Source organism: Setaria viridis, chromosome 8 (genome assembly GCF_005286985.2).
Source record: "Setaria viridis chromosome 8, Setaria_viridis_v4.0, whole genome shotgun sequence".
Lineage (NCBI taxonomy): Eukaryota > Viridiplantae > Streptophyta > Magnoliopsida > Poales > Poaceae > Setaria > Setaria viridis.
Genome location: NC_048270.2, coordinates 21,431,491 through 21,501,454, shown reverse-complemented (window position 1 = coordinate 21,501,454; position 69,964 = coordinate 21,431,491). Strand labels below are relative to the sequence as shown.

General features: G+C 46.3%; 6 protein-coding genes and 1 long non-coding RNA gene across 14 annotated transcripts in view; 3 read left to right on the top strand and 4 right to left on the bottom strand.

The window, feature by feature from the left end:
- Window positions 1–5,408: 5,408 nt before the first annotated feature.
- On the bottom strand, window positions 5,409–5,939 carry LOC117834365 (uncharacterized). The gene has a single exon (XM_034713962.1). It carries the CDS (start codon window positions 5,937–5,939, stop codon window positions 5,409–5,411), a length of 531 nt encoding a protein of 176 aa, XP_034569853.1.
- Window positions 5,940–25,599: 19,660 nt separating this feature from the next.
- LOC117833930 (xylanase inhibitor protein 1) lies at window positions 25,600–27,134 on the bottom strand. Its single transcript, XM_034713519.2, has one exon. It carries the CDS (start codon window positions 26,898–26,900, stop codon window positions 25,983–25,985), a length of 918 nt encoding a protein of 305 aa, XP_034569410.1. The 5' UTR covers window positions 26,901–27,134; the 3' UTR covers window positions 25,600–25,982.
- Window positions 27,135–28,835: 1,701 nt separating this feature from the next.
- On the bottom strand, window positions 28,836–38,802 carry LOC117833225 (zinc finger CCCH domain-containing protein 63). 3 transcript variants are annotated; one of them, XM_034712653.2, is made up of 7 exons: window positions 38,440–38,802; window positions 33,657–33,814; window positions 32,713–32,775; window positions 31,813–31,932; window positions 31,389–31,685; window positions 29,717–30,037; window positions 28,836–29,478 (listed from the first exon to the last, which is right to left on the bottom strand). In XM_034712653.2, exons 1-7 carry the CDS (start codon window positions 38,555–38,557, stop codon window positions 29,209–29,211), a joined length of 1,347 nt encoding a protein of 448 aa, XP_034568544.1. In that variant the 5' UTR covers window positions 38,558–38,802; the 3' UTR covers window positions 28,836–29,208. The 3 variants fall into 3 exon arrangements, with proteins under 3 accessions (XP_034568544.1, XP_034568543.1, XP_034568545.1); XM_034712652.2 differs by having other exon boundaries at window positions 29,717–30,043; window positions 38,440–38,801; XM_034712654.2 differs by lacking the exon at window positions 38,440–38,802 and adding an exon at window positions 36,117–36,144 and having other exon boundaries at window positions 29,717–30,043.
- A 9,271-nt stretch (window positions 38,803–48,073) lies between these two features.
- Window positions 48,074–53,184, top strand: LOC117866302 (GDT1-like protein 3). 2 transcript variants are annotated; one of them, XM_034750487.2, is made up of 10 exons: window positions 48,074–48,381; window positions 48,475–48,528; window positions 48,646–48,774; window positions 48,942–49,040; window positions 49,437–49,509; window positions 50,048–50,133; window positions 50,850–50,933; window positions 51,237–51,296; window positions 51,472–51,667; window positions 52,570–53,184. In XM_034750487.2, the coding sequence occupies exons 1-9, from the start codon at window positions 48,310–48,312 to the stop codon at window positions 51,658–51,660; spliced, it is 846 nt and encodes a 281-aa protein (XP_034606378.1). In that variant the 5' UTR covers window positions 48,074–48,309; the 3' UTR covers window positions 51,661–51,667; window positions 52,570–53,184. The 2 variants fall into 2 exon arrangements, with proteins under 2 accessions (XP_034606378.1, XP_034606376.1); XM_034750485.2 differs by lacking the exon at window positions 52,570–53,184 and adding an exon at window positions 51,827–52,007.
- A 958-nt stretch (window positions 53,185–54,142) lies between these two features.
- Window positions 54,143–55,433, top strand: LOC140220172 (uncharacterized). Its single transcript, XM_072290195.1, has 2 exons — window positions 54,143–54,493; window positions 54,857–55,433. Exons 1-2 carry the CDS (start codon window positions 54,415–54,417, stop codon window positions 55,264–55,266), a joined length of 489 nt encoding a protein of 162 aa, XP_072146296.1. The 5' UTR covers window positions 54,143–54,414; the 3' UTR covers window positions 55,267–55,433.
- A 94-nt stretch (window positions 55,434–55,527) lies between these two features.
- LOC117866303 (uncharacterized) lies at window positions 55,528–61,221 on the bottom strand. Of its 3 annotated transcripts, XR_004642834.2 has the most exons (3): window positions 60,797–61,012; window positions 60,522–60,618; window positions 55,528–60,412 (listed from the first exon to the last, which is right to left on the bottom strand). It is a non-coding gene; the product is annotated as an uncharacterized lncRNA (long non-coding RNA). The 3 variants fall into 3 exon arrangements; XR_004642833.2 differs by having other exon boundaries at window positions 60,522–61,221; XR_011896288.1 differs by lacking the exon at window positions 60,522–60,618 and having other exon boundaries at window positions 60,797–61,221.
- A 5,248-nt stretch (window positions 61,222–66,469) lies between these two features.
- LOC117834074 (ER lumen protein-retaining receptor) overlaps window positions 66,470–69,964 on the top strand; it is a 3,730-nt gene continuing 235 nt past the window's right edge. The window contains exons 1-6 of one of the 3 annotated variants that reach the window (XM_034713691.2): window positions 66,470–66,718; window positions 68,612–68,877; window positions 69,115–69,230; window positions 69,531–69,604; window positions 69,697–69,760; window positions 69,836–69,964. The exon at window positions 69,836–69,964 is cut by the window's right edge and continues 235 nt beyond it. In XM_034713691.2, the coding sequence (XP_034569582.1) occupies window positions 66,628–66,718; window positions 68,612–68,877; window positions 69,115–69,230; window positions 69,531–69,604; window positions 69,697–69,760; window positions 69,836–69,872 (648 nt within the window). In that variant the 5' untranslated portion in view covers window positions 66,470–66,627 and the 3' untranslated portion in view covers window positions 69,873–69,964. Of the gene's footprint in view, window positions 66,719–66,764; window positions 67,722–68,036; window positions 68,184–68,611; window positions 68,878–69,114; window positions 69,231–69,530; window positions 69,605–69,696; window positions 69,761–69,835 lie in introns of those variants that run through there. The other 2 variants (XM_072295690.1, XM_072295689.1) reach the window with 2 other exon arrangements.

Here is a 69,964-nt window from a genome sequence, read left to right as displayed (position 1 = left end):
TCAGAGTTTTGAAATTCAAACCCAAATTTTGCATGGTTCGAAGTCAAAGGAAAATAGCGGAAACTAAACGCCGATACATGACATCATGACGGAGCCGATCGTGACATCAAAAATTCCTTCCTTCGCCATCCGAGGAAGGATCCCACTCGATGGTCCAGCCTGGAGGAAGCTGGGTCGGCCAAGTGGTACCAACACCCAAGCTATTGACATTACCTGAAAAAGATTAGCCACAGCAAGGCTGAGCAACTAGTACTCAGCAAGACTGACCGTCGGAAAGACACGACCGAGACCTAGACATGCAAGGCTTTCAGGCTCTGGGGATTTCTTGCCAAAAGCGTCTAAAGTCAGTCCTTACTTTCAACATTTTAGCTCATGTTCTATGTTCTTTATCCATTCTAGATTAGCAACTTATACTGAACAAACATGGTTTCCATGAAATTACTTAACAAACATCAATATAAAAATCATCATCATGTTCCATCTTTACTTAGTGCAGAATAGCGATCAAGTAGTCCCAATCTATGAGAGGCAGACGAATCGATTCGAATTTATTAACCATGCATGGCAAACCTAATCTCACGACATCCACGCACCACGAAGGGTCGCTTCATTTGTCAGCCGTCCCCATCGATCCCTTAGGCACGTGTCAGGGCCAACTTCCTTTGGCATGCAATGCTCCACAGTCCCGGCCTATTGCAGCACTGTGACCGCACTTGCACCCACATGATGCACCATGGGAACGACGTTCCAAGGACAGCCAGAGGGTATGCCAAGCCCTAGTTCAATCAGGTACTAGGCTTTCCCATCCCATACTAGGTATGAGATTAGTACTTTCAAACACTTGATCACGAACGCCGACACGTTTCGACCTTAGTTCATTTTCATTTAGACAGACAGGGCAATCCACCATGTATCAAACACAAGCCTGACCCCGTCCGTCATCCTTATAGTTGCGACAAATCTGAAACATTCAACTCCTATAACTCGCGAGTGACAGGAGATCACTCGACTTTTACCGAAACCTATTAAGCAATGCAACTACTCGGCCTTAGAAACTAGTATTCAAAAACAAGGTACTAAGTTATGCATCTAAGGTTCCGTTACAACTCCTCGAAACGTAAATGCGCAATCAAGTAATCAATAATAGTGCATGAACTCAAGATAGGAATTTATGCTCCGGGCCTTGCCTTCAGAAAAAAGCTTGCGGGTCCTCGGGGTCTTGCTCCGGTTCGAGCTCTCCTTCGCAGGGATGCAGTTCCTCGGCGGGGTTTTCTTCCGGTGCTGGATGAAGCTCGTACGTTCCGTCGGCGAGATTCAACTCTACACGGAAATGCAATGTAGGGGTTAAACATTTTAGATGGTTATTTCAATACACTCATGTTTTAACACGGACACTTGTAGCAAAACTACAGGAAAGGTGGGGGAGTTCAACTTGTGTTGGTGGAGAGCAGGATGAGAGGGTCGGATTGGGGAAAACTTAGGGTCTGACCCTCAGGTTTAAGGAAAACCGTACCGAGGTCCTCAGACTCAACACAGAGGAATCCCCGAAAATATTTCACTGATACCCTCAGGTCAAAGAAAAAGTTACAACCGAGCCCTCGAGCGAGGCGGAGAAAGGGTCGGCGAAACTTGGCAGGGTCGGGCGAGGCGAACGGGAAAAGGTCGGGCGAGACGAAAAGAAAAGGGGTCGGGCGAACCAAAACAAAGGGGTCGGGCGAAACGAAAAGGGACAGGGGTCGGGCGAAACAAAAAGGACAGGGGTCGGGCGAACCGAAACAAAGGGTCGGGCAAAACGAAAAAGGACAGGGGTCGGGCGAGACGGAAAGAAAAAGGGGTTGGGCGAGACGGAAAGGACCGGGAGGTTAAGTAGCTTACCTCCAGGTCTACCAGTGAAGCCTTGGGGCAGAACAGGATTAGGTTGGGGCGGGAAGTCGTACGCGCTAACGCTTGGGCAGCGGCGAGACTTCGACGGTGGTCCGGCAGCGGCGGTGCTTCTTGTGGACACCAGCAAGCTCAAGTACCGCGTGGAGGAGCGGGCGGCTGGTGTGTTGGAAGAAGCGGCTGGAGCGGACAGGGGAACTTTCTCAAAAGGGTGGCGGCGAAATCACCGGAGTGTGGGGTGGCGCAAAGGGGTGAGCTCCACAGAAGCTCAGCGGCGGCACGGGGAGAAAGCGGTGGCTCAGAGGAGAAAGCGGGGTGTAGAGGAGAAAGCGGCCGCGCAGGTGCGGGTGGTGGCAAGGGGTGGCATTGCCGGTGAGGGGGTTCCCTTTTATAGGGCCGGGGTGGCGCGGAGCGTCGAGGCGGGGCTCCGGTGGGGAAAGGATAAGGCCGGGAGCGGCGAGTGCTCGGGCGAGGGGGCCATTGGCCGATGACGCCATTGGGCAGAGGAGGCGGAGCTTCGGGTGGTCTTCGGCGGCGATGGGCCTTGGGCGGCGCGCGTCTGGGGCTTCCGGTCTGTCGGGCGGGCGAGGCGGAAAGGCTACCGTGGGGGTTGGGCGAGCGGGCGGAGGCACGGGATGTCGGGGGCATCTCAGCTTTCTCGGCGAACAGGCGGAACAGGGTTGGCAGAGCAGAGCCGTGGCAGGTGGAAGGCAACCTGCGCGCGGACGGCGATTGGCTAACTCTGCGCTCGCTCCGTCCTGTCGCGGGCGCGGGTTGGGCGTCGTGGCTCTCGTCCTGTCGCTGTCGCGCTGGTGATAGGGCGCCGACGAGCTGACGGTGGCCGGCGGCCACACGGCGCGCGGCACGCGAGCGAACATGCTCGGGTGCGCGGGCGTCGAGGCTCCCTTCGGGCAGCAAGCCCGACCAGCTTTGGAGCGATCCTTCTCCGAATCTTTCAACACAACTCCCGAAACTCCCTTAAACAAACTTGTTCAACTCTGGTCGTTCTTCAAACTTTGTTTAAGGTGTTGGTTTTGATTGTGAGAGGATTCGAAGATATTTTACGCCAAAGTTAGCCAAAAATCTGGAATTCCAGACTTAGGATTTAAGGCATCCGGGGTGACTTGACTGGTTTACCTCACTTTGACCAGGATTTTGAACAAGTTCGGGTCCGATTTGGATCTGGGTCAGTGTAACAAAGTTGGAACACTCTCGAGGTACTACAACTTCTATTAAGGCTCTGAATCCAGTTGAGATAGGAAAATGGAAGATGAAAGCTTGCAAAGATGGAGGAAAACTCGAATTCCAGGACTTAGAGATTTTCAGGGTCCTTTAGGAAAGCCGGCTTTGGTTGCTGTTTTTGAGTTCCTTTCACTCCAAAATGGTCAATGTGCCTTTAACAAAAGTTGTTGGAATTTACAAGTTTTACAACTCTTATTTGGGCAGAAACTTAAGTTTGTATAATGAATTTCAAGCTTTAAATCAAACTCCAAAAGGAGCTTCTTAGGTTTATAAAGGTCATTTCACTTCTTAAATTAAGGATTTATCACTGGTTTAGAGTTAAAAGCACTTAATTTAGGTAGAGTTGTTACAGGTGGTGGCGGCTAGCGGACCCGCCCCTTCTCACCCCTTGCTCGGGAGCATCCTTGGGCAACTATCGAACCCATGGTGAGCCAGCCTTCGAACCCCTAGACCGTAATGGGCCGTAGGAGTGTTTTCAGCTCCGTATCCCCTTTTTTACATGTTGGTGGACCCTGGGCTGTACGTGGAGGAAGTCACGCGCGTGCGCTCTCTGGGAGGCGAAGTGGCGGAAAATTTCGAGCTCGTGAAACGAGGGAGGGGGAGACGTTCCCTGCAGTAGGAAAGGGTCGTGCGCACGGTTTCCAAAAAAAGGTGAGGGTGATGGGGTACCTGGCATCGCAATAACTGCGATTGGATTGCCCCTTTTGCTTCCCGCGCGCCCTCCTATAAGATGAGGGAGTCCGCCTGGCCGGTTCCGCCCGGCACTCGTTCTCAAGCCTTTCTTGCTTTCTTGTGCACTTTTCACCTCCCTTCGCTCCAGCGCAGCAGCTTTTTCCGCCCCCGCCGTCGAGCCTTCCATTCCCTTAGCGATGGAGTCCTGGATACGCTCGAACTTCAGCACCTCGCACGCCAACGGCCTTGTGAAGATGGGCCTCCTTTGCTAGAGGACTGCCAAGAACAAGTGGCGGTACCCGGGGAGGGAGGATGCGGCGCAGCCGGATGATGGGTATGTCATCTCGTTCGTGCACTTCCACGAGAGGGGGTTTGCAACCCCGCTGAGCCTCTTCTTCTGTGGGCTGCTGCACTACTACGGGATCGAGCCGCAGCACCTCAATCCCAATAGGATCCAGCACATCGCGGCGTTCGTCGCACTATGCGAGGGGTACCTGGGAATCGAGCCCAACTTCTCGCTCTAGAAATTCTTCTTCACGGTCACCCTGTATCACAAGATCGAGAAGAGGGGGATCCAGGTGCGGGTGGTTCCGGTGCCAATGGGGTGCGCCGGCATCCACCTCCACCAGAACCGTGCCAAGGAGTACATGGCGATGAAGACCGCGGCGTCCCACAAGGGGTGGCACCAGCAGTGGTTCTATGTGAAGAACTGCCCCGAGTCCCCCTTGCCGGAGTTCACCGGCCGTGTCATTGCGGCGGCACCGGACCACTGGTCGTACGGTCCTGTCGAGAAGGAGAAGAAGCACATCGCCAGTCTTCTTCAAGCCATCAACCACTTGAAGGAGAAGGGCCAGACCGGGGCCGGAGTTATCGGGGCGTGCCACGCTCGGAGAATGGCACCACTGATGCTCCGGGCCCGCGCGCTCGGCGATATGGTTCTCGGCGTGGCGATCGAGGGCACCGTCCTTGCGACGGGTGTGCTTGCCGACGCCAACATCGAGCAGCGCGTCTGGAAGGTGCTGGATGACAGGGATGTCGTTTACCTAGTGCCGGGTCACCCTCCGATGCGCCCGGACGAGGACTTCGTCCTGTTGGTGAGAATTTCATACTCTCGTTCTTTTTCCTGCATTTCCTGGTTCGCCATTTTGACGCGGAGTCTTTGAATCTGCAAGGTGAGTTGAACCAGGTCATGACCTCGTGCCTACTGGTGCCAATGGACGCAGCGCGGCGACAGCAGAACCACCTCCTCGCCGAGAAATGGAAGAGGGGGAAAGACAAACAGACGGCGAAATGATGGATGATGTCGGTGAAGAATTGCATCGCCTACTCGAACTTGATCTGCGCGACCGATTGGGCCTCGATCCACTTCGAGAACTTGTCGACGGCGATGAGTAGGTGGGTGAAGCCCCCGGGCGCCTTCTTGAAGAGCCCGACGAGGTCCAGACCCCAGACCGCAGATGGGTTTGTCGCGCGAAGAACTGGCACCCTTCGCAGGTGCGCACTACACGGGTGGCATCGGCTACCACCGTCGGCTAGTAGAAGCCCTGTCGGAAGACATTCCTGATGAGGGTTCTTGGTGCGGCGTGATGGCCACAGGCTCCGGTGTGGATGTCCTAGAGTAATGCCTTTCCCTGCTCGATCAGGATGCAGCGTTGTACGATGCCGGTATGGCTCCGCTTGTAGAGCTCCTGGTCGATGATGATGAAGGATTTGGCGTGGCGGGCAATTCTTTGCGCCTCTATCTTGTCCGTCGGGAGCAACTCGTGGAGGAGGTAATCAAGGTACGGGGCTCTCCAGTTAGGTGGGGGGTCGAGCCCCTCTGCTGGATTCGTGTCGATTTCCATGACCTCGGGGTCAGAGGGATCAGCCTCCGAGTCCAGGACAGGTGGCGTGTTGCCGACCTCTCCCGGGTCGGCTCCCGAGTCTGGGATAGGTGGCGCGTTGCCGGCCTCTCCCGGCTCCTTGTTGCGGATCGAGAGCTTGTACTGGTCGCTGATAAAGACGTCGTCGGGGACTGGCTTCCGGCCGGATGCTGCCTTTGCCAGCTCGTCAGCTACCTCTTTGAAGCGTCTTGCGACGTGGTTGAGTTCCAGACTGTCAAACTTATCCTCAAGCTTGCGGACTTCGTTATAGTACGCCACCATCTTGGGATCGTGGCAGCTCCACTCCTTCATGACTTGCTCGACGACTAGCTGAGAGTCGCCTTGGATGTCCAACCACCGGATGCCCAGCTCGATGGCGATGAGAAGCCCATTGAGGAGAACCTCATACTCGGCGACATTGTTAGATGCGGGAAAATGGAGGCGGATCATGTACCTCATGCACACATCGAGGTGAGAGATGAAAACCAGACCTGCTCCGGTGCGAGCTTTCATCAGCGACCCATCGAAATACATTGCCCAGTACTCCTGCTTCTCTAGCGCTGATGGCGTCTAGATCTTCGTCCACTTTGCGAAAAAGTCGGCGAGTACCTGGGACTTGATGGCTTTTCGGGGGACGTAGGTGATGCCCTGGTCCATAAGCTCGAGCGCCCACTTCGCGATCCGCCCTATGGCGTCCTGATTCTGGATCACTTCGCTGAGGGGGAACGATGACACGACCGTCACCGAGTGGGAGGTGAAGTAGTGGCGGAGCTTCCTCTTTGTAATGAGGACTACGTATATGAGCTTTTGGATTTGAGGGTAGCGGGCCTTGGATTTGAACAAGACCTCACTAACGAAGTACACTGGGCGCTGCACCTTGAGGGCGTGTCCCTCCTCCTCTCGCTCCACCACTAGAGCTGCGCTAACCACCTGGGTGGTTGCCGCGATGTAGAGCAGGAGTGGCTCCCCGTCGGATGGTGGGACCAGGATCGGGGCCGTCGTTAGGATGTGCTTGAGCCGATCAAGTGCTTCCTGGGCCTCGGCGGTCCACACAAAGCGGTCAGTCTCCTTCAGGAGTCGGTAGAGAGGTAGTCCTCGTTTGCCGAGGCGTGAGATGAAGCAACTCAGGGCCGCAAGGCATCCCTTGATGTGCTATACTCCCTTCAGGTTTTGGATCAGCCCCATATCGCTGATGGCTGATATCTTCTTTGGGTTGGCTTCGATGCCGCGCACCGAGACGATGAAGCCGAGCAGCATGCCCCTTGGGACCCCGAAAATGCACTTTTCGGGGTTGAGCTTGATGCGCTTGTCTCTCAGTCTTTCAAAGGCCAGTTCAAGGTCGAGGATGAGCTGGGCGCCCTTCTTGGAATTGACCACGATGTCGTCCACGTAGGCCTCAACGGTTCGCTCGATGAGGTCCCCAAAACACATGAGCAAACATCGCTGGAACGTAGCCCCCGCGTTTTTGAGGCCGAACGGCATCGTGATGTAGCAGTAGGGCCCGAAAGGGGTGATGAAAGAGGTCGCGAGCTGGTCAGACTCTTTCATCGCGATTTGATGGTAACCGGAATACGCGTCAAGGGAGCTAAGGTTTTCACACCCTGCGGTGGAGTCGACTATCTGATCTATGCGCAGCAAAGGAAATGGATCCTTTTGGCATGCTTTGTTTAGACCCGTATAGTCAACACACATTCTTCATTTCCCATTCTTTTTTTGTACAAGAACAGGATTGGCTAACCACTCGGGGTGGTGCACTTCCTTGATGAACCCGGCCGCCAAAAGCTTCTGGAGCTCCTCACCGATGGCCTTGCGCCTCTCCTCGTCGAAGCAGCGCAAGCCCTATCTCACCGGTTTGGAGCCAGCCTTGATGTTCAAGGAATGCTTGGCGACTTCCCTCGGGATGCCTAGCATGTCCGAGGGTTTTCACGCAAAAACGTCGCTGTTTGCACGGAGTAAGTAGACGAGCGTGCTTTCCTATTTGGGGGATAGGGTAGCGCCTATCTGCACCGTCCTATCGTTGGTGCAGCTGGGGTCGAGGGGGACCTTCTTTACGCCTTCCGTGGCCTCGAAGGAGGTGGTGGACTGCTTGGAGTCAGGTGGATCCTCGGCGCCCTCCGCAAGCTGGACTGCGTGGTCCTCCGAACAAGTGATGGCCGCGGCGTACTCGCAGCACTCGACATCACACTCATACGCCTTCTGGAAAGACGTGCTGATGGTGATGACCCCGTTGGGCCCTGGCAGCTTGAGCTTGAGGTAGGTGTAGTTAGGGATGGCCATGAACTTGGCGTAGCATGGCCATCCCAAGATGGCGTGGTAGGTCCCGCGGAAGCCCACCACCTCGAAAGTGAGGGTCTCCTTCCTGAAGTTGGAAGGAGTCCCAAAAGTGACGTGTAGGTCGATCTGCCAGAGGGGCATTGCCCGTTTTCCCAACACGATGCCACGGAATGGCGCCTCGCTGGGATGGAGATGGGATCTGTCGATCTCCATGGCATCAAGAGTTTCAGCGTAGAGGATGTTGAGGCCACTGCCTCCATCCATGAGCACCTTGGTGAGGCGCTTTGTGCCGACAATGGGGTCGACGACGAGGGGGTAGCGTCCTGGCTGCAGGACACGCTCCGGGTGGCCGAACTAGTCAAAGGTTATGGCGGACCTTGACCAGTCAAGGAAGGTCGGTGTAGCAAGTTCGATCGCGTAAACCTCGCGACGTTCCAGTTTTCGGCGGCACTTGGAGTCGTAGGCCGCTGGACTGCCGAAGATCATGAAGCAGCCGTCTATGTTGGGGAAGCCGTCTTCCTTCTCCCCGCCGTCCTTCTTCTCTTCTTTGAGCTTCCGTCTCCGATCACCCTTCACTGGATTGCCCAAACAGTACCTCTTCATGAGGTTGCAGTCCTTGTAGGCGTGCTTAGCAGGGAACTCGTGGTTCGGGCACGGTCCCTCGAGCAGCTTCTTGAAGAAGCCAGGGGTGCCCTCGGGAGGCGATTGTCCCCGTTTACGCTCGGCGATGGCCACGAGGGGAGCTTCGTGCCGTTGCTTGTTCTTCTTCTTCTGCTGGTGGTTGGAGGTGCCCTCGTCGGCATCCTCTTCCCGCTTCACCTTGCCTTTGGAGCGATCAAAGATCACCCCACAGCCTCTTCGCCCGAGGTGAAGCTGGTGGTGATGTTGAGGAGCTCCTCAGTGGTCCGTGTGCCCCTGCGTCCCAGCTTGTGGACTAGGGGCCTGCAGGAGGTTCCCGCCAAGAAGGCTCCGATGACGTCGGTGTCGGTGACGTTGGAGAGCTCAGTGCGCTTCCTGGAGAAGCACCGGATGTAGTCTCGGAGGGACTCATCCGTCCCCTGACGGCAGCTCCGGAGATCCCAGGAGTTTCCGGGGTACATGTACGTGCCCTGGAAGTTCCCGACAAAGATTTCCTTCAGGTCGTTCCAGTTGCAGATCTGACCTGACGGAATGTGTTCCACCCAGGCTTGCGCCGAGTCGGCCAAGAACAGTGGGAGGTTGCGAATGATGAACAGGTCATCATCCGCCCCACCGGCCTGACAAGCAAGCCGGTAGTCGCTGAGCCAAAGCCCGAGGTTCGTCTCCTTGGAGTATTTGGCCATGTTGGTGGGCTGCCTAAAGCACGCTGGGAACAGCGCGTTCAGGATGCGCGTGGAGAAGGCCCTAGGCCCTGCTAGGTCGGGGCTCGGGCTCCGGTCTTCTTCGCTATCATAGCGGCCACCACGATGGACGTGATAGCCGCGGTTCGCTCCATCCTCCCTGTCCGCGCAGGAACACCTCCACGCATCCAGGGTGTCACGGGCGTCGTAGACGGGACCAACGCGCCGGTGGACGAATGGTGCTCCACCGCCTGGAGGTGGTGGGGTCCGTCGAGCGGGCACGGCTCGGTTCTGTCAGGGGGGAGGTTGGTGGATAGACTCCCCACGCCTTTCAAGAGGCGCGGTGGGCGCTGCCCTGCTGGCGTTGTGCCCGTGTCGTCGGGACGCGGAACTCTCCGCCTGCTGGACTGCGGCGCACTCAAGCAAGTTATGCACCACTTGATGGGCTGGACGCTCCTCGAGCGTTGCTGTCTTGGGGAGTCGTCAGAGTAGGGCCGCTGCGGCGGTGATGTTCTGGCTGGCACGTGTGAAGAGTTGAGGATGATCCTCATCCTTGCAGATGCGCCATTGGACGTCACGCACTCGTTGACGCGCCCCGCCTTCGTTGCGGGGGTGCTCGACCTCCTGATTGGGCACCGCACGCGCCTCTAGCAGACGTGGCCGCTCTGGAACCCTAGCGAGGGCTCCAGTTGTAGCTGCGGTGCACGGTGGGGGAGTGCGCTGCCTCCCTTAGGTGCCATTGTCGTTGGACCCCTCAGAGTGCACGTCAGCCATGAAGCACTCACGCGAGGGGTGGTGACTCCTGTTGTCGGAGCCAGCATCAGAGGTTGTCCCCGTTATGCCCACGAACTTGTTGTTCGCGGGTGGCGCGATCATAGATCATGCCAGGAGATGACTGTAAGTCACCGCGGTGTTGCGTGGGCCAAAGGGCCACTCCTCCGAAGGAGGCCCCATGGTGCGGGTCTAGCCACCCCCCACCATTCCGGTGGCGGAGCTAGAGGTGACAGGGTGAGCGGGCAGGACAAGGAGAGGAATCAGCTGGATTCCCTCTCCCGTGGCAAGGATGTCCAGGCTCCCGAAGTGGATGTGGGAGCCGGGAGCGAAGCCGATATCACGGTTGGCCATCCGAAGCCGGTGATGATCGTCATACATGCAAAGGTCTCCTACCTGGCGCGCCAACTATTGTTGTCAAGAATCTCGGGTCAAGACTACGGCAAGTGAATTTGTTTTCTATGTGCGTAAGGCTCGGATGGTTGCACGAGAGGACACGGGGTTATACTAGTTTGGGCAAGAATAGCCCTACGTCCAGTATGGGGACCTGCTCGTGTTACTCGTGCAGAGTTTGCAGTAGGGGTTACAAACAGGTGAGAGAGGGAAGCTGGTCCCAAGTCTCTGTGGGTGTGCACTGATGCTCGTATGGAAGGGTTGTGAGTTGGGGGGTGTTCGGTTTGCTTTTTAGCCATCCCCGTCTCGGGCCTCCTGGTCCTCCTTTTATAGCGTAAGGAGGGCACAGGAGTTACAATGGAGCCAGGAGCCAAAGGGGAGTGAAAGAGGTGAGTAGGGAAGTAACAGCGCAGGGAGAAGGACCGAGCCCCCGGGGTCGCCGCCTTCCCTTCCAGTCTTTGTCTCCTATCAGCATGACCACCGGACAGGGAAGGTTGTTGTTGGGCCCCACCGATGACCCTCCGGTCGACCATTGTAGCCGGGCATGCGAGACATGCATGCGACTGACCGCTATAGCCATGCATGATGATGATGACGACTGGCCGCCGTAATTGTGCATGTCGTGGAGGATGTCCAACCTCTGTAGCCTTGCATGCTGACCGGGAGGCACAGCTAACACGCCTCTGCCGCCAGGCCGAGCGGGAGACCGAGCAGCGCATCCTCTTTTGTTGGGCGGCATGGGTGATGAGTGCCCTACGATGAATGTCTCAGCGGAGGATTAGGACGGTGTCGCTGTAGCCCTGTGCGGTCGTGGCTACAGTGCGCCGCCCCAAAAACTTTGGCCGCTCACGTCGAGGAGCACGGGCGCCTTTCTGCGTGCCAGAACTGTATCACATTTATGGTGAGATCGGTGGGGCCCCACGAGATCTGCACCCTCATCTGCTGGTCCGCACCCGCCCTCGGGCGAGGCGAAGCTCTGTCTTGAGGGCCCGGACCCATCCAACCCCTTGCGCCCGAGGTCGGGCGAGGCAGAACCTTGCGTCGAGGGGTTGGACGAGTCCGACCCCTTGCACCCAGGGTCGGGCGAGTCGAAGACCCGCCGCGAGGGGTCGAGCGCGTCCGACCCCTCTCGCCCGAGGGTCGGGCGAGGTGGAACTCTCTCGACTGGGATGAGGAGCAGCCTCGGGGGGTCGGGCATGTCCGACCCCTTGACCCAGGGGTCGGGCCAAGTTGGCGGCGGTTACTGTTGCTGGAAGTAGGCCCGGGCTCTTATGACCGTCATTTAAGGAATACACGGAGATCGTTAATATTTCCCCCCAACACAATCCTACACTCTTCACTCGCAAAAGGGATAGTGATCTATTTGTATGCCAAATATATGTCGATGGCATAATATTTTGTTCTACTAACCTAGTGTGGTGTGATGAGTTTAGTAGGATCATGACTAAGAGATTTGAGATGTCCATGATAGGAGAGTTGAAATTCTTTCTTAGTTTTCAAATCAAGCAACTCAAGGATGGCATGTTCATTAGTCAAACCAAGTACACTCAAGATATGCTCAAGAAGTTTGACATGGAGAATGTGTGGCGGATCCACTTTGGATCTACTTGGTTAAACATGATTTAGCCGCATAATACGCGACACTCATGCCTAAACCGAGTAAACACGAAGGGCTGTCGGATTTCATCCGATTTAACCACTTGAACAGGACCATTTAGCAAACCCACCCGAAGGTGAGCGATTCCAGAGAATACAACAAGTCCACCGAGTTAACAACTTAACCATTTAGTTTGGTTATGAAATAACATCAGAGTTTTACAAGATTTCAAGAAAAACAACAGAAGGTAAAACCACTAGCGGAAGCAAAACGTCGGGGTCAGACATCCCTGGTGAGGCCAGCCGGGACATCACTGATCCCTCTCCTCGCCGTCCGAGGAGGGATCCCACTCGACCGTCCAACCCGGAGGGAGCTGGGGCGGCCAAGTGCCAGCGGAAGAAGGATCGGGAGCAGCAACTTCACCTGAAAAATAGGAGCCACAACAAGGCTGAGCTACTAAGCACAACAAGACTTAACCGACAGGGAGTAACCACTCCACCACTTCTAGACATGCAAGGCTCTTTGGCTGAGGGGTCTGTTTGCCAAGAAGCACTATGTGAAACCCTATTTTCAAGTTTTAGCTCCGGTTCTAAGTTCATTATCCGGTCCAAGTTTTGCAACCTATTCTAAGCAATCATAGAACCAACCAAGGTATAAATATCATCAACAAAACCATGTCATCATCAGATTCCTCATTTACTCAGGGTGACATAGCGATAAAGCAGTCTCAAACTGTGAGAGGCAGATGAATTGATTCGAGTTTCTTAACCATGCATGGCGAACCTAATCTCACGACATCCGCGCACCACAAGGGACGCTTCCTGTGTCGGCCGTCCCCGTCAATTCCCAGGCGCGTGTCAGGTCCAAACTTCCCTTGGCATGCAATGCTCCACAATCCCGGCCTCTACCGTACTGTGACCGCACTTGCACCCACATGATGCACCATGGGAACCTCGTTCCAGGGACAGCAGGGGTATAAGCCACGCCCTAGTTCAATCAGGTACTAGGCTTCCCCAACCCATACTAGGTATGAGATTAGTACCTTCAAACACTTGATCACGAACACCACCACTGTCGGGCCTTAGCATGTTTCATAAACAGACGGGGCGATCAACCGACCACCAAAGAGTTACCCAAAAACCCTGCCCCGTCCATCGTCCTTACAGTTGTAACAGAAAAGAACTCAACCAACTCCTATAAACTCACGAGTGACAGGAAATCACTCGGCTTTTACCGCTTCCTACTTGAGCAAAGCATCTACTCGGTCCAACAGCTAGTGTTCAGATCAAGGGAGCTAGGTTATGCATCTATGGTTCCAAAAAAACTCCTATACGTAAATGCACAAGCATGTTTAAAGAAGGCATGCACAAGTTTAGCAAAACATAGGGGATTCATGCATCCGGGGCTTGCCTTCGAGCAAAGAGGAAGAGAACTGCTCGACTTCTGGGGCAGCTTTGGCTTCAGAGGGCAGGAGCTCAGCTACACCATCGTCTTCTGGCGCCGGGTGCAGCTCGTAGCAGCCGTCGACAAGACGCAGCTCTACACGAATGCAATGCAAGAGTTAGCATTTTAGACGGTTAATTCAACAGCAACACTTGCAAGTCTGAGCCCAGAAACTTGCGACAAGATACAAGAGGGTGGGAAGGTTCAAGGGAGTTGGTGGAGATCAAGAGGTAAGGGTCGGAGGAAAGGAACTTATGATCTGACCCTTAACCTAGAGGAATAGCTGTGCTAGGGGTCCTCGGACTCAACGCTGAAGGGTCCCCAAGTTTTACACATACACCCTCGGTTCAAAGAAAAGATACAACCGAACCCTCGGGTGAGGCGGAAAAAGGGTCGGCGAACAGACAGGGTCGGGCGAGACGGAACAGGGGTCGGGCGGATAAGAGGGGTCGGGCGAAGCGAACAAGGGTTGGACGAGGCGGACAAGGGGTCGGCAGCTTACCTTCGTCTTACAAGGAAAGCTTGGGGTCGGGAAGAAGCAGACTTGGATGGAGGGACTAAGGCTTTGGATAGCGGCTAGGTCCGGCAGTGCTCCAGCGGCGGCGGTGCTTCTCGTGGATCACAAGTAAGCCCTTACGCGGCACGGAGGAGCAAGTGGTTGGGTGGATTGGGAAAAAACGGTGTGGAGCGGAGAGGAGAGTTCCTCAGGGACTTAGTGTGGTGGCGCAGGGAGCTCGAATAGGGAGCAAGAGAAATGGCGGAAAGGCAGCGATGGTGAAGGGGACTCCGGCGGGGCTCGCGCATTCCTTTTTATAGCGGCGCAGAGTGAGAAAGGGAGCAGCGCGCGAGTGAGAAGGGGAGCGGCGCGAAGGCCAGGGAAGAAGGAATGGAGTGCTCTGCCTGGGCGGCGATTGAGCGACGAGGGCAGTGGAGCAGGACTTTGGGGATGACGCCAGCGGTCATTGGGCTCTGGCGTCAGGGCGGCGCAGGAGCGGGTATGCCAGTGGTTGAGATTTGGTGGAGGCGGGCGTCGTCGTGCGGTAGAGTTGATGGAAGTGACCGGGATAACGGCGCTAGGAACGAGGGCGCACAGGTGAGAAGACAGGCGGCCGCGGGCGCGCGAGCGAGCGCGGAGCAACAGATTGTCGGGCGGCTTCTGACAGGGCGGGGAAAGGAGCTATCGCTGCCGTGGTCAGGGTTGGCGGAGGAGGGATTGTCAGGTAGCGAAGACCAGGCGGCGCGACTGTGTCGAAGTGACGGAAAAGACGGGCGACATCGGGCTCTGCGGCCGGGATCTGGCGACATGATGATGGGCGCGGGTGGTGAGGTGCTGCAGAAAGGTTGCAGAGAGGCTTCCGCTGCGACTGGGGAGGAGGGCGCGAGAATCCATTTGGTCGTGGGCCAGGAACGAGGCGGAGCGGCAGGCGTCGGAGGAGTTGAGCCACGCGGCGGGGGAACTCTGAAGCGGACATGCAACTCGAGTGCGCCTGTCGCGGAAGATCTGGGGGAAAAGATCTCGTGGGTCCACCGGTCAGACTGAAGGGAGGTGTTGGGGATGACTCAGAAGATCCGGCGGGTGAGTTGGGGTCGGCGGGGTCGGAACTGGATGCCAGCGGAGAGGGGTCGGGTCTCAGGGGTCGGGACCGGTCGGGAGGTTGAACACTTAGGCTTGGAAAACTAAGACGGGTGATCAGGGGCTCGGATTAAGATTAACTCGAGAGATTTCGGGTCGGTCGTCACAGAATGCCAAGCCCATCAAGACTCAAATGCCATCAAATGGACATCTTGATCTAAATGAGGATGGTAAGAGTGTGGACCAAAAGGTATATCAGTCTATGATTGGCTCCTTGCTTTATCTTTGTGTATCTAGACCCGATATTATGCTTAGTGTGTGCATGTGTGCAAGGTTTCAAGCTAATCCTAAGGAATGTGATTTAATGGTTGTTAAGAGAATCTTGAGATATCTAGTACATACTCCTAACCTTGGCTTGTGGTATCCCAAAGGCTCCACTTCCAATCTACTTGGCTATTCCGATTTTGATTATGCTGGTTGGAAAGTAGATAGAAAGAGTACATCCGGGACTTGTCAATTTCTTGGTAGCTCCTTGGTGTCTTGAAGTTCCAAGAAACAAAATTTTGTTGCCCTATCCACCGCCAAGGCCGAGTATGTTGCAGCCGGTGCTTGTTGTGCACAACTACTATGGATGACTCTCACATTGAGACACTTTGGTTGTGAGTTTAGCAAGATACCTCCCTTGTGTGACAATGAGTGTTCTATTAAGCTAGCAAACAACCCCATGAACCACTCGAGGACAAAGCACATAGACATAAGACACCATTTCCTAAGAGACCATGAAGCCAAAGGAGATATCACTCTTAGCCGTGTGAGCACCAAAATGCAACTAGCTGATATCTTCACAAAGCCCCTTGATGAGCAAAGGTTTTGTGCTCTAAGGAGTGAACTAAATATCTTGGATTCTCGTAACATAGCTTGAAATCATGTGCATGTTTGGGTGACTTAGGATAGATTGATTTCAAAAGAAAATTCTTTTTCAAAACTAAATTGTGGTTTTACTTTGAAAAATATTTGGAGTTAAATTATCTCTATCACTTGGATCATTGTTCTCATTGATTGTGTGTTGGCTGATTTCAAGTGATAGAACTACTCATGCTCATATATATATTACTGTCATATTCCTTCAAATCTATCCCAAATCAAATTCCACTCAAATCTCATTCAGAACTCCACCTTCGAGTGATTTTTAGATTGCTCACCTCTCTTTCTTGTTCGTTCTTCGATTGCGGACAGGAATCGATCTTCGTGATCAGGCTGATCTTGTGCTGGCAAGGTTGGTAACCACAGGAAGTTGGTTCAGCGATTGCATTGGCGCTTCGGCTTCGCTCGTCGTAGTCGGATTGTGAGGGTCTACTTCCACCAAGTCGAATTTATCTCCACTCACCGAAAGATCGGGCACTCCGACTCTATCACTTACCAAGTGCAAACTTATTCGAGACCTCCTACCAGCATGTTGCCCAAACATCGGATGTTCCAGCACACGGAGACACAGGACAAATGGGCTACAGAGCAGCACCCAATTCCCTCTACTTCCTCTTAAATGATGGTTTGTTCAAACCAACCCTCAAACTCCCTAAATTCTTGAGTTTACACAAATTTTATCTTCCTTCATAAAAATTAAACTCAATGAACCTTGCCAATATCCTCATTTTGAACATGCCTTTCTATGGTTGGCTTGCATATTCTTTATTCCTCGCTTATATTCATGTCACTTGTGAATAATTTATCATAGGGAAAGCATGCCATCTAAGTAGTTGATGAATGAGATATGGTATGATGAAAGAAACCTTACTTCTTCTAGGAAAGTACTTGGGAATTTTATCTTGCAAAAAAAATAGCTTGGCTCCTCAATGATATGATAAATTCCTACCAAAGCCATATGCTGATCTCATTGAAAACCTTATACATATGCTACTTGTTTTTGCATTGAGTTTTGTCAAATTGTATGTGACCCTTGAGAGATTCATTTCATACTTTCATGATCAAGATCACGTACACACCACTTATATATGCTAAACTTTTACATTGGGAGTTGGCAACATTTCACCCATCCATCCATCCATTCCACAAAGCAAATGATCCACTATAAATGTGGATCTCTCTCTCTAATTATCGTTACAAAGAAAGATACATGGGCTATCGAAAAAAATATATGGACACATGAAGGTCCCAGTATAGAAAAAAATGTGGACACATGAAGGTCCAAGTATAGAAAAAAAAGAGTTGGACACATGAAGGTCCAAGGACATGAAAAAGAAAGATAGCCATGTTCTCAAAATAGTTCAAAAGGAAGAGAGATCATATAAAAAGAGAGTTTCCATACATCTTCCATCCACCATCCATATATTCACACAAATGCACATCTTGATCTGATTGTATGACTTGTTTTCTCCTTGGATCCAGTTTTTGACTTTGCAATATATGTAATACAAGTATGCTTCCTTTTCATCCCCTACCTAGGGCTCCACAAAACGCATTAATAAAAGTAGAAATAAAAGAGCCAAACCAATGCCTTGGTAAGGAACCATACACTATGAGCAATCTGAGAGAATCATTCGAGGAGCAAGGTAATATTTTGTTTTGAAAATCTTTCAAAAAAAACAAGTTATCTAAGTAGGAGAAGTAAGCGCGACTTGCTTCTAGTCAATTCCATTCGTCAACCACCCAAGATGGCGTGGTAGACACTTCGAAGTTAACAAGTACAGGTGAGGCTTGGAATAACTTATATGCAGGCATCACACCAATTGAGGAGATGCTCCACCTTAGTCCCTCAACCTTTACTCGAGGACAAGCAAAGGGCTAAGTGTGGGGGTGTTGTTGACAGTCCTTATTACCAAAATCTGACCGTGAATTCCTGCCTAAAAAGATATTAAAAGATTATAAAATAAGCACCAACATAGTGATAGGAGTTTACTACTAATTATTTCTACAAGTGTTGGTGAATATTTGTATGCAGGTGATTTATCATACATATTAAGGAAATATGCAAGAAATATCATTATTACAAACAACCTCAAATACTCAGATGGATTGCACCATTACGAAGGGCTCGCCGAGATGATCAACATACATATACCATTTTTCTAAATTGGAGTTCATATGAAGAAATATAAAATACATAAAATAATTTGAGGTGTTGACATCATGCTGACGTCACCACCCCTATCACCCGTCACCATCGTGGGCCCCGCAGCATGCAAACCCACAGAATAGCAGCGCAGCACCCTTGAGTGGGCGCGATTGCTGGCGCAGGTCAATGCTTGGGGGACCCAGCCACTAGCCGACCCTCTACAGCAGCATGCACTGCATGCAACCATGCAGGGGGTAGGGCAGGCCCACCTGCAAACCACCAGAGGCAGCGACAGCTGCCGTGCATGCCAGGCAGCGGGAGGCCAGGTGGGCCATGCGTCACACAGCAGCTAGCTAGTCGTCATGGGAGCGAGCCTTAGCACGTGCGGATGCATGGAAGACTATACTTGCAGCATTGCACCCCAGAATGTTCCTAAAGGTACCCAAGAGTATTCCCAAGGGTATCATATTTTCCAAAGGAAGGCAGGTAGATCAAAAGAGTTTACTATGCATATGAGTATACCATAGATGGATAGAGACAATACTCAAGGCAGGGGTAAGATAATGATAGATATGTAGGGTGACACACACAGGAATCATCTCAAGATAACTAAGCTAGGGAGAAGGACTAAGCGTTAGCACTAGGTTTGTATGTAGTTCCTATATACTGCACAGATCATACAAGCATAACATACATACACATTGTATAGGACTCAGACCTACGCACCTAGGCACACATGGGGAGACAGTACCCGTACCGGTTCCGCCCGGCAAAGTTACTACTAATTTCCGAACTCCTACAGCGTACCCGTACGTGGAGGATTATGAAGGACAGACAGGACTATCACCACATGTCGCCTACCGCTAGCAACCCATGGGGCAAACTCATATCCAATGAAGCTAAGCAATCCAAGCACCATGCTTGTATTGTTAACAACACTCCAGCCGACCTGAGCTATTATGACAAGGGCTGAAGCTGCCATAAGCATGGCCATTGAACCGATGCCGTAGCATAGATCAACTAAGCTACACAAGGTATGTACGCACACAGAGTAGTACTGAAGCATGGTCTCAAGGCATACATGAGAGTATATAAGCCTATACTATGATAACAAGCGTATACGACTAGCATACAACCATATAAGCCTAGCACATCAGCATAGCAAGGGTATAAATCTAACTCATGCATTGAAGAACCAAGCACAACACTATATAAAGAAGATGAATACTTTGAATAGAATAAAGTCAACCTAGGAATATAGGATACAAGATCCACACCCTAGACTCCAAGAAGACCTGGAACTTGAAGAAGAGCTACTCTAGCCTAACTCCACTAGCTTGGAAACTAAGAGGGGGAGAATGATTTACTTGTGGTGTGTGTCCTAGAATGGAGCCCCTACCTCATATTTATAGGCTCATAGAGGCAGTTTACATGAGGAATATTCGGGGAATCTCCTATAACCGACGTAGGGAAGCTGTCAACTATCACCACGTGGAAGCTGATCAGCAGAGGAGCCAGAGGCGGTTCGGTTGAACCCCTGGTGGCCTCTCTTGCAACCTCCTTTGCGTGGTAGTCTGACATGTCGGTCCCAATGACGGTTGTGTGCATTATCCAGTGGATTGAGGTGGTTGTGGTAGTTTGTGGACCCTTCAATCCATGGGATGCACACGTGGCAAGATCCAATTGGTTGGAGTTGTGTTTCTTTGTAATGGGAGTGTGCTTTCTTCATCCTTTTGTGCTATTTCACCTGCAACCAAATATTCTCCAACGACAAGTGAAACTACATTATTCGAAACTAAATATGCGTGTAAGAAATGCCAATCCTCCTTTATTCTTGAGTATATTGACGGTCATATTTGGTACTTAACAATCGTCAACACACACCAAGGCACACAAGAGAAGAGAGGTACTCTACCACAAGAGCTACTTTGGTAGCCTAGGATAGGGAGTGAGTAAGGATGTAGTCTGGAGGAGGAGTCCCAGGTTTGTCAGTGATCTTTCTCGGCTTGTACCTCGTTGGATACGATCCACTTGAGTAAGTTTCCAAGTTCGTCTATGGTGGTGAGTTCCTTGGTAAGGTTACGCTTTCATTATTCACTTGCGGGTTCACTATTCGCCCTTGTGGCGGATGCTCTAGTAGAGGACTCCTGATAAAGACGGATAATCTTGTACAACACTAAAGTAGTAATCGATAGTATAGACATGGTGTCTAGGCTAGAGGTTACCTTTGTTTGCTATCTTTCCCCACGGTCTAAGAGGTAGGCGGTAGGTGGTGACAGCCCTATCCATCCTTTGTATCCCTCCACATTCAACTTCAGCGTAGGGCTAAAGGCCGTAGGCACTTGGCAGACCAGGTGTAAATCAGTGCTTTGAAGTAAGTGTTTAGTAGCCAAGTTTATCCTTCCATGATCTCCATATTTAGACAACCTCTCTACCCAGGTCATTCTTCCTTTTGTCGTCTTTGAGTTAAACTAGCTAGAAGAACTTTACACTCCTGTTCCCTGAGAAAATACGATACCCTGAATACTCTCCGAGTGAAGTGCTACAACGGTATATCCGTGCACTTTCGGATTTATTCGTGAATGTTAAGAAATACCAACACACACAAAGTATGTACTATAGCATGGTCTAAAGGCACACATGAGAGCATATAAACCTATACTACGATAGGAAGGGTATACGACTAGCATACGAGCGTATAAGCCTAGCATATCAACATAGCAAGGATATAAGACTGACTCATGCGTATAAGAACCAAGCACAACACTATATAAAGAAGATGAATACTTTAAATAGAATAAAGTCAACCTAGGAGTACAAGATAAAAGATCCATACTCTGAACTCCAAGAAGACCTAGAACCCTAAAGTAGAGCTACTCTAGCCTAACTCTACTAACTTGGAAACTATGAGGGAAAGAGTGATTCAACATGTGGTGTGTTTTGGAAGTGAGAGCCTACCCCTCTATTTATAGCTCATAGAGGTGGTTACACAAGGGAATATTCGGGGTACCACCCCTAACCGACATAGGGAAGCCACCAACCACCACCACATGGAAGCAAATCACGAGGGGAGCTAAAGGTGGTTCGGCCGATCAAAGGGTTCGGCTAAACCCCTGGTGGCCCCCATCGCAACCGCCCTTACCTGGTAGTCTGACATGTGGGTCCAGAAGGCAGTGCTCAGTGTTGACGTGGAGTTGAGGTGGTTTGAGGTTATTTGTGAGCCCTTCAATCCATGTGCTGGCCATGTGGCCATCTCTCATTGGTTGGAGTTGTGTTTCTTCACCATGGAAGTGTGTTTTCTCCTTCCTTTTATGCTTATTCACCTTCAACCAAATGTTCTCCAAGGACATGTGGAACTACATTATTCTTAACTAAATATGCGTGTAAGAAATGTCAATCCTCCTTTATTCTTAAGCATATTGATGGTCATATTTGGTACTTAATGACCGATAACAACTCCCCCAAGCTAGCCCTTTGCTCGTCTCGAGCAAATGTTAAGACTTAGGTTGGTTCATTAGGAGTTGCTACTATGTTGTATCCTAACTTATGCCATGACTACAACAAAATATTCTACCAAGAATTGAAAAGGTTGGCATTGATCTTACCTCTTACCTTACTCCCACCTTGTCTTGGGTGCTTGAGAGATAGAATAGTTTTGTAGAGCATCATTGACTCATCCCTTGATCAGCTATCAATCCAAAGGTTTTGCAAAGTTTTTCAAAAACAATCAAAGTTCCTCAAATGATACTCTTGGATAGCTCAATGTGTATGATTCCTCACCAAGGCATAGGATTGCCTTTCTTTCACAACCTACTCCTAATAGGCTTATATGTGGAGTGTAGGTAGGAAAGATGAAGGCATACCTGTTTCTCATGTATTGCTAAGTCAAAGATTGGATCCTTTGGAGAAGCAAGTCATACAACCTGATCAAGATGTGCATGTGTGTGGATGGTGGATATGGTGGATGGTGTATGGACTCTTTTTGTATCATCCATCTCTTGTCAGGGATAGATCCCCAGTACCCGCAAGGAAGGAAGAAGACAAACTCCTACTAGGATTCCCCTGTAATCCTACTAGGAGTCATACCGTGTAATCCTACTAGGACTCCTTGTAACCGACTAGTAATCCTATTCTCTGGAGTTTATAAAGGAAGGTAGGGGTACCTAGATTGGCACCTCAGCTCAGAACAGAGGATAGAATCCTCACACCACAACACCAAAGCTCAGGGCGCAATATACAACACCCCAAATAGTGTTGGGCTATGAGGTAGGCTACGCTAGCGCAAATCAAAAATTTATATCGCGTAAACCTGGAAAACTGTCGTATATGGATCACGGGATTACCACTCGACGCACTGGTGCGGAAGATGTAGAATCGTGTCGAGGCAGCGAAGACGATCAGCGTAGTCGAACGTAGTTGATCACGTCGACGTCGAGCGGCACCTCAGCAACTCATCCACGTGCAGCAAGGTCGTTCTCGTGCCGCGGCTCGTCGTGGCTCGTCGGCGGCTCGTCCAAGTGCTGCAGGCGCAACACCTCCAAGGTATCCACATGTGCAGGGAGGAAGTATCGCAAGTCGGACTGCTAGATCCGTGAGTTGCAACAGGCGAGGGCGTGGGAGGCGCGGCAGATTTGTTTCGCCAAAAAGATACAAACCCTAGGGCGCCCCCACCCCTCTATTTATAGAGGTTCCTAATGGGCCTCTGGGTCCGAGGCTCATTAGTACTTCTAAACCTAAGCCAACTCGGATCACATTCAAATTGGGCTTCCAGCCCCTTAAGTGTGTGACCCTATGGGTTCGGATACGTATAGACATGGCCCGAGTACTCCTACTCGGCCCAATAGTCAGAAGCGGCCTCTAGCAAGACGTGCCAACTCCTATACGCACACGAAGATCATATCAGACCAACCATCACAACATTATATACATGCTATTCCCTTTGCCTCACGATATTTGGTCTAGCTTCAAGCCGACCGCTCTTTCTCGATCCTATGATTCGGAATCCCTTTGTAGGTTAACTCTTAACCGTACGTAGCATGGCCATGCATTTTTGAATCCGATCACTCGAGGGGCCCAGAGATATCACTCTCAATCAGAGAGGGCAAATCCTATCTTGACTGACCATGTCTCACAGCATGCTTCTTGACAAACCCGAAAGCTACCTTTTTAACTACCCTGTCACGGTGTAGCGTTTGATAGCCCCTAAGTAAGTCGATCCACATCTTGAGTACATGCGACAATCTCAGGTCTAAGGACAAAGCGTACATATTGTGTAAAGAGAGAACTACTTCTCGTGTTGGGTTAGTCCTAGCACATGTCTCCACATGTGCCCACATTATTAGTTTAACATCTTCATGTCCATGACTTGTGAAACATAGTCATCAACTAATACACGTGCTAGTCTATTACTCATGCGTGTCCTCACATGAACTCCGACTAGGGACAACTTTAGAATAACCATACAAGTAAAGAGTTTCACAAACAATTCACATAATTGCAAATCAATTCAAGTAGCTTTTAATGGATATTCAAGAAACACAATATAAATCATGGATACAAATGGAATATCATCATCTCTATGATTGCCTCTAGGGCATACCTCCAACAAACAGGACGTAGGGTATTATGCTACTTTGGTGGCCCAAACCTGTATAAATCTGTGTCTTGTATCTGCGCTTTTACCTTCAAATTCCAAGTCTGGCGATTACCCACCAATCAATCTACTACCTCGGGTACCTCCTCGGTAGGTTGCTGGGTATAAACATCGATATCTGACGCGCTAGGTAGGAGTGATCGTCGAGATCATCAGGCGAGCTTGAAGGACCCAACTCCAAAATCAATCTACTCGTCACTGCATAGTGGGCGCACTCAATGTGCTTCAAATTAAAGTCGCCGATCAGCGCCAGGGCACTGCGCGACGCGTTGCTACTTTGGTTTTCGAGACGGAATCGATGACAATCTTTTTTCCGTCTTGGGGTCGAGGTTACTGACCATGCAACGCGCCGCTTACCATAGCTCGCGATGCCTGATGCAATATTGTCCGAGTCAAAGACGCCAAATTCCACACTGAAGTGTTGAGGGCAGCTGTTCTGCTGTCCATCAAGTCAAAGGGAGAATCGGCGTCAAGAAAAATTCAGCCCTTGTTTAGTTCACCTCCAACTCCCAACTTTGGCACTATGCAAAAAGAAGATTCCCCATCACATCAAACTTGCGGTACATGCATGGAGTACTAAATGTAGATGAAATTAAAAACTAATTGCACAGTTTTGTTGTACTTTGCGAGACGAATCTTTTAAGCCTAATTAGTCAATATTTGGATAATAATTCACAAATACAAATGAAATACTACAGTGTGCTACAGTGCTGTAACATTAATTTAGCACCTCCAAACTTTAGCAACTAAACAAGGCCTCAGAAGGAAGCAGCGCAAGTATCAAGATAAGGCAGAATATTGAGATACTGCCTATTTCAGTGGCTGAAAGATTAAACTCGGGCAAAATTACTACACGGACTTCGAGAAGGAGAAAGGAGCATCACCTTCTCCGCTGTTATGCTCCTGCATGACATCAATTTGTTGTAAACCAGCTACGTGCACTCAAAGAAGACTACCAGAAGGCTTCGTATCAAGAGGAGTAGGCATACTACCTCGTGAATGGCTACTTCGACTTCGCGAGGGCGCTCGACGACCCGTCAATAACTACTTCGACTACTCTTCTCGACTAAAAAACTCGTTGAGGACGGGCGACTACTAGTGGAGGACGACTACTTCGACTACTCTTCTCGACTAATTCAACGGGCGACTCACCGATGACTACTTCGACTACGTCGTGATGCTTGCCGATGACTACTTCAACTTCGTGAGGGCGCTCGGCGACCCGCCGACAACTACCTCAACTACTCATCTTGACTAGAAAACTAGTCGGATGTGGGCCTCACACCGTCGACAACTAGTCAGAATTGACTCCAACTAATCAGCTCCATCAAACAACCATCGCGGCTTTATCGACGACCGCCACAGCTTCATCAACAATCATCCACGAATCAAGCTAAGTCACTTTTCTAATTATTTTTCGGCTTGTCTTCCGCATGCGGGGCAAAACGACGACTACTTATTTGTGTGCGTCAACAAAATGGAGGCCACCAGCACCGGGACTAAGGGAAAGCTTACACGCAGCATTAGAAATTTGCAGCTTTACATGCTTCAGGTAACTGAATTACTCGCAAAGTGCTATACTAGCAGTACAGTCATTAACATAAATAACTTGAACTTGAGAAACCGGTAACAAAAGAAAGTTCTGGGCCCAACAATTGATGCAACAAATGCATATGTCGCACTTGCAGTATAATCATTATAACATATAAAGTGCACGGTAGCACTACACAGTCATTATAAGATACTACCTTCGTTCCAAATTTTAGATCATTTTAGCTTTTCTAGATATAAGTGCACGGTAGGAGTACATAGAAAATTTTGGTTGATGAGGCACCCCAAAGTGACGGACAACAGGACTGTATACAGGTTGTGTGAGGATATTTACTTAGTACTCCCTCCATTCCAAATTATAAGTCATTTTAACTTTCTTATAGAGTCAAAGCATCTCAAGTTTGACCAAATTTATACAATAAAACACTAGCATTCATAATACCAAAATGATACCAAATAAGTACAATTAGTTTCTTCATTAAATATATTTTTATAGTATTTCTATTCGGTGCTATAAATATTTGTGATTCTATCTATAATTTTGGTCAAATACAAAATGGTTTGACCCTCAAGAAAGTTGGAATGACTTATAATTTGGAACGGAGGGACCATATAGAAATAGATGCAGATGCAGAGCATACAGCACCATGTTGGTAGTGTGTTCAATGCTATGTAGTCTCAAGCCCACCTTTTGACATAGCTGCTGTAGTTGCTGCGTTCATCGTAGTACCGATCCCAGAGCATGACACCGCCATAGTTAGCCGCCTTCTGCACCGCCGGGAGCACACCATAGTAGAGGCTTTTGGGGTACAGGTAGCCTTCCTTCGCCGCCTCCGGCGATGCAGGCAGACCAAGGAAGATCCGGCTGGACGGGTACGCCGCCGTCCAGCTATCCCACACCTCCTCGCTGTATGCGTTGCAGTCAGCGTGCCCATCGTTGTCGAAGAACCGGACGTGGATGCGCTCGTAGATCCCCCTGGTGATCGGCACATCTCCGTCGATGGGGTTGTTCGTGAAGGAACAGGGCAGTGTCGCCGTGAGCTGGATGGGCTTCCGGTTCCCGCCGCCCATGTTGCTTTTGGCGAGCTCCCTGGCAAGCACACCGTAGTTCTTCGCCGGGGTTCCTCGCTCGAGGAAAAGATCAACGCCGTCGAGCTTGGCATCGCCGAAGGGGCGGCGCACGCCCTTGCGGAAGCCGGCGAGGTAGGCGTTCCAGATGTGGTCGGAGAGGTCCAGTGCGGACTCGCCGGACTGGTTGCTAGGGAGCGAGTAGTTACCTCGGATTGAGAGGGAGACGGGGACGCCGACGGACTGGCAGTGCTTGACGTCGTCGCCGATGCCAGCGAGTTCGTGGCCTGAGAGGTCGAGGTGGTACCTTCCATGGCCGTGGACGTTGAGGAAGGACATGATGACGCCGGTGTACATGCCGGAGTCGCAGGCCTCGCGCAGGGAGCCCTCGTCCTTGTGCCGACCCCAGAAGACGGTCACCTGCCCGGTCTGGTTCCCCAGCTCTGCCATGGCCGGGCAAGCAAGGATGATCGATACAGAGAGAAGTGCGGCCAGACAAAGGGATGACTTCCCGCGTATGACCGCCATTGCTAATGCGCAAGAGCAGGAGGAGGTTGGATGTGCCTCTGTTGTGGTTTGGAGAAAGAGTAAGATCGGCAGTGTGACTATATAAGATGACAGGACTAGAGATCAGCTGTGATGTAGAATGGAATCTTTCACTAAACAATGAATCTTTAAAAGGCCGTCAGCCTCCCTTCTTGTAATCTATATCTATATCTGTTATTAAAGTGAAGAATGCACTCAATTAATACTATTATATTGTTGTTTGCTATCCAATTAATACTATTATATTGTTGTTTACTATTCTCTTCCATGAAACGTTGCAAACTACTTCTACCTGCAGCTCCCATCAAGCAGCCATGATATCTCCGTGGACATTTCCTTGGAGGTTTCGGAGGAAGATGAGCCAGATGAAGAGCTATACGAGGACGATGATCCAGATGAAAAGGAAGATGAACTTCTTTACATCCGATGTTATTTGTTTGAAAAACACAATTGATCTTTTACCGTAGTAACATACGGGCATTTTGCTAGTTAATATAACAGGCAGCTTTCCTCCGCCGGACTAAACAACGAATCTTTAAAAGGGATGGAGCTTGCGTAGCCTTTTTATGCATTTAGTATCCGACTTGCACGAGTGTGTGCTACAGCACATGCGTGAACATGCAAAGCAAAACGCATCAAGATGAGGACACCATGGGAGACGGTTCGCCGAATTAACACTACTAAGCATGCATGTGTATCCGGTCCACACGATGGTGATCGACCAAACCACACGTAGCATTTACTCGGCGAATCCTTGATCACGCTTAGAGGTTCGGCCGGCGTTGGTAGCAGCAGTTACATCATCAAGTCGAGTGATCTGCGCCGAGCAGTGGTTAAGTTCGGCACGCTCTTTCTTTACCTTTTATTGGCCGGTGTACACCTCAGTTGGGATTAACGTGTATTTTTCAATAAAAGCCGGGCAGATGCCTCTGATCCAAAAAAGATCATCACCATTCTCCCTAAACAGAGTGTAGGACTTAAAAGTCGTCGGTATATGCTGTTCCTTAATTAGTTTAGCAATTGCATCAAGGTGTGAAGCGCACCATTCGACAAGGAGTACATTTTCGAACGCGCATGTTTTCTGTAAATTTTCTGCTAATATCTGATAACCCAATTTCTCTCTATCTGGCGTCTGCCATCTATATTTAACACGCTTCAAAAAAACATTTAAACTTTTCAACATTGAAAATCAATTGTATCGAGTAGTATTTTACTTGAGACATTCTAGGTGCTACGGAAAACTCCGCCAACTAGCCCATGCATTTTTGCACGGGTTGAGGAATGGACGACTACTTATGTCAAGTTTGTTAAGACGATTCAAGCACAATCAAAGCTTTGTCAACTCTAGCCCGACTAACTTGTACGCAGGGGCGAAGCCTGGTTGTCTCTCCCTGGTGCACATGCATCAGGTAAAATTTTTATTTACCATTAGATTCAAAATTACCAAATAATCCTAGTAAAATTTACAAGTGTCTTAAGCAGTGCACCATGGTCAATTCAGCGCTAGCTTCACCCCTGTTTGTACGGCCGGGTCACCAACAACATTGCATGCGATGTCATCACCAAAGAGTTAAGCTTAAAGCTAGTTGTTTCTGAACACATAAGTGCTCACTCAGCAATTCAGGCAGACCGATTTTTCTTTAAATAGACTGTAATTTGTGAAGAAGCCATCCATGCCAGAAAGAAAATGAAAAGAGTGGGAAAAAAATATGCAGATCATATAGGTATTGACTGCATTAAATAGGAACATAACATGGGAAGGTACCAGCTACATATATGTTGGGTAAGGATGGCCACATCCACCAAAAGCTACTTGTGTTATTTTGTGCTTGCGTGTGAGTCCGCCATAGGGGAAAAAAACTAATGTGTGTGATAAACACTCATGTGAGGTTGCTCTTATGGAAATGCTGAAAGAAATTAACGAAAAAGAGGTTATGCTTGCGCATCCCCAATCATGTTTCGCAAAAGCTTGTCCATTGCAATGCACCTCTATAGCTACAACAACACCATCACTCGAATCGGTCCGAATGTCCAGAGGTGAGTTGATTCCATACATATATGTTTTAAATAGCCAAGGTTTGTTCCCGTTTCCATTGGGCGAATGGGCATCCCGAACAGGCAAGAACTTTTTCCTGCCTGAATGCAATACACGTTGAAGCAAGCTCCGGTATGTAAAGCTCGAAGGTGAGGTAAAAAGCGCAAAAGACCTGTACAGCTCCTCAAATGTTTGTTGCAGGTAATTACTCCAGTCAAGAATGGGAGGCAGCATGAACACGGCACCGAGGATGGCTTAGGACGCCTCTCTCTCAGTGCTCCTTTCACCTGGGGGTATTTGCTGGGAATCTGAATGGGAAATCCTCCGCGACCTTCCCGAGCCGCTGTCAGGTGATACTTCTGGATGCGATGGTACATGTGCCAGCATACGCCGAGAAGTTGGGACCTCGCCAGTTGGTGATGAAGCATGGCCGAACATGACGGTTCCTAATGGATGATCGAATTTGCAATTTGGACCGAACTTGCACATGCCATAGCGAGAATAGAAACTGCAAATGGGCTCTCCCTGTAAGCAGCAAAAGGAGATATGTAAGCAACACATATAATCTTGTGTGTGTGTGCGCGCGCAATACACTATCAGTGGTATCAACCACGATATTACTCAAATGTGCATTACACACTCAGTGGTATCAAGCATGACATTATTCAAATGTGCATTACACTATATTCAATTTGTGGTGATCTTCATAGCTAATAAGAATAAATCGAAAAATAAAGAAAATGAATAAGGACAAAACTCTTACCGGGCGCAGGGGTAGGCCCAATGAACTCAGCGCACAATTGGGCGTAGGAATTATTCGCTCCCTGGGATGATGGAACTTGCATACAGCACCAAACTTACAGTCTCCAGTCTTCATATAGAACTGGCATTCAGGTTGGTCAGGTCTCTCTGGAAACACATTCTCCCTCTGTACTGCATAAAGTCCAACAGGAACTGAACCAGCTTGGTATGATGAAAACATTCCTTGATCACCCATGCCAGGTGTTCCACTCTGGCGTGAACCAGTATAGTATTGGGCAGCTCCGGGTGTCTGTTGTTGGTCATCTGAGGATGAAGAACCAATCTGCGCCTAAACAAAAAAACTAGTGACTCATAAAGTATATGGAAACTGCAAAAAATGATTAAAGAGCAACAAGTTACTTTCAAGAATGGAAATCAATATTCCAAGTACAACCTCTGAGCTCATACCACTTAGCATGGAGATCAGCATGAGCGTGATGAAGAAATCAAGAAAGCAAACTAAAAATTCACATAAAAAGGCAAAAGTAATCCTTATCAAGACACTAAGTATTATAACAAAATAGCCATGAAAGGGCATTACAGACTTTTAGGTCTATACCAGGAACTTAGGAATCCCTATGGAGTAGTTTTTCAACAAAGGATTTTTCTAGCCTAAGACGTGATTTGTGCTCTAGGGCCTAGAGATGAAGCAGCACAGCAATAACACAAATCATGGGTGCACTCTAAACTAGTCAGCCCTGGAATTCCAACCTCAACATTACTTAAGTAAATAATTAATAATTTACAATTTCAAAATCAGCACCCTCCAGGCCAGGGTCCAATATTTAAAAGGTGTAATCTGGTTAAATTTGATTCGGCGCATCATGGTAACCTTTGCATGAGAAAATTTTACTCCCTAAGATTCAAAATTTGTGTTTAGAAGTTGTGCGCAAGATTATGAAAGTGAATTGGATTAACCTTGTTACCCTTCATTTATGCTACATTATAAAGAGTAACAAAAATGACAAAAACAGTAGCCAAGTATTTAACAGACAATGGTGGTAGCAGGTTTATCAGATCCTGCCTGGCCATTAACCCAGCTGAGGTTTTGGGTCATCGATTGGACTGGCAGTCTGACACCAGCCAGACCTTATGCCTAGGCCTTGTTTAGTTGCCCAACTTTGGGGTACCCAAATTACTGTAGCAACACTGTAGCGTTTCGTTTGTGTTTGTGAATTATTGTCCAAATATTGATTAATTAGGCTCAAAAGATTCGTCTCGCAAAGTACAACAAAACTGTGCAATTAGTTTTTGATTTCGTCTACATTTAGTACTCCATGCATGTACCGCAAGTTTGATGTGATGAGGAATCTTCTTTTTGCATAGTGCCAAAGTTGGGATTTAGGGGTGAACTAAACCGCAAGTTTGATGTGATGAGGAATCTTCTTTTTGCATAGTGCCAAAGTTGGGATTTAGGGGTGAACTAAACAAGGCCCTAGTTGAAATGGTTCAGTATAGGTAGCATGAAAAAACTATTCACATGTACAATGTTATCAAAGTACTTTTGTGACGAACAAAGATCCCAACCACTCTCACAAGATTCTCAACAAACAATGGGTGAGGCACAATGTAATCAGGTGATACATGCATTCGTTAGACCATGTGAAAAGTAAAAAGGAGGTCATGGAACATACAGTGTAAGGACTCCACCCTGGGACCTGAACAAGCCCTGGAGGAACAATCACTTGTGCATAGCTTGAATGACCTGGCCACCTTGGGCTTGCAATGAAAGAAGCAGATCTTGACAAAGGCCAGCTTGTTACAGCCCCTTGGTAAGCATGTTGGCCAGGAGAAGTTGCAGACTGTCCAGGTGAATAACCAGAGCCACGTACTGCAACCATCATGGTAGATGGTTGTGGATGGTGAAACTTACATGTGCTTCCAAACTTGCACTGCCCTGTTCTTAAATAATAAGCACATTCCTTTTCATTCTGCAGTAACAAAATTCAAAGTAAATGAAACTAATCTTGCAAACAAGTTGCAGAGAAATGTGGCACCATACTAACTAGTCATCATATCATTAATAATTGTGAACCAAAGTGGAAATTAGGAACGAACCGGGCGGAATGGATACCCCAATTCGTTCAACTGAACTCGAGTTGCCATTGCAGCCTTTTCTCGGGGGTGGTGAAACTTGCAAGTTGCTCCAAACTTGCATGTGCCGGTCTTCAGATAGTACTGAAAAAGAACGGGGGATGTGTGAAAACAACAAAAAGAAAATGTAAAGTCGCTAAGGAACAATAATGTACCGCACACTTTTCAAAAAAATGATATTCACCCAAGCAGAGAAAATGTATGAGCGACTAGATTATAATAGTTCAGAACTTCAGATCATTCAAACCAGCAGAACAGTACATATCACATAGCCATGCACAATTGAATTTTATCAACCTAAATCAACTTACACTTGGACTACAATACAAAAAAAATCAAACTCGCTGAAGAACCATTTATGGCTTATAGTGTGGGGTTCAGTATTTCAATCAAGACTCAAGAGAATGTTACGCGAGCTATTTAAGAGGCTATAACTGTTTGTCTGCATGGACCAAAAAGAAATGATCACATTGAAAAGTACAACAGAGTTTATGCAACCCCAAGAAACAGTGTGAAATGAATCAATGCTAGCAGACACCAAACTCAATTCTTCTTGATGAAAGTAAGACTACATGAACACATAATCAAGGACCATATGCTGTGTTTTTAGTGTTATTTTTTATTGGACCAAAAAACTCCAGCAAATAACTGGAGTTTGCTTGAAGCACCACAATAAGACAATTTCAGTCAAGCGCCTTTAAAACACAAATAGTGATCTGGAATTAACCTAGACTAAAGATCTCAACCAATAATTCATCGCAATGGCAGGAGGACAGCCCTTCAACGAATCAAGAGAATGGGTGGATATGAATCCACAATCATATTTTGCATTGTCTACAAACAAAAGGGGAAAAGGAATCTCACTTGACATTCAGGCTGGCCACTTCTTTGAGGATATTCTCCCTTCATTCTTGCAGCAGCAACAGCCTAATAATCAGATCACCACCAATATCATCATTCACAAGTATGGGTATGAAATTTATGAACATTAGGACAAAGAAGCATGTTCCAGACAAAATAAAGAGCTATAAATTTCAAGGGTGTGAATTTAAACTTGTAATCTCTCTCGTGTGTGTGCGTGGGGTGTGTGCGCGTACGCACAGTGTGTGTGTGCGCGCGCGCGGGGTGTGTGTGTGTGCGCGCGTACGCGTGGGGTGTGTGTGAGAGGTACATCTCATTTTCTTCTTAATGGAATGATACTCCCATCTGTTGCAGCTGTGGAAGATATGGTGTGCTGCCCAAAGGTGTATTTCTGATCATAGGAATACTAAGACCAACATCCACATTGACATTGTTGTAATCTTCATCCTCAATTTCAATCAAGTGTGGCGGATTTGATTCAGGTTGGGACTGGGTCATAGAGATCAATTGTTGTGGGCTTAAGTAGTCATCTTTCTTAGCAGAACTCCGGCTACAATGTGTGACACTCGTCTTCTATTAACAATGATACGTAGCTCTCATACGTGTTCAAGAAAAAAAACTATAAATTAATAGCATACAAGTTAAATCATGATCTGTAGTTTTATTGTTTTAACGAACATGTAGCTCTCACAGATAAACCCAAGGGAAGGGACACACCACACCAATGTCTAGTCTTGGAAAAGGAATTACTGCAATAATCAAAAACTCCATGAGTGCAACCTTCTACAGTATGCATGATTGGAATTGAAAATCCACTTTAAATGCCTTGGAAATGAGAATCATATGAAACTAGGTCACATAAGACAGGCACAAAAAGAAATATGAATACTTTGCATGCAAAAGATATCATATAATGTCTGAAAGAAGAGTAGAGGAATGGGTGTTACCAGCTTCCTATCTGCTGGATGATTAAATTTACAGGTCATCCCAAACCTGCACATGCCAGTCCTCATGTAATAACTACAGTCTGGCTCACCAACACGCTCTGGGTATGGCCCCAGTTCCACAGCTTCTCCTAAGTTCATCTGCCACATCGCTTCTGCAACTGAAACATAACAATATTAGCAATTGTTCATTTCAAAATGCAGCAAACTGAAAAAACCATATGATGCTCCGCTTATTAGCACCAAAGGAGAAAAGGCAGCTGAGCATCATTCCATTAAGCAGAAAATGAGATGTGGCACACACACACACACACACACACACACACACAAACGCACAAAACACACACCACACCTAGATCTAGCTATTTAGAACGAAACATGCACTGCAAACTGGCACCATAAAATTAGAGAGCAACCAAAACAGAGCAAAGGGCACAAATTTTGTGCTTTTGACAAAAGCAAGCCCTATTTGTCAGCTTCTATTTCCACCAAAAGAGAAGGAAAAGGCCACAACTCAACTAAATCCGTGAAATAGTCCCTCAGACAAGTCTTAAGAATCACCAAAAACTGATTCAACTGTAGAGTCAAGTCAGTGCAATTTGATGGAAATCACAGTTCAGGATACCTTGCCCTGATTATATACAACTTTTGGGTTATTATTTCATATGCCAGCTCCTTAAAGCAAAACTGAATCCAAGTAGCTTCAAGATGAGAGAAAAATGGGCATCCAGAGTTGTTGGCGGCAGCAGTGAACAACACAAAATTAATCAACTCCACTGAAGATATTTGAAGATATATCGATATCTCTACGGGCAAAGCATCAACAGAGGTTGACAGAAAGAAAATTGGAAAGTAATTTTAAGTCACAATAAGCTAAATGTTTCCACAACCAGTGTTACAACAGAAATATAAAATGTAAACGTTAATCCTCCACAAATAGATATAAAAGTACAATTGAAATTCAATCTTCAATCCTAACCATAATCCTCCAGATCCTCAAATCACAAGTAAACTATTACCGCAGCCTTAAGGTGGCAAAGAGGTTCTACCCAGTAACCATGTCACGTATTTTTTGTTAAGTAAAACATGACCTCTGCTTGGGTTGTCCATTATGGCAAATCAAACCACAATTAGTTCAACTTTATGTATCCAAAAAAACACCAAATAACTTTCTATTCTCCAAACTCTATGACGTGTCGTATTTGCCCATTTAGGAATTCATGCTAGAGCCCATCATGAAATTCAATTACACCCAACGAGATGTATTATAGAACAAAAGAAATTATCATCCACAAACATTTTGCAAAATAGATTAGCATTGGTAATTGTGAAAAAGACACATGAAACGCCTAAGACCAAAGTGAGCCCTATTTAGTCTAAGTTATTGTTAGGAATAGCACTTGTATTCATAACAGGGGCTCTAGGCCCATATATATACAGGTACAAGAAGGGGAAAATATACAGAAAACCCCCTAATAGAAAAGGTAAATCACCAACAGTACATATACATCTAACACCCCCCCTCAAACTCATGGTGGGTCAAGAACACTGAGTTTGGAGAGGAAAAATGAGTCTGGGCCTTGGTAAAGAAATCAGCCAGCTGCAATTAGGAAGGCACATACTGAAGAGCAATAACCCCATCCTGAACCTGTGAACGTGTATAAGAAACATCCACACCAATATGCTTAGTAAGCTCATGCTTCACTGGATCTCGAGCAATACTGATAGCTCCGCTACTGTCAGACAAAAGAGGAGTCGGCACAGAAACGGAAACACCAAAATCCTCAAGCAACCAAGCGCCGGGGCGGCGCGGGCGGAGAGGCCGGCGGGGCGCCAGGGCGGCGCGGGCGGCGGGCGGCGAGGACGGCGGGGCGGCGCGCGGTGAAGCCAGCAGGACGCCGGGGCGGCGCGAGCGGCGAAGTCGGGGGCAGAGCAGGCGACGAGGCCGACGAGAACGAGTCCGGCGGGTGGAGAGCCAGACGGGCAGCGGCCGGAGCTGACGAAGAAGAAGAGCACGCAAGTGCAATGTGCGGGAAAAAAAAAGGAACCCTAAGGCAAATTGGGAAGAAACCTAACCCTAGTTCGGCTCTAATACCATGTTAGGAATAGCACTTGTATTCATAACAGGGGCTCTAGGCCCATATATATACAGGTACAAGAAGGGGAAAATATACAGAAAACCCCCTAATAGAAAAGGTAAATCACCAACAGTACATATACATCTAACAGTTATAACCTCTTCACTTGAAATAGAAACCAATTCAATAGCACTCACAAATTAGAAACTCTCCAAACTGAACCTCAACCAGTTCAAAAACTCTGCCCAAATCTTCTTAATTTGAAGTTCCACTACCCAATAAAAAAACTGCAATAACGACTGATGCATAAACTGCAATAAATCAGTTAACTAACTCTCCACAATATCCTCTAAAATTAAATAAACACACCAAAAGAACCAGGTACCTTTGGAAGACATCCATCATTAAACAACCATTAATAAATCCATTAAGAACCAAATGATATGAAAAACTCCATCTTGAGGCCTCGTTCTTTTACTGCACCCAAATCAAGAACTTAGTGCAATGAGACCACACCTTGTGATAAACAGAATCAGACCTTGCAAATTAAAACAACGAATCCAGTAGAACTAGTTTATGCAAAGCCTGCTCCAGAACATTGCACTAGTCTCCAGAAATGGAAACATTGGCAAAAGTGAAATCTCGATACCAGTTCAATAATCAGTTTGAAACAAACCCATAGACCTAAGATGGGGCAGACACAGCTGCAACGGCGATAGTGACTGAAGAGAAATCTCCCCTGTCTCCCATGTAGAAAAGGAACACCCCTAGAAATCAATGGTGTCACCCTCACGGCCATACGACGCATTAGACCAGGAATAGTATCTCAAGTGATGGGTCAAATTAGGTCAAATTATTTAAAGAGAACCCTGTACCCATAAATATCATCACAAAAAAAAGTCAACAAAAAGGATCAAATCTGTTACTTATCCACAAAGAAAAATGTATTCAATCACCACTGTTACAGCATTATAAAATACAAAAGGTGAAAGTGCTTTTCGTCAGTTTGTAGGCAACCAATATAAAAACACATCAAATGGTAAAACTGTGCTTAAAATACTTGGAGTGACACTGCATAACAATGGAAAGTAAAATCCCAAAAGGAAGGATGGGCCACCACATCAATAAATATTAACAACGTCTAGTATAGTCTTTCATGTTCCAGCAAAACTGTGTAAAAAAGACAAATGTCGTGAATCTATCAGCAAAAGGAATATAAACCATGATGTAGATATTCAGTACATCCGTTGCACGAACAACATGCATTAATGCAGCGCAGGCAAAGGAAATGCATCTAACTATGAGTAGGAAAGCAAGATAGTGAAACCTCAGCATTATCCAAGAGAAAGGAAATTCAGAATTTTATCAAGGATAGGTAGAGAAAATTAAATTGTTCAACCATTAACCAACTACTCTTGGTCCTCAAAGCACAAGTAAATCATGATAACCATCTTCAGAGACAGCTGAAGCACAAATTGCAGCAAGAATACTAACAAACAAGCCACCTATATTCTCATGTGTCTTCTAAAATGTGAATATCCATAAATCAGTTCATCAACTCTCTTCATCATTCTTTCTAAACTAAACAACCTAACGAAACAGGTTATCCTATCCACTAGAAAATTTGATATTCCTTGATACAGAAAATCATATGAAAATTACCTCTACGAGATCAACCTACTAAAAAGATGCACAGGAGCACATAAACCACAAAAATGTCAATCTCCATGGAAGATATGTCAGCATTGCAAGGGTGAGAAAAGAGACCCCAAAGGCTCAAAACAACAAAACTCCATGTGACTGTCCTCCAAGAACAAACAAGGTACGACATTTCCACTAAGAAACGGCAGCAACCCCAAGCCATTTCAGAAACCTCGCAAAACAATTCCTATCCAACTTAAATGCCATCTCAAAATAAAATTGTGGGCCTACTCACCAATTCCAAATCTTACTCAAGCCATATGGCACAACGGACAGCACCATCACAGCAGCATTGCCTGGGCTAAATAGGAACTGCAATCGATTGAACATCTTCAGTAAAGGACCTTCCCTATCTTCCAGGAAAGATTCTGAACTTTCCCGACTGAGGATGCTCACTCTTCACCAAAAAACACCGCTGCTCATAATTCACTGGGCACCACCCATGATGAACCCAGTAAATATCACAAATTTCGAAACCGCAACATCGGCAGCACTCCACACCTCCATCAAATGCATCGGCATTGCTAAAGCAAGTCAATCGAAGAAATCCTGCAGACACAGGCACATCAACTGCGCTCAAAGGTGCCACCTTTGACACCTGACGCAGCGCCCCCCAATCACACGGAAGCAGAGTCTCTCAATCCGCGAAACGCCAAAACTCTCACAGGTGCTCAGTGAATCCTCGCCTAGTCGGACAACACACCGACGCGGATGCCGCGACGCCGCGCACCCAAATTAACGGAAACCATCCACGTGGCACGCGCGACCGACACCGCGGCGCCCTTGGCATTGCCCAGTTTTGCGCGCCCGCGCGCGCACAAGCGATCCAAGCCCCTCTCAACAACACCGCCGCGGAACCCCGTTCCCTCCAAACGGAGACCGCCACCGCAGCTTCGCCCAATCGAACCGAAACCAGCCGCGCTCGAGCCCACGCACACGCTTCAGCGGAAGCAAGCACCAGAGGCCGAGCAGGAGGAGGAGGAGGAGAAGCTGCAGGGGCTGCTCACCTTGGTCGACCCCGTGGGCCCCGATCGTCGCAGCTGCTGCAGCCGCGGCGGCCGAGGAGGAGGGGCCCTCCCCCGCGGCGCCGCCCCCACCCCCGGCGCCGGCGGACGGCGCAGCCATCACCGCCACGCCAGCATCAGATCGCCCCCGCCCCCGCCGTTGATCAGTCGGTGGCTGCTGCTCTCGCGCGCCCGTGGAGGTGTCACGCGCGCGTGAGAGAGAGAGAGAGAGAGAGAGAGAGAGAGAGAGAGAGAGAGAGAGAGAGAGAGAGAGAGAGAGGGCAGTGCGAGGAGAGAGAGGGAGGGAGAGCGAGGTGGAAGGGGAATGAGAGGAACAAGGCGTCCCCGTTCGGACAGCCAGTCGTTTTGTTCCGCCCCCGTCCCTCGCCTCCTTCTTTTCACCGCCTCGCCCGCGGCCGCGCTCCGCTTGCGCCAACTACCGAACCACCCACCCAGTCAACCGGGGCCGCGCCTACGCGCACCCGGCGGGTGTACGCGGCTGGTGCAACTAGGGCCTGTGGCCCCACGTCACCGTGCTATTGGAAATGTGCGGTCGGATAGTGATATGGGATGGCATGTGAGTTGTCATGGACCATGGTTGTTGAGATCGGCATGTTTTGCGACTCGGTTTCTCTTGCTGAGATGCACCTTGAATACTGCCGGTAGTAAGATGAGGTATTTTGGCGGGTTTCTATGAGGCGCCCACCGAATACTACTAGTAGAGATGTGCTGGCAAGACTGTTTTTTTCTCTTAGGCACCTCGAATATGCCATCGAAAAGATGCGATATGCGGGGGAGGCAATATCGCGCCTCGAATACTGCTAGTGGAAAGATGAGATATGCCGGTGCTAGGTTGTAAGCCTCTGTCATGCGCAAAGGACCGCTGCGTGGAATGTTACCAATGATAAATTGTCGGCGGAAATCAGGGGTTGTATTGTCGGGTTTGTTTCGAAAGGAAAATTTTAGGTGGTTAGATATGTGCTAAAAAGATCATGGAGGTGTTGTTAAAATTGTTTTTTCTATTAGGCACCTCAAATACTATCAGCCCGATGAGATGTACAAGGGGTCAATTTTGCGCTTAGGTGCCTCGTATACTACTAGCAGAAACATGGGATATGCTAACACTAAGTTGTAATCCTCCTTAGCGTGCAAAGCATGTTGTGTTGAAGGTTACCAGTGGTACCTGTCATCGGATGACATGGGACTATGGGAGTGAGTTGCCATGGCTATTGAGATCAGCATGTTTTATGGCTCATTTTTCTTGGTAAGACGCGCCTCGAATACTGCCAAAGATAAGACGATATATTTTGGTAGGTTTCTATAAGGCGCCAACTAATATTGGAGATACGTTGGCAAGATAATTTTTTCTCTTAGGTAGCTCGAATATGCCATCAAAAAGATGGGATATGCTCAGGAGACAATTTCCTTTGCACTTAGGCGCCTCAAATACTACTAGTGGAAAGATGAGATATGCTAGTGCTAAGTTGTAAGCCTTTGTCGCACTCAAAGCAGGTGGCAAGGAACGTTACTGGTGATAAAATTGTGGGAGTAAAATCAAGGGTTGTGTTGTTGGATTTGTTATGAAAGGAAAATGTAGATTGTTAGATATGTGCTAAAACATAGTGGAGGTTTTGTTGAGGCAGATTTTTCTCTTAGGCGCCTCGAATATTGCGGGCAAAAAGATGATATATACTAGGAGGAAATTTCCTTTGCACTTAGGCACCTCGGATACTGCACTTAGGCACCTCGGATACTGCTAGTGGAAGGACGAGATATACTATCTTTAGGATGTAAGCCTAGTCGTCGTATGCAAAACAAGATGTATGGAACGTTATCGATCATAAACCATGAGCTCAAACCGGGGGTTGGGTTGTTGGATTTGTTTCAAAAGAAAAGAGTAGATTCTTATATATGTGCTAGAAAGATAGTGCAAGTGTTGTTAAGGCAGTTTTTATTTTAGACACCTTGAATACTGCTGGCAGAAATTTTTCCTTGAAGCTCGCGGGACATGAGATATGCTGGGAAGGATATTTTCTTTGCGCTTATGTGCCTTGAATGTTGCCAATGAGTGGATGAAATATGCTAGCACTAGGATGTAAGCCTCTATCAATAGGCAAAGCAGCCTGCGTGGAACATTGCCTGATAAACCGTGGGTGCAAAACCAGGGTCATGCTATTGGGTTTGTATCAAAAGATATTGGAAGTGTTATTAATAGTGTTTGACATTCCAATCCCAAAGACCCTTTTCCTTTTCGGCATACACCACTGATATATTTTGTAGAAGTTCTATACTGCACATTGGGTGGGATGCTATTTTTCAGTCATAATCCAAGAATGTAAAGATATATGGCAATCTGAATCATTTTCATTATTTAGAGCTTCTTAAGTGGAAGGGTTTTTACAATTCATTTAAATTGGTAGAGAAAAATGGACTAACGTCACTTGCATATCTAAAAAGATTTGATTTAAATTCATATCATTCAAACATATGTCAATAGAGATGAAAGATGTGCTAATTGATTGTACTATAATATATGTCAAATATTAAATACTTGGGATAATAATGCTAAATGGTTGGTATTGATTTAGAGTTTTTTTTTTGCAAATCCAAGTAATAAACATGCGATCCCATATCACAAATACTACTAGGGTTATTAAGAACGAGCATCATAACAATCTTTTTGTAGATGATATAGAGATCGTAGAACAGAGCCAATATAACATGCATTATAGAGACATTCACAAGGTGTCACATTTTCCATTCATTGATATTTTTGACAAATAACACGGACGAGAAGGGAAAGAGCAAAGTGGTCACTTAGATCTCAAAATGGGAGGTTATTTTTCTAATTTATTCTTCTGATTCTGACGTGCGGGAACCTAATTCATTTCATCTCTGGTGCGCTTGGATGCCTTGGTAGAGCTGCATTGTATATCCTAAGGGGATGTTTGTCACATCGGATGTTTGACATTGATTAGGAGTATTAAACATGGGCTAATTACAAAACTAATTGCACAACCCCTAGGCTAAATCGCGAGACGAATCTATTAAGTCTAATTAGTCCATGATTTGACAATGCTACAGTAACCATTTGCTAATGATGGATTAATTAGGCTTAATAGATTCGTCTCGTGATTTAGCCTAAGGGTTCTGCTATTAGTTTTGTAATTAGCTCATGTTTAGTCCTCTTAATTAGCATCCGAACATTCGATGTGACAAGGCTAAAGTTTAGCCCCTAGCATCCAAACGAGGCCTAAATGAATGAACCAGTCTGAGTTAGTGCAGTAACCTACTGTAATTAAGAAGAGTGTTTGGTTATATGCACGGGGAATGTAGTGGCCTTGCCACCTGATATTAACAATTGGGCCATAACAGATGCAATATCCATCAGGTCTGCATAAGAAAAGAAGCTCATTTTGGGTATATCCACTGGATCAATATGTGAGTGTACTTTTGCAGCCCCCTCATGCAGGCTGCAACCACACCCATGTATGCAATTAAACACACTCTTCTCATAAGAATGTACTCATCCTCGGTGCATGATGGATCTCATCCTGGCTCTCAAACACACCCTAACAACCCCATTCCCTTCTTAGAAAAAGAAGACCTTCAATTTGGAACTAAGCACAACAAGTACTAGTCTACTTGTAATACAACATCTTGAGCATATTCTTTTTCTAGTATCCTTGGTGTGTTGTGTTAAGTGGGACTAGAAAGAGCCATGCAAGATGTGCTTGATGCAACTGGCAACACACGTATTGGTCACAGGTATAACATGTGCGAACCTACCTTCGATTAATTAATTAGTACACTTTGGCAGTAACGAAACAATTCTGATGGAGCCCATGCAACAGCTATGTGGTACCATTGGCACGGGCTTACAGCAATCTGTAGTACTTATAAAACTATGGGTTGACCCTATGGTTGTTTTCAAAGCAATTAGACTTTATGCGATGGGAACATCATCTGTCATGTACATCAACGAAAGCTGCACGTCACGGAAATCGACAATTTTGTAGTCCTTGGGTCATATTAGGCCTTGTTTACTTGGCAAATTTGGAAGTGCCAAATTACTGTTACAGCACTGTAGCACACTGTAGCGTTTCGTTTGTATTTGTGAATTATTATCCAAATATTGACTAATTAGGCTTAAAAGATTCGTCTCGCAAAGTACAACAAAACTGTGCAATTAGTTTTTAATTTCATCTACATTTAGTACTCCATGCATGTACCGCAAGTTTGATGTGATGGGAAATCTTCTTTTTGCATAGTGTCAAAGTTGGGAGTTGGGGGTGAAGTAAACAAGGGGTTAAGCATTGTTGACAAATTAGTATACAAATATCAAAATATTGATACATATTTTTATCATCATCCCTCGAGTTGGAACCAGTCATAACATAAATCTCTATGACTTTTTTTCTTGTAGGATTATACTTCATTAACAAAATTAGGCGTCATAAAATAAAATTTGGGTGAAAGCTGAAATTAAAAACTATTAAATTTTGTTGGTCTCAAAAGAATTTGACACTGAACAGATTTAACATTACAACGAGAACAAAGTTCACTTCTCAATTGGAAAAAGTAATCCCCTTTACAATGGAGTAGGCTCCACTTCTATAGTGATCCATAACCTACTTTACAATTTGAAAATACCCTTACTCAACCACTATATTCTTAGGATATGCCATACGTAAAGATCATCGGGGAACACGTGTACAAATTGAACTTTTTCACATGGTCACATTTCTCACACCTTCCGCCCTCTAACCTCGGGACTTCATCTTCGTTTCAAGCCGATCATCCAGCCTCGAGGCTTCACCCATGGTCTGAGTCGAATGCCTGGCCTCGAGGCGCCTGCTTCATTGACTCTTTACGAGAGGTCCCAGCTTCGCATAGTTCTTCTATGAGCATCGTTCCTGAGTAAGGAGTAAAAAGATAAAAGCTCGGTGTCCGGAACCGACTCCAAACACTCGAGGGTTAACCCAATAGGAGTTAACCATTATTGTCGTCAATCATTACCCTCGAGTCCTTCTAGAAGCAGAGGTAACGCAAGGATTCAAGATTTACTATTAGAGGTGCCTCTATAGAACATGCGGGTTAACGGGGGTTCCGCTTTCCTTGCTGCCCGACGCACAACTTGTGAGGTTAGTTTTGAGATCTGCTAGCGACGTTCGAGGGTAACTGAGTTTTACTCTCAGTTTGGAACTCGCGAGGTTGGAAAGGCTCCTCGCCTCTTTGGCGTACAACTTGCAAGATTAATGTTCGGAACCTCCTTCCATCGTTCAAGGGCGTGTACCTTTTCAGGAGATTCCAACAAATTTGTTTTTAAGAGCCACTCACCTTGACATAGTTAAAATAGCATAAACAAAATACACCACGGATGTTTTTTTAAAAAACACACCTCGCATAAGTCATCACCATGAAAATTTTGTAGTAGAAGAAAATGTATTTTGGTGGTACCTTTCAAAACCGGCAAGTCCCATATAAGCACAACAACGAACGGGTACAGAAAATATATTGTGTTTATAACTTCAGCCGTCCTTGAGAGAGAAAAAAACCATTAACTAGCACTGAGTCTTAAGGTCCCCGTGCCGCCGTGCGCACACCAACCACACCTTAACAACCTATAGTTTAATTAACAACATTGAGACTTTAATTAAACGAACTCGAAAGAACACGCGTGATGCGTGCACCAGCAAACAGCCACCATCAGGGATCCGTCACAGATCTGACGGCGACCCAAAGGATCCCAAATCGAAAGGAGCAATGAGTGAGCCGAGATCTTGCTGTCCTCCAGGTCCTTTTTCCTACCCACGCGCATGTGTGTGTGCCCGTAGCGAAAAAGCGCGCGGGAAGATACGGAATAGGAAACGAAACGGCGCGCCTCAACGGGAACCAGCGAAGCCACCGCACGCGATCCCGTCCTGGCCGGGCTCTCGCCAGCCGTCCGATCGCGGTCGTACGGCCGGTACGCGCCGGCTGGAGAGGGCTCCCGGTCACGGGCTTGGCGGCTTGCCCCCGCACGTGCGGCATCGACCGGAGGCAGGCACATGAAATCCTCCCCGTGCCGCGGCCGAGGTGGGAACGCGGCGACCTGGGCCGTCAAAGGAGCGGCCGGGGAGGGGCCCGCACCCGCCTCCTCCTCGCGCGTGCCGCACGGGTCCCGCCTCCTCCACCGACGGCTTCTTTCCTCCGCCACTGACTTTGGGGGCCTACCGTACCTGTCCCCGCCTGTCAGCGAAGCGAGCGGAGGGGCGGGCCGCAGGTGGACGGTGCGCGGGGCGGCGGTGCGCCCGCCACGTGTCGAGGTGGCATTCGCTGACGCTAGCCCCTGAAGGCCGCTGGTGCGGCGACGCGCACCTGGGGCAAGAGCTAACCCTCCAGGTTTGTTAACAATGACAGGTGGGTCCGGTTGGAAGCCATAGGCGAGCGCTCGGCGTATGGCTGCAGGCGGGGGTACATGGGGACGCGCTGGATCTGGGTTGGGCAGCGACGTGCGGCTGCCGGCCGGGACGGGCCGCTCGGCGTTGCGGAGGGGCGAATTAATGACCGGTGGGGCCCGCGCGAAACGGTGGAGATGGTGGTGGGGCCCTGGCTTTGATGTGGGGGGTTGAAGATTTTGAAAAAATGGTTTGACTCGGCGGGTTAAGTTTCGCGGGAAAAAGGAAGGAGAGCGTGCGCGCTGCGTTGCCTCGCTTTGACTGGATTATGTGTCGTCGGGACGAGAGAATTTTGCGCCTCATTGTCTTTTCGGTTGACACGTGGTCCGGTGTCCAGATTCAGCCCAAGACTCCATGAACGAGCCTGATGCTGTTCGTAGAAAATGGGCGACCAACACGAAAGGTGATGATGATGTTTGTTGTATGCGATAAGACTACACTGATACATATCTATAATAAACATAACATAGGAACCATTTGTCAAACCATGCATATGCAAATGCAAAGTTTGGCCAAAAAAAAAGTGTGAGCATATGCTGCATGAAACATAGTTAAAAGGTGTTTTTAAGGTCATTGTGGTTGCCAAAGAAACACTAACTTAAGAAAACTATGCCACAAGGGAACTTGTGGGGTGGTAAAATTTCATACATACATCCGCACATCTCCTCCTCCCCGCGTGAGCATAGCACCGACGGCACGGGATCTCCTCGCTTCGGCCTCCTCCGCCCCTACCAGCGCACACCCTCTCCATCTATCCTAGCTATGGCTTTCCAAGCATAGCATGCAGGGAGATCAGAGAGGAGGAAATCTACAGGATTCATGTGAGAGCGCAGGGAGCAGGCTCGCCGCGGTTGTCGGCCGTTGGCGATAGCCGCGTCCACGCGTCGCCCCTCCGCCCCAGACACCTTCTCCCTCATCGCCTCCCCACCGGCAGTCGTCGCCCATCCGCCAGATGCACTTTGCTGCGCCGCCACACTCAGCTCCGTCGCCCGTTCGCACTCCACACAAGCCGTGAGGTCCCCTCCCCTGTAGTCAACGCCGGGCTTCGCCTCCTGTCAAGTTGCGATCGACAACCTCTCATCCACGCTCGGCGCAGCTTCCTCCACCTCACCATGTGACCAGGTGAGGCGCGTCCGTGCTCAGGCCGCCGCCTATTGCGGCAGCCGGTGACCCCTGGGCTGTGTGGTCCGCCAATTGTTGTCGTGCCGGCTACTACGGCTTCGATAGACATGGCCAGCCGACAGCTGACTCGAGAGCCAGCCTCATGCTTCTCTGCAGCCATCTAGAGACCGAGACGACGTTGACGAAGTCTTGTTGGTGGATCTACCTCCACTAGTCGCCAGTCCAGACAATTATAGGGACATGGGCCCAGCTCTGACGACCTCTCCTACTACACCATCCACCACATTGCCGCTGTCGTTGCTACCACCACCATCGCCCCTTCCCGTTCCGCCAGTGCCACTTCCTCAGTTAGCGTCGCCCACACTTCTTCGCCAGCTCTTCCCAACTCTTTGCCTCGTCGGGGGGTTCTGCACCGTCCACAAATCAGGGCCTGAGCTGCTTCAACATCAACACGGCTTCACAACTGCCCAATGCCAAGAATGACCCCCCTGCGCAGCAAGAGAACCAGGTGCCGCCATGGATAGAGATGAATTGAGGACGCACGAGGTATTCAAGACGCCACGGCTCACCAAACACATGACATCAACGAGACCGCCACTTGAGGTCGCGTGGAGAAGGACGATGCAATTCAAGATGCACTTTCTCGATGTCTGGCCCGCAATATAACCAGTTCATCTCGTCAGGACTTCGTGCCTTCCACGACAAAACAAATGGGCATTGTTTCGTCTGTCTCATGTAGTAGACAAGTAGGGTTGACGATGATATTGAGTTTTGAAGTTTGTGATGGTTGATTGGAGTGTAGCATTGGAGTAGTGGCTTGGAGTTTGTAGCGTTTTGAGTGGTGCAGCGCGTGTTTGTTGTAGTTGCTTAGAGTTGGGTTCTTGTTATTTTTTTCCATTTGTTGTATTGCCCAATCTGAGCTTTCATTTTCTTTTTAATATAATCAGTAGCTCTTCTGCCTGATTCATTTCAAAAAAAAAATGCCGCCGCTAATATATAACTTGTAAACACAAATCAATCGTACATGTACCATAGAAAATCTAGAAGTGTATTGCCTCATCTACACAATAATAAAAGAGTGTCTCTAAATAAAGTTTAGGCTAATCCTAGTGCAAGTTTTATAGAGATTTCATGCACATTAAATACGGTGACACATCAGTGTATATGATGACATGGCAATGTAATTATGAAGAGGGAGATGGAAGGAGTTTCATCACGATGAAAAATATGTATGCACCATTTATGAAACCTGTTGAAACTTGCATTGGAGGCTATAAAGTTTCATTTCATCCTGCTGTGTCCAATCCCGTGCCTTTCAATTAATTGTATGACTAACCTATAAAATTATGAAATGAAACTTTACATTGGAAGATCTTGTTTCATTCATAAACTTAAATATATAATAGATGACATGTCATTTTTGGAAATCACGCAACGAAATCTTGAATAGTTTTAGGAGAAGACTTTAGCCTCTAACTAGGCGAGGTGATGATTTATTAGGCTAGGTTTATTCATCGACGAGCTTTTATGGATCTTATTGTATACGTATGTATGTGGACCAAAGGCATCACCTTTAACTCAAAAACTCCCGTGAATTCCTGTGTGGGGAGGCCCCACACCACTATGACCAGATTTTGAAGTCCTGCCCCATCATCCTTGTGGGGAACTATTTACTCGACCCCATTCAGATTCACGCTTTCTATTTATTTTTGCTATCCTTGCTCACGATATACAAAATAGGGTGGATGCCTTGTATATATTTATAAGATTAATATATAACCTGCAATGACGTGCCATTAATTCTAGTTTTATGGGTGCACATATCGCCTTTTGTTTTTATCTGTATGTCTTCGGTGATTAAACTTATAGAAATCGAAATATACTGTGATTTTGTAGTAAATTTGTATGCGGACAAAGTTTAAATTGCCCAATAATATATGGACTTTTTCCCTTCAAGTTTCGATATTTTTGTGACCGTGCAACAATTTAATGGTGCAACATTAATTATTATATGAAACTGCATCCTAAATCCCAAATTTGGCCAAAATACACTCAGCACCTCAAAAGCTGAAAATTCGCTTCGAGCAAAAAACGGTGAAACTTCGGCACCTTTTCGTCCTTCCTCAGCAATCGACCAAATCCTCGCTCGCCTCACCTCGTCAATCCCCCCTCCCCCAGCGTTTTAATTCGGAAGAAATTGGAGCAACGACGAGCGACTCGAGGGAGGAAATCTGCCACCCCGTGCGTCTCGCCGCCCTCCCAAATCTGAGAGCGTTCCTAGGACCTAGGGTTCGCGAGATCCAGCCCCGGGATGGATCCGAACCCTAGAGCTCCCCTCCTCCTCCTCGCCGTCGTCGTCCTCCTCGCGCTCGCCGCATCCGTGGTAAGGGACTGATCCGAGCAAAGCTCCAGTCTTTGAGCGGATGTTTGCTGGAATCCGGCTTGTTGACAAAAATATTTTCCGCGTGTCGTGCAGGCGGCGGCCGCCGAGGACGACGCATCGGGGATCTCGCTGGGCCGCCGCGCCGGGGTGAGGAATCTCGATCTTTTAGCTTCGCGCGAACCCTTCCCGATTGGAGATGTCGTTTTGGTGTGCAAAATTTGTCATTTTTGGTGTCTGATTGTTGCTGTCGGTGCGGTTTGGTAGGGGTTCCTGCACGGCCTGAAGAAGAAGGACGCGGTGGTGGAGGGCGACCATGGGGTGGCGCTCGACGAGGTCGGCCCGGGGCTGTTCGATGCGCTCTTCGCCAGTCTCTCCATGATCCTAGTCAGTGAGGTATTGCTTCTGTGCTAGGAGGGTTTCCCTTCGGTAAATGGCCTCAGTGCAGCTGCTGTCCTGCATTGACGGTTTGGCCATGAGAGTTGGATGCACGGCTGTGCCACCGGTGGTGACAGGGCACAGGCTTAACAATGTGTAGCCATTTTTCTTCTGTGGTGATGTAGATTGGAGATGAAACATTTATCATTGCTGCGCTGATGGCGATGCGACACCCCAAGTCAATTGTTCTGTCCGGTGCACTCTCTGCACTTTACGTGATGACGGTGAGCTGTTATATTGATGCCTGTCTTTATTGATTTAGATGGCTTATATTTTACACAATGAATTCAACTGGGGAAATCCTGTACAACATAGCAATAGATAAAAAGGGATAAATAATACTGTCTATCTCTTATCTAGTTGGATACATCACATATGTTTGTGGTATATTCTTTGGTATATTACAATGTCTAGATTCTGATATAAATTCATATTTTTCCCGTTTGAGGTGTGCGTCGTCCATGTTTTCAGTGTGTTATTATATATTATTGTCCATTTACCTGTGGTTCTTGTACTCGTATTTAATTTACTCTATGCCAGCTGTTTATTTTGTAGTAGTCCAAGCCGATGTCAGAGGGTTTTCTATGCTGCTAATATATGTTCTTTTTTCTTCCTTCAAGGTACTGTCAACTGGACTAGGTAGAATAGTACCCAACTTGATATCAAGGAAACACACTAATAGTGCTGCTACAGGTACTCACCTTTACAGCTTGAGTTTTGAGGTGTTTGTTTCAGCGGTGTAATCATGCTTATCACACATCTGCAGTTATCATGTTGGAAAGTTTGCAGTAGCCTTTTTATGATAAAACAAAAGTATACCACAGAATACTATGCATTAATAGTCATTACACAAACATCCTGTGGTATCCAGGACAGTAGTTTTGTGAGAACATGGACAACTCAATTTACTATTACTACCAAAATAAATCCATTTTTTCCACTAGGACATATACCATGCTATACTTGCCCTGCACACCCGTGCCACCTGTGCCAAGATTTTGATCTGTTTATCTGAACTGAAAAGGTGTCAAGGCACAGTACTCATGGATGTTAACAATTATAGTAACTCACTCATCATTTGTTTGGCTCGAAAAACTGCAACTTAGTAATGCAATTCGCATATCTGGCCATAGGCACGGTGGTCAGGATAAGTTAGTTTCACTCCTAGCAGATATAATTTGCATGTGAAATTCCGTTGCTCATGATCTCTCCCCTTTTGTTCGCCTGCCAGTTTTGTACTTGTTCTTTGGACTACGGTTGTTGTATATTGCTTGGAAGTCTGACCCAAAGGGATCTCAGAAGAAGGAAATGGAAGAAGTATGTGCTCTTTTTTCCGATGTAGCCTCAGCTTATGCATAGCGTAGCTCAGTGCTGCAGCTTTTGCTGTATTATATGCCATGGCCTCATACTGAACATGGGGCACTTGGCATGCAGTGCTATTATTCTGATTGCTGTTTCAGTGTTGGGTATACTTGCTAGTCTACTATCTCCTTTGTATTTAACTTGTTTTGAACATTTTGTCATCCTGTATCAATATCCTGTGACAACTCTAAATAAGTTTGTGCATGTTGGTAGTCAAATTACTGGAAGGTTTAATGCACACATTCTATAGAACAACAGGCAAAAGAGATGTGTAATGCACAAAGTTTAGATGTTGTCACTGGTTTCCTTCTGTAATCTTGAATACAAGTTCTCTTATGTCAAAAAGAAGAAAACATAATAGATCACTCGAAAGTATCAGTACAAGTAGGATAGGCTGGAGCAGTTTCTTTCTTGTCAGTTCTTAAGCTATAGAAAGAAAAATGTGGCACTCCGTAAAAGCTGGCAAATGTATGATTTATGAATACTGAGATGTGGGCTGCTGGGCACATGAACTGAGCTAGGTAAAAGCTATTGATGAAAACTAGGGTAATGCAAAAGGTCAATTGAAAGGCATGAATGAAAAAGTATATCATTATGCATGCTCTATGCTTTAAAAAGGTCTGCAGATCTTTTGATGTATTTTTACTAATGAACTGATGATGTGTGAGCAGGTGGAAGAGAAGCTTGAGTCCGGTCAAGGAAAATCAACTGCTCGTAGGTTCTTTGCAAGATTTTGTACACCAATCTTTTTGGAGGTCAGTTGTTACCTTATGAAAGCAAGCCAAATGCTTGTCTTACATCTGGATCAGTAATAAGAACATAACATATGTTTTAGATCAAGTGTTTTTTTTTTGCATTGAACACCTTTGTTTGCAACAATTTTTCCCTTTTGAGATCTTTTCTGGGTTAAGTGGTACACATGTGGTCTCATGTAACAAACTGATTATTATTACACGGTGGTGATGTTTCCGCTTTTTTATTAATTTAGTCAAACACTTACATGTGATACGCAACTCATTAGAGGCACCTTGGAATTTAACTCTTTATTCTGGCTGCAGGCTTTCATCTTAACCTTTTTAGCTGAATGGGGCGATCGAAGCCAAATAGCAACAATCGCGGTAAGATACTTCTCAACTTGCAGAAATTCTTTGATGTATCTAATCTAGTATTTTGTTGATGACCGTAGTCATGCATTTCATTTCGTTGAGGACACTGATCCTTAAGAAGGTTTCATGATCTTAAGCTGAGAACTCTATCTTACTAGCTATTGCTTCCTATGCTGTTACCATGCAGCTGGCCACCCACAAGAATGCTATCGGAGTTGCAGTTGGAGCATCACTGGGGCACACAGTGTGTACATCTCTTGCAGTGATAGGAGGGAGTATGTTGGCATCAAAGATTTCGCAACGAACAGTAGCGACAATTGGAGGTGTTCTCTTCTTGGGGTTTTCTGTTTCATCCTACTTCTACCCTCCGTTGTGATGGAAAGGTACTGTCAGCTCCTCCACTTTTCATTTCAAAAAAAAGCTCTTCCACTTGGATGGAAGCCTTGAATTGTTTGAGCCCTGCTGAACGAAACATAGTGTAACCTCCCGGCTCCTGCTGGATGCTGTTTGAAATGATATGAAGTAACTCAAAACTATTACAGCATCCCCGTCACAGGTTCCAATTCATGTACAGTCCTTACAGAATGACAATTTGTTCTGCCATGCTGACTTCAGTCCGTACCTAGAAGCTGCCGCGATGAGAGCATGGCCAATTTTTAATTGGTTGTATCTAAAATGTAACTTATACTATATGTTCCAAGTTCTCCAAGAAAAACTTGCTCATGTTCTTTTGTCTTCCTCAAGCATTGGATTTTATTTATTAGCTTTGTTTCTTCGCAACTGAAAGGTGTTAAAATCGTGGACTTAATTTATCTTGTTGGCCAAAGCAAGTTCTCGCTTCCGGGCTTCTCGGAACCGAAATTAGGCCACATTTCAGCTGGCTGGAGTTTCTTGAGCAGTTGAGCTTATTGTGAAATTGAGGTATGTGTTTCAGTTTTGTTCTGGAAAGCTTGATCAAGCATGCCGTCAGTTGGTTGTACTGGATCTGGTGTGATTTTGCCTAGGGCTTCGTTTGGATGTAGATATTGGAGGGCTTGGTATTGAATTGGGAACAATACCAAATTAACCTAGGCATTGAAATGGATCCAATACCAAAGCAACTGTTTGGATGTAAATGAAATTGGCAGATGGAATTCAACTGAAAACGAATACCAATTCGTGTTTGGATGTCCTTAACATCAAATTAGAAATTCACTCCTCATCTTCATGCACTTCTCATCTCATCTTCTGAAATTCACTCCTCATCTTCATGCACTTCTCATCTCATCTTCTTCCGCCCGCACAGAGGTCGAGAGGTGGAGCTTGGGGTTGGACTGGAGTGAGGCCACGGTGGAGCAGATGGCGTGGCGGAGGGGGTAGAACGGTGTGCGGCTCGGCTGGGGAGGAGAACGGCGTGGTGGCGGAGGGGAGGAGGAGAGCGGCGCGCAACTCTGTGAGGGATGGGAGGAGAGCGGAGCGGCGGCGGAGGGGAAGAAGGGAGCGATGCGCAGCTCCACGAGGGAGGGGAGGAGAGCGGCGGCGGAGGGGAGAAGGGAGCGGCAGAGGATGGGAAAAAGGGTGCGGAGGCTAGAGGGGAGGCGAGTGGCCGGCCGCGAGGAAGACGAGGAGGCGGAATGGGGCTCAAGTGACCAGCTGTTTTGACGAAGGCCGATTCATCTCAATACCGAGGGGGAAGACTCGGTTTTGAGGGAGCGTTGAATTCCACGGTATTGGCTCCCAATACCAATTCTCAATTCTAGGGACATCCAAACAATGGTATTCGTGAGATCCAATTCCAATTCTCAATTCCGAGGTCGAATACCGACATCCAAACGGGAGATATTGGGTATCCAGAACACAATTGTTCGTGTGGAACAGAATCAGATGTTGAGTGAATGCCAGCTTTGTCTTGGGTTACACATTCGCCACCATGTTGCCATGAGTACTCTGCCCTGGTCCCTAACTTCCTATGTTTCTCTTTGCTGCGAGCAGTAGCAGGTCCCTGAATGTACTTGCCAATATGTTGCGATCCAAGTTGTGCCATGCTGTAGAAAATGCTACCGGGCCAAAAAAAATTTATAGGACAGCTTGGCCTAATGCCAGTGGTCAATGGCCGGGCTTGCCCATGAACCAAACATTAACTTTTCCCAAATTTTATTTTGGCATGACCCTAATTTTTTGGACGAAATTTGCTTTGCTTCCTTGGGTGTGAACGAAATGGACTATATTTTGCCATCTAGGTACCGAGCTCACTTTGAAATTTTACTAGACCAACCGAGAGATACTTGATTGAAACATTTCATTGGATTCTGCAAAATATAAGGATGCCACTCAATGTACCTTAGTAGGCAAACATTTGTTTCCAGTCGCTATGGAGTGTCACACTGATAAACAAATTGTAGGAAATGAACAAGGATTGATCATACCACATCGTCATGAGCTTAGCTTAACTGCCAAGGCAATCGAGTACTGATTGTAACTAATTTTTTCTTGAAAACAAAATCATAATCTCCTCTTTGGCTGGTGTGCCACCTGAAATCTAGTTAGAAGAAACCACATGGATCGACCTAACTAACTGTTGAAGGAAGAATGAATCTTTTGAAGCTCAGTGGCCCATATCGGGACACAAAACATCCATGGCGCGCGCGAATTCTGACGTGTGAATGTGATGCACCCTTGGGAAAGAGAATTTGCTACCAAATTTTATAATTTGTGCGCCTTTTTGAGAAATGTTTCTTCTGATATCGCGCTGAAAACCAAAATGAATTTGAAGCATTTCAAGGGCCTAAGGTGGTAGCTAGCACAATTTTGGTTAAAGTTTTGTGATAGGAACAGTGAACCAAAGATCACACAGTTTGACGCTACAGGTGTTCATCCGTGTACTGGGCGCCGAGCAGAGACTTGCGAGGACGGCAAGGGTGCAGCCGGCCGTCATAACCAACGAACTGATGGCCGCAGCTACCTCCATCTCCTCCATCCGTATAACCACCATAACCACCTCCATTCTTTGACTGCCTTCCCGTGCACTCCACACCTCTCTCCCTTTCTCATCCTCTCTCTCACACTACATATATAACACTGACCGACCAAACCCAGGCACTACTCACAGTAGTCACAACACTTGCTCCCTGCCTCGCCATCAGCTGCAAGCATGACACCGATCAGTGAGCATCAACAGCCCAAGGAACTGGGAACACAAGCTGCAACAAGCCATGATGCTCCAGTTCCAAGTAAGTTCATGCTCTTCTTGCACATGTATAGAACTGTGGATCGTGAATCCTGCATCATACCTTCTTAATTCTTACTCCCGTAATAGAAACATAACGTTAGGACAAGATGATTACTGCAAAATTGAACTAACCATCTTGTCCTAACATCATCACGTTTTCATGACTGGAGGGAGTACATGGTTGAAAAAAAAAAGATCATATCTCTTTATGGACAAAGCTTTGATCTGTAAAATTTTGTAACGCTGGATGGTTGTTGACAATACAAAGTGAAGAATGTTGATTACATCAGTAGTAGTTAATACAGCTATGTATCTTTCTATTTAAATTGGTTTATATTGGCTTCACCCATTTACTTCTTGACAGGTGAGGAAGTGGCAATTGGTGATGCCGGGAATGCCGACCAAGAGGAGCAGCGGAGGCAAGCAGCGAGGCGGGAGCGGGATTTCCTGGCGGGGATCAGAAAGCTCATCAAGAGCTTCAAGAGCCTTTCCCACATCTTCGAGATATACAAGGAGGAGGACGAGGACGACGATGACATGGATGGCGGCATCGAAATCGGGTTCCCCACAGATGTGCAGCACGTGGCGCACATCGGCCTTGACGGGTCCACCAGCGTGTCCTCCAGCCTGAGGGGGCTGGAGGGGGCCAGGGAGCTGCTCTCCCTCTCCAACCTCACCACCCTCGAGCAGTTCGAGCTCGCCATGGCCAAGCTCGCTGCTACTCCCAGCAAGGAGCACGATGGGGTGTTAGACAGAGCAGCCTCCCGTGATTAATTTTGATTTTTATATATAATAGGACGCACATAGTGTTTGTGATCATGGATAAGGCTCTTGTTTTCTTCTTGTTTTTGTTCATGCTTTTGCTTTTGGGAAAAATACTGTTTTGTCCTGTGCCTTGCGGTTTTTGAAATGGAGCTGAAGGTTATTTCCATTTTGGTAAATATTACTAGTATCATCCAAGAGAAACAAGACAGGTGCAGTCTTCTGACAGTTGCCACCAGATACCTAATCCACTAATGTTGCACACCACGTACAGATGAGAGCAAGAGGCCATACATTGATCAGTGTCAGAGGAATGGTACAAACAGCAGTGCAGCGATCATATGCAACAACAAATGCGGGTATGTTTGGATCCTGCGTCCTAAACTTTAGAACATCACATCGGATGTTTAGATACTAATTAGAAGTATTTAAATATAATCTAATTACAAAACTAATTGCACAGATGAAGTCTAATTCGCGAGACGAATCTATTAAACCTAATTAGTCTATGATTTGACAATGTAGTGCTACAGTAACCATTTGCTAATGATAGATTAATTATGTTTAATAGATTCATCTCGCGAATTAGTATAGGAGCTCTGCAGTTAGTTTTATAATTAGCTCATGTTTGATCCTTCTAATTAGCGTCCGAACATCCAATGTGACCCTCCTACCCTTCTAAAGACAGTTAACTTATTTCTCACTCATGTAGGAGCTGACATTCTCTGCTACTGCTCGGCTGAAGCCACCATTGGCATACTGTTAGTTCACTCATCTTTGGACAATTCTAGTGACCATGTATGCACGCCAGCACGTGTGCCACCGGGATCGACGCCTTGTATTGCTGAATGATTTCAAGGGTCAAAAGTTTTCAGCCAATAATATGAACAGTCAGCAGTTTGCAGGCAATGTTTCAGCCAAACTGACAAGCATGCCTTCTATCGGGCAATGCATTAAAAGCATTGTGCAACTCAATTAAGATTGAACAAAATACACGGAATTGTAAAGAATTTCATCTGCAAGGATGCCTATTAAATGTATCCGAAGACCAATCACAAGGTTTTGTTGACCCTGATTTATCAAGTAAATATGTAGGCAAAGAAGACTGGGATACAAACACTCCGAAAGACTTGCTCTTATTTGTATTGACCAAAATGCATAAGTTTAGCATCGGCAAGAAAATGTTAATGCCTCAATGTAACATACATTCAGGAGCAGCTTAGAACCTGTTTAGTAAGCTCCACCTACTCCTGATTCTCAGTGGAAGCTGATTCTTGGAAGAGAAATGATTTGTCTAAAAGTGATTCTCAATTATTATGTATGATTAATTTTATGTAGAAATGTTACTTTTTCAACTCCCAATTACTTAGTTTATTTTACTTAGTTTATTTTAGAGAATCACTTCACAAATCAGAGAATCAGAGAATCACTTTCGCTTCTTCCTAAAATCCTGAAAAACTATTTGGCAAAACTCCTCCTGGGTTCAGCCGAGAAACTGTTTGGCAAACTCCTCCTGGGTTCAGCCGAGAAGCTGGGAGCTCTACCAAACAGGCCCATATATGCGACCATGGATTCAAGATAAATCATTAGAACAATTTGTGCAACATACCATCCATTGATATTACACCATTAGTTAAAGTTGCCATTAGGTATTCTTTGGTGTACACATACAACCCCGGACTGATATAACTTTAGGAGGTACCGAAAATCAGTGCTACCTCCCATTGGAAATATAAGTCTATTAGGGCATTGCCATGGTCTACAAGGTGTCACTTTAACCACAGTATCTATAAAAATATATTATCTAAATAAAAGAGTTACATACTACGAAAGTGTTTTTCATGATGAACCTAATAATGCCATTGTCAATCCATATAAAAATCTTAAATATTTACGGTCAAAATTAAAAAGGTTTGGCTTAATTTCCGAAAAGAGGAAGCACGCGGCAATCAAAAATAGAGATTGACATAAGGAATATTATTGTCGAGGACATTATTGCAGTGCCACGTTTTTTTATTAGACTCTGGTCCCTCCAAGCAAGCCTGCATGGCACAAGATCAAACACAGACAGCAAAACAAGCAATGAAATAATGCAGTTTTTAGTACAGGACGAAAATTCATTATGCTATATATGCAGAAAGATGGAAATTTTAAGGAAAAAGTAAAGATACAAAATTACATGATTAAACATGCAAAATTATCTTGGGAGGGTAAGATTGTTACTGAAAAACATCGCCATAATCCACTAGACTAAACAGAGGCATGCTAAACAATGCCTTTTCAAGTAAAAGAATACAATGGCATTGTCTTTTTTAGACTGCACAGGAGAACTACGTATCTTTGCATTCTATAACAAGCATCTTTGCGTTCTAACAAGCTTACAATGCACTTGCCAATAGCAATGGCATTGCCAATATACACAATTAACATTGCTAAAATTGGAACAGAACAAAATGTTAGGCAATAATAATCAGGCTATGGTACATGGTAGGATCAAGAATACAACAAAAATCACAGCGGTCGTGTGGGATTCTTCATTTTGGAATTTTTTCTGTCCAGCCATTGCTTATATCAAATTATCTACTATCGCACCATGTTCACACAAAAACAATTGCAACTGATGTATAAATTAAAAATAGTAAATAATTTGACCAATATCCAAGAAAAATGATAAAATTTAAAAACATGAGAAGAAAAAAGAATGAGAGGAAGCATCTCGTGCAAAATAAAAAAATCAAACTGAGACCATGTGGTTTAATTGAAAATAATGTAAAAACGGAAAATTTGAAACTAGTCTAGCGCCCCGATGCCTTTTTCTAATGAATGCTACTCAGTTTGTTTTTGCCAGCAGCAACATAATAGGAAGCAAGGGTGAAATAAAGAGAATGCAAGAAAAGAGTGGAATGTAACAATGACAATGCATGGTAATAACCATATGGATGTCACTGTCAAGAAAAAAACAGTATGAAAGAGATTTATACACATGATAAAAGGTGGTAATAACTCAACTCACAGGAAAGCAGAGTCATACAAAAGAAAGGGAAGATCTTGAAAACCACTTGAATGTAGGCATGATGCAAACATAGCTGGAATATAAATTGAGAAAAGGAAACAACTGCTTCATTGGTAAGGGAAAACGACAGAACCAGCACTTACTAAAACTAAAACACAACACTGGATTGGTCAGTTTCTTTAGATACTTACGTAATGCCCAATATCTCTAGATCTCAGCTTCCTAGAGTAAGGCAGTTCCCATTTGACTCTTTCCATCGATTCAATAAATTTTATATTTGCACATGCTATTTATTCTTCCTTTAAAAAAATCCAATATCTATTCTATGATCAGTCAATATAAACTCGAACAATTTGATGCCCTTAATATAGATGTTAGTCAACCTTAGGCATTGCATGATCAGTCAACTGTATGTTGGCCACCGGGGCCAATAATATTGCATGATCAGACAACCTTATTCCTATGTATGGAATCAATTCCTATATACATCTATGTTTACTTGTCCTTATCCCCTTAGTCCAAAGGACTGTTAAATAGCCACAAGTCACAAGTGTGAAGATTATACCATACTGTTTAGTATGCACATCAATACAGCAAAAATCAGTTAGCCTATAATCAAAACTAACTTCATGCTAGTGCGATAAAGATTTCATGGTTTCTTCTTGCTTGTTTCTTTATTGGCAGAACAAAACTCAAGTACAGCATCATTACATTATTAAGGGTTAGAATATTGGATCACAAATCCCGTTGTGACTTTGTCCATCATCTCCCTCCCACCACCTCTGTCAACATTCACAACAACGCCTGCCTTTCCAAAAGCAAAGGCAGGGGCCAGCGACCACTGCTGACAATGTTTAGGATGCCCTCCTCTTCCTCCCCTTCCATCGATTGGACAAGCCTTTCCATTCCTTCCATTGCCTAGTTACTTTCTAGTTTTAGCTTGGCCGCCTAGGCATTGCCCAGTCAACCCCCATCCCCAAATTAGTGCCTAGCGATTTGAAACACTGATCACAATAATTAACTAAGCAGCAATGGACTACCATCATCTAACTATTCTTTTTGCCATCAAGAGAGGCTGTCATTTATAGTCTAGTTGAGGCTCAACTTGGCTACCTCTTAGAGTTTAGTTGAGGCTCAACTTGTATACCATCGACTAACTAAATATGTTTATTTTTTCGCAACAGTCTTTATGTCCAAAACCACAAGAAAAATTTAACGGAGGTAACAGATTCTGTATCGATGCATTTCAAACTGTGACAATACAATATAAATGAGCAAAACAAACTGTAATACAAAAAGTTTTATCAAGAATGGTAAAAGAAGCAGCAAATACAAAATACTGGTACATTGCATTTCAAGAACTAGTTAGTGATAGAATTTGATGGAGCATGCGCGCAGTTATTTAGCAAAATAGCAGAGTGGAGTAATTTGAAGTGCAGATGTATCTTAATTTCATGTGGTCCTGACATTTATCAAATACTAGAACTAATATCTATAATTGTAAACGGAGGTATCAACTAACGGATTGTGTATATATATAGCCTACTCCTAATTTGATTGAAGACATAGTACAGGTACCAATTATATTCTCTTCAGATTGAAATTATTCCAAAATCATCTGACAAGCAATAATCTACCAAAACTAGAGTGTGCAATGAAAGAACCTACTAAATTGGTACAAGCACTCTAATCCTGCTGTAGACGAACAAAGCAAGCATCTAAACCAGAAATCAAATTACACAATTTGTTGTTCTCAGTGCATGACTAGCACAAATGCGCACATTCACACACGCAATAGTAGAATTTTTAATAAGCATTGTTCGTCTAGCGAGGTCGATTTATGCATAATGCTGCATTACTACTATTGAGGAATGCATCATCTAGTATCTGTAATTAACTGCAGTTTCCACTGAAAATTTGAGGTCCTAACTTAAGGAGGAACATTTGTGATAGGGAAAAGTGATGACGAAGCATATAGAAGCTAATTAATAAGTATACTGTAATGTGTGACAGTGAGTCGGTGACAACGGGAGGGAGCACGCAAGTACGCCGCCACGGGCCACCTCACCGTGACGGCCGCACCGGCGTGCTCTCTCTCGTTGTCACCGCCGGCCAGGACCAAGCTAGCCGGACCCAAGTTTCCGCCTGCACAAGAAACACAAAGCAGAAGCCATAAGAGGAAGAATCTATCCACAAGAGACAATGGAATGAAGAATAGCAAAATCTTAATCGCATGGTTGAGATATCTATGTACATGTTGATGGCGGCTTCTTGGAGCCTGAAGGATATGATATTACATGAGCGAATGACGATGGACAGAATAGAAAAGCAAGATCCAAGATTTCTTTTAGCTGGAAGGGAAAACGAAAACAAAATCAGAGAATACGAGGCAACCAGAAAGAAGCAAGAATACATCCGGATTCAGAGACCAATAACAGATACAAAGAGGAAAAAATCGCCACCCAAGAATCAAGAAATAGTTCAGATGTATTATTGCAGATCAGGAGACTAGCAGGCGGGAGGTATCACCTGAGATGAGGAGGCTGAAAGGAGAAGAAATCCCCTCCAACCGTGGATGTCAGGTGGGATGCTTCAGAAAAATCTACGGGGCTGTTCGGTTCCCAGGCACAAGGTTAGAGAGAGGGTGGAGGGAGGAGATGGAGACTAGTCTTTCGCCGCTTCAACTGGAGCTGCTATGGCTAGCTATGGCTAGTGTGAGCGGTGGTGGCGGCTTTATGGAGAGAGAAGGGAGGGAAGGTTAATTTAACTCCTGTATTGAACAAAAATATAATGGGGGTAGTACATTTGTACTTGAGTTTGCTGTACTGCTGGTACTCCTAGTAAAATGCAGTGGAAGTACCGGCTCCGACCTCCGAGATTTAAAATGACACTAGGTGTACTTTGCATATCTGTCGTAATAGTGTTTTGGTTCTTGAAAATGTTGTATTCGAAAGTTTCTTTTAATCTCCTTTCATGACCAATTATCATGCATTCATTTATGCTCCCATTATCGTATTTGTTCATATATACTCCCACATTTTTCTCTATATAAGACGTATTAGCATTTCAAGAAATTTTTTTGAAAAAATTAACTATTAATTTCTCTTATAATACATTATCAATTGTTACAAAATCTACATTGAAGATCTATGAAATATTAATGGCTACAACTTTAGATACTAAACATGCATATAGTTTAACTAATTCTTAGTCAAATATGAGTGTTTTTGTAGTAGGGGATTTACGTGAAAGATTAATTTTGGAGAGTCAAACCACTGAAAACAAACAATATTAGAGGCAAAAGGAAACTATTGTTTTGTTGGATACACAAGTATTTATCTACAGATAGATATATCACGATTCCAAACTAATGCATATGTGAGGAAATTACGTTTTCAACAAAGGTGCCAGTGTAGCTCAATTAATTAATTAGTTTCACTGTAGTGAAATTGTCCCACCAAGTTCGAGTTCCCAACTTGGTACAGGTGCAATATTTTCCTAAATTTATTTTGATATTATTTTTTTAATGGTAGGTGCGTGCATAATGACATCGACAAACTACTCTAGGGAAGCTAATACCAAAGCTATGGCAAAACTTTTGGTGGCAAGTAAGCAAAACAATTCAATTTTAGTGGCATGGTAGCAAATTTTGCACTCTTTTACCTTGGTTAATGGGGCTCGGGTGGACATTAAAATGGGAGCCTAGTCCTAGCCCCTTCTCTTTCCTTTATTCTCTTTTCTTCTTTCTTTTGTTTCTTTAAATATAAATATCAGGCTATAGATCACTCACGTATGCATCAGTTTGGAATCGTGATACACGCAGCAATGGTAAATAGTTGCAAAAAAACCTGTAATGCAAATATTTAATAGTTGATAAACTTTAAAAACTGAATAAATCTGTTGAATATCTTATCCTAAGCTTTTAATTTCAACATATGTATTATGTGAAGTTTTATAAAGTTTGTCAAATCAGTCATCCAGCACAAAATGGTATCTTAGAAAAATAAAGGTGGCAGAATCCTTTTTCTATCTAGAAAATATTAACTTTATTGGATCCTTGGACATATTACTTAGATATCTTGTAGTGACACGTATTACATGAAAAATTGGAAAGGTGCACATTGCATCCACAGTCTTGTAAAAAGGTACTCCATCCGTTTCAAATTTAGATAATTTTGATTTTTTAGATAAATATATTTTACTAAGTATCAATGTATAGCAAAAATCATGTATGTAGAAAATCCAAAACTATTTACAATTTCAAACAGATGGAGTATATTATTTGGATCCATGGATGAAAATCATCACACACCTTGCTTTTTAGAAGGGAGTTGCACTAAAAGATCCTGCCGTGACTGTAAGAAGAACGAACCTACAATAAATATGCGCTAATCTTGAATTTATTAGGCTTAATAGATTTATCTCGCGAATTAGTCTTCATTTATTATATTTAATACCTCTAATTAGTATCTAAACATTCAATGTGAGACATGTAACCAAACACAAGTACACGTTGGGCATCTGCCGCCACTGCAATGACGAACGTACAAAGGGTTCATCAAAGGTTGGCTTCCGAAGAAACTGCAATCCAATGGCTAGGTTTATTCCCAGTTTTAAAAGAATATAATTATTACAAAATAAAATGTGTACTCTTATGCGCACACATGTTGTTCCCCACAGCTTATTTTTTATCCATATTCCGAATGCAATATGGAAGGAGAACCAGGATAAAAAGCAGCTGTCAGATCCTAACGACTGTACTGGAGTGCTGGCACATCATTTCATTGCTGTACGTGCTAGCTTATCCATCGCAGAAGTGACCGGCCGTTCTGCGTGGTGGTGGAGACCCCCGAAGACCATCGGTCGCCGTGGTGGGGCCTACCCATGCGTGTCGGATAGCCGGTGGCTGACATGGGACTTGCACAGGACCGTACTCGAGAACTTATGGGCTGTTTGGGAGGAGGGGTCTCCCATCCCATCGAATGTTTGGATACTAATTAGAAGTATTAAATCTAGACTAATTACAAAATTAATTACACAACCCCTAGACTAAATCGCAAGACGAATCTATTAAGCCTAATTAGTTCATAATTTGACAATGTGGTGCTACAATAACCATTCACTAATGATGAATTAATTAGACTTAATAGATTCGTCTCGCGATTTAACCTAGGGTTCTGCAATTAGTTTTGTAATTAGATTACATTTAGTCCTCCTAATTAGTATCCGAACATCCGATGTGACCGGGCTAAAGTTTAGCCCCCTCCTAAGGGTGTTTGGATCTTACTAAAATTAATGTCATATCGAATATTCGAAGGTTAATTAGGAGGAGTAAATATGAGCTAATTATAAAACTAATTACACAGATGGAGGCTAATTCCTGATACGAATCCATTAAGCTCAATTAATCCATCATTAGCACATATTTACTGTAGCACCACATTATCAAATCATGGACTAATTAGGTTTGATAGATTCGTCTCGCAAATTAGCCTCTATCTGTGCAATTGGTGTTGTAATTAGTCTATGTTTAATACTCCTAATTAGTATCTAAACATTTGATGTGACAGGAATTTTAGGAGCTGCTAAAGAAACAAACGGGACCTTAATTAACTGGCCATCGGGCATCCGTTTAAGGAGGTGTTTGGATACTAGGTGCTAAACTTTAGCATAGCAGTGTCATATCAGATATCTGAATGCTAATTAGAAGGACTAAACATGAGTTAATTATAAAATTAATTGCAAAACCCTATGCTAATTTGCAAGATGAATCTATTAAGCCTAATTAACCCATCATTAGCAAATGGTCACTGTAGCACCCCATTATCAAATCATGGACTAATTAGGTTTAATAGATTCATCTCGTGAATTAGACTTCATTTATGCAATTAGTTTTGTAATTAGCCTATATTTAATACTCCTAATTAGCATCCAAACATCCGATGTGACGGGTGCTAAATTTTAGTATGGGTTATCCAAACACCCTCTAAGTCAAATTCGCAGCTTTTATAGCGAAGATATAACGAGCAAAGTTTACTTCAGCGTACCGCGTACCCTACATTTGTCACCTTCAGTCCTTTATACTGAAATTTTTGTAATGGGCCCGTCAAATTTACCATCCGAACAATCATGAAGACACTAAAATGTGGATTTAATTTTTGAGAAACTGCGAGGAGAGAGTGCTCAGAATTCCAACATTGCTCGTGCAGGAGAGCGATCGCTTGGGTTAGGAAAAAGGGAACCGAACTCCAACACCAAAGCCCTTTTCTTGCCGAGCTAGGGAACACAGGGGCCCGCAATAAATCCAAGAAAGAATTTCTTATTTGACCCCGAAAAATAAAAAAGTTTCTTATTTGACCCGACATCCATTTTCATTTTCATGCCGACACTACGGTGAGATCTGTTAGGCATTGCCGCCAAATAAGGTTGCCATCCGGGCAGATTTTTGAGTCGTGGACCACAATGTCCTTGGTCCGGTGAATGTCACATTCCCCACTCGCCGGGCGCCGGCCCTCTCTCGTCTGTCCTCCATCCCCATGGCCGGCATGAGGAGCAGCAGAGTAGGTGGCCCACTTCCCCGAGACCTGATGGGACGGATTGCTCCATGAGTGGAGCGTTGGCGGCAGTGCAGCGTGGCTCACGTGCACTTTAGCATCCCGTTAGGGATTCAGGATTCAGATCCCGCAACCCGTGCTTCTCCGTCGGTGGTGCGCCTGCGCACGAAGGAGGTGGCGGCGCAACAGGCCTTTCCGTGGCTTGCTTTTCTTTTTTAGATTTTCCGTGCCTTGCTGGGTAGGACTCACGTATTTTCACTTGGCTGGGGCTAAGGCAAAGGCCCAATGAGTGACAGTTCGGCCCAACAATCTATATTAAGCTAGTCCCAGTGCAAGGTTTCATCGCACTGTTTCCAAGGATGCCACGTCATCCCATGAGGTGTATTCTCATGAATGAAACAGAGAGTCCCAGTGCATAGTTTCATTTCACGATTTCACAGGATGACCATGACATTTAATTGTGAGGTATGTGATTGGATATGGTTAGATGAAATGAAACTCTATAGACCCCAATGCAAGTTTCATAGTCTTGGAAACAGTGTATACACAGTTTCGTCCTGATGAAACTCCTTCCCTCTCTCACTTCATAACTATCATGCCATGTCATCACATATGCTGATGTGTCACTGTATTTAATGTGCATGAAACCTCTATGAAACCTCCACTGGGATTAGCCTTAGGCTAAAATAGCTTGCAGTATATTAAACATATCTTAAATAATAATATTTGGTATGACCCCACTCGTCAGCTGCTCAAATTAGACTATCTCACGCTGATATAGGAGTCCCGTGGATGAAACTTGCGCTTGCCATGTTGTTTGTCTATATGCCCAAGGGCAAAAATGTCTTTTCAGCTAGCAGCTAACACTGTTACATGGTGAAAGTTAGAGTTGATGTCAAATAAGGAACTTATTATTTTTCAGGGTCAAATAAGAAACCATGATTTTTTCTGGTGTCAAATAAACAATTCTTTCTAAATCCAAACATACCCTTGCTACCCTTTGTTACGATGCCAATAATTAGCGTATGCAATTGCGTAAACCAACCTTATCTTCTCTATAAAAGAAATAGCCTACCTTAGACTTGATGCTTCAATTAGGCGCACGTATATGTGAGCTCTAGCTAATGACACACTCCCTCCTGAAATAAGTTGATTTGTAGTAAAAAGAAATATTATCCTACGCAGAGTTACCCTCATTCTAAAGTTGTTTCTTGTGACGTGTGCTTGCCGTGGTTATTCTACTGGGGTGGAGCTTGGCTGCTGGCCATGGCGTAGCTTCTTCTTGATTTGTCTTGAGCTCGTGCCGTGGACCGTGGTGATCCTCCTCGTTGAGCCAGCCCACCTAGCCACGCATGCCCCTCGCGCCACGCGTGTCGGTGCGTGCCCCGCCGGCCACTGGCTTGCTCCCAATGGCGCGCCGCCACCTCAGCCGCGCCACGTCCCTCCAGGCCCTCGCAGCCGCGTTCCGCTCGGACCCACTTGTCATTGTCCATTTCCCCCGCGAATGATGTCGCCAAGCGGAGCCCAGGCACGCCCGCCCGCCCGCGCCCCCACGGCCACGCGGAGCGCGACGGGCCAGCCCGGCCCCACATATCCACTGGGCCCGCTTCTCAGTCGCTTCCAACCCGGGCCGCCACCGCTCTCGTTTCATTCCCCTTTCTCGTCTCCTCTACCGCGACCGACCAGGACGAGGGGAACAGACCGCCGACGAGCCCCGAGCGCGCGCGCGAGGCAGAGAGGGAGGGGGCCTTTCGGTTCGTTCGAAGAGGAGCGGAGGCGGAGGGGAGCGGAAGCGGGGGGTCGGAGATGAACGTGTTCCGGCTCGCGGGGGACATGACCCACCTCCTCAGCGTGGTGGTGCTGCTCCTCAAGATCCACACCATCAAGTCCTGCGCAGGTAACGCCGCCGCTCCTCCTCTCCCTCTCCGCTCCGCCTGGGATCGGGACGCCAGGGACGGAATCGTGCTAGCATTTCTCTCCGGGTTCCACCGTTTGGGATTTCCCGGGGGCCGCGCCCGCGCGTGATGGAACGGGACACGAGATCTCGATCTCTTGGAGAGCAGGTGGTTGCGGTGGTGTGTGCAATGACACGCAGTGCGTGTCCCACCCCGTCGATCCCATCCCATTGTTGGGGTTTCCTTTCGATTCGCGGCGCGGGGAATTTGTTGTTAGGATATTGAGGAGATGTGAAGGGGAGCAAGGTTTGGGTCCTTGAGGTTGAGGCTGTTCTGCTCCAATGTTGGCTCTGTTTGGTGCTGGGTGACAGGTTACTGATCTTCATAGGCACCCCTGCAACTGACTGTGTTCAGCTGCATGTATTAGGATCTTCTTCGGCCGTGCACGCCGTAGGGATGATAATTTTTAACAAATCCATGTAGCTAACTTGTAGTGCGGTTATGCATTTAACGCCATGAGGCCCAAAATGTTGGTTTATTGTGAGAGCTATGCTTTGCCGCAACATGTCAGCTAACAGCCTAACAGATAGTGCAGCTGAAGCTTAATAGAACAAAACATGTTTTTTTAGGATATTTAACTATTTGTCATGTCCTTGCGTATTTACCATCTCGCGGGCCCCGCATGTCAGCCTCTTTTTTCCATCTTCTTTCTCTGTTCCCTCTCGTTGTTCCTCTCTTCCCTCCCGTCAAAGCTAGCTATCGGCCGCTCAAGGATGAAGTTCGTCGTTCATATTGAATCTCAGCTCAATTAATTGCAAGCGAAGCTTCGTTGATGTTTTGTGAAGACATTTGACCACCCATCTTCATAAATTCATCGAGGGATGGGCTGAATCGAAGAGAGGAGGAGATTGAGGAGGCGGCAAAACTCTCCCTCACGCGTGCTCCCGCTTCTGCAAGCTCCCGTCCTCGCCGGTTGCTCCAACTGCTGCAAGCTCTCTTCTTAAGGTTGGTGTAGTCCATGTGGAGGAGCACTGGTTCTTTGTGTTGCTTGTTCATGCCCCGCGGAGGAGCTCCTGGTCGCCTGGCCGGCGGCGCGTCCCGCGCCGGATCTCCAGCTCGCCTGGCCAGCGGCGGCCCCCGCGAAGGAGCTCCAACTCGCCCGGCCCCCAGCTCGGACCCGCCGCTCGTCTCTGCTGGTGGCCGCCCGAGCTCGCCCCGCCGCTCGTCCCTGCAGGTGGCCGCCCGAGCTCGCCCCTGCCGGTGGCCGCCCAAGGTCGCCCCCGCGCGCTCGTCGTCGTCTCGTCGAAGTCGCCGGAGGCAGAGGGCGGCGCGGGCGGAGGCAGAGGCAGAGGGAAAGAGCGGCTCGTGGCTGGGTCAAGCGGGCCGCGGGGCTGAAGCCTGAAGGGATAGGGGGTGGGGGCAGTTTGGTCATTTCGCGTCCCGATCCACGCTGGCACGGGTGAGACGGTGAGTTGGCGCGCCACGTGTGCAAAAGTGGCAAAAATGTTACTTTGTTCGTGTAGGAATGGCAAATATGTAGGGCATCTGTAAGGATGGCAATAGTTAAATATCCTTGTGGCTTTAAATGTTCATTGTCACAGGCTGCGCTGCAAGTCTGCAACAGATACATACCTCTGAACATCCAGGATTTAACCTTATAAGCAAAGTGATATTATATGCCTGTCATTTCAAACATTGGTTATGGAATATTTCGATCATTTCTATTTAAGTCGCCTGTTGGGGCACACCGCCCATCTAGTCAGAGCTTCAAGTTAATCCATTCTTTGTATTCCGCAATTCTAGTAACTATCTTAACAGTGTATTAGTATTGTCGCAAGCTTCTATTGCTATTTGGTTTGATGGGTCTCTGTGTTTCACATGACAATTTATTGCAGGCATATCTCTGAAGACGCAGGAGCTGTATGCACTTGTTTTTGCAGCTCGGTACCTGGACTTGTTTGTTCATTTTGTATCTCTGTATAACACAGTCATGAAGCTGGTCTTCTTGGCAAGCTCTTTCTCGATAGTTTGGTACATGAGGCGGCATAAGATTGTACGGAGAACATATGACAAGGATCATGACACCTTTCGCCATTACTTTTTAGTGTTGCCTTGTCTTCTTCTGGCTCTACTCATTAATGAGAAGTTTACTTTTAGAGAGGTCAGTGTTTTTATCTTCCGCACTCTTATCTACTAACTGCTTACTCTAGTACAATACATATGCAATCCAGTCAACACTTCACCTTTCTAGATTATGTAATGACATTTGACTTTTGGTTGTTGCCTTGTTGGAGCCATTATTTTTAGCCATGATGATAATCTGCCTCCATCCAATCTTGTTGAAAGTCTACTTCCTAAATTGTGCGTTTCTTATCATTTATGTCGTTTTCCGGAGCAGGTGATGTGGGCATTCTCCATTTATTTGGAAGCTGTTGCAATATTTCCACAACTTGTATTGCTACAGCGGACAAGGAATATTGACAACTTGACTGGCCAATACGTCTTCTTCTTGGGGTAAGATCTCCTACAGCAGTTAGGCTTGAAACACATAGAAAAGAGGAGTGTATTTGTATTGGAACAAAGCACAGGTCCGCGCTTTGTGTGATAAAGTTGTGTATGAACAGCTTTTGATGCTGTATGGTCTACGTAGTGAAATAGATGATAGGAGATGAATTTTCTTATTTCAGCTTCTTGTATTCAATATATCATGCTAGGACCATGTCTTATTCTTTGGGGCCTTAATTTTCTTCTTTTAGTTTATAAGGCTACTCAAGTATGCTATTCCTAACGCACATTTATTTGGTGATGATGCAGTGCATACCGTGTGCTTTATATCTTTAACTGGATCTACCGATACTTCACTGAGCCCCATTTTGTTCACTGGATAAGTATGAACTTCCTGCATCTGTTTTCAGTTCCTATGATGATGGATGTAACCATTATTTATGCTGCCACTGCCTTTTGCTTTCTATCAATGCAGGCTGGGTTGCAGGAATTGTGCAAACTCTGCTGTATGCTGACTTCTTTTACTACTACACAATGAGGTATTTCCTTTGGCCTACCTAAAACACTTTGTTATAGATGTTCTAAAACTAACTTTTCCCCCAACAATTTTGCAGCTGGAAGAACAATGTGAAGCTAGAGCTGCCAGCTTAAGCTTGTTATTCCCTTCCAAGATGGACTAGGGTAATACATGGTAATACAATGGATAGGCAGACCTGATACACAGCATGAGCATCGGTATCCAC

Excerpts from the sequence above, each read along its gene's own strand:
- LOC117834365 (XM_034713962.1), bottom strand. The coding sequence starts at position 5,939 with ATGGTGGCGTACTATAACGAAGTCCGCAAGCTTGAGGATAAGTTTGAC.
- LOC117833930 (XM_034713519.2), bottom strand. The coding sequence starts at position 26,900 with ATGGCGGTCATACGCGGGAAGTCATCCCTTTGTCTGGCCGCACTTCTC.
- LOC117833225 (XM_034712652.2), bottom strand. The coding sequence starts at position 38,557 with ATGGCTGCGCCGTCCGCCGGCGCCGGGGGTGGGGGCGGCGCCGCGGGG. Across the intron at positions 33,815-38,439 it reads GGCCCACGGGGTCGACCAAG|TTGCAGAAGCGATGTGGCAG; the intron begins GTGAGCAGCCCC and ends GTTATGTTTCAG. Across the intron at positions 30,044-31,388 it reads CAGGGTGGAGTCCTTACACT|GCGCAGATTGGTTCTTCATC; the intron begins GTATGTTCCATG and ends TTTTTTGTTTAG.
- LOC117866302 (XM_034750487.2), top strand. The coding sequence starts at position 48,310 with ATGGATCCGAACCCTAGAGCTCCCCTCCTCCTCCTCGCCGTCGTCGTC. Across the intron at positions 48,775-48,941 it reads CCATGATCCTAGTCAGTGAG|ATTGGAGATGAAACATTTAT; the intron begins GTATTGCTTCTG and ends GTGGTGATGTAG. Across the intron at positions 50,134-50,849 it reads AGAAGAAGGAAATGGAAGAA|GTGGAAGAGAAGCTTGAGTC; the intron begins GTATGTGCTCTT and ends ATGTGTGAGCAG.
- LOC140220172 (XM_072290195.1), top strand. The coding sequence starts at position 54,415 with ATGACACCGATCAGTGAGCATCAACAGCCCAAGGAACTGGGAACACAA. Across the intron at positions 54,494-54,856 it reads CCATGATGCTCCAGTTCCAA|GTGAGGAAGTGGCAATTGGT; the intron begins GTAAGTTCATGC and ends ACTTCTTGACAG.